Here is a 72089-nt window from a genome sequence, read left to right on the forward strand (position 1 = left end):
CTGTACCCTTCACAAAATTGTATAAGGTTCTTCTCCCTCTTACTTCCGAGATCTCGTATCTCCGTTAGTTGTACATGCGACACAATCTAATTTGAGAAATAAAAAGTAATTTTCAACAAGTACACACAAGACTAGAGATGTCCAAAAGTTCTTATAGTCTTCCACATTAATCGTTTGGAACATTTTGCCGGGTCAAGCAATACATGAAACAGATTATTTAATATTTAAACGTAAAATTTACCACCATAAAACCATTTCCCACTATATTGTTATACTGGTACAAGGAAATAGTTAATTATTCATACAGGATAAGAAACAATTGCAGTTATTTAAATAATGATTTAGACTCCAATTTTCTTCCCTAGTCCAATGTGCACATGTAAAAAGGACGACGAGGCTGCATATCATTATATTTTTATTTGCAATAAACGTACATTACCAAGACAGAAACTAATGCATTGCTTGTACCAATTATTCATCCCTGTTAGTTTAAATGTATTGGTGTTTAGACCAGCAGACTCATCAAATGAACGAAACACTCACGTCTTCGAAATCTTTTAGAATTATATTAAAGGTACTATAAGATTTCAGCTATCGACTAAGGCTAATTATCTGCTGTCATGATTTCTTCTTCTACCCGCCACAGAACCCATTACTAGTCCACCTCTCCAATTCTACGCCTTTCTCTTTTTTGAGTTAGTTGTTATACACTTAATTTAAACTCCCTTTCAGTTCCAATGAAAGTCTCGATATTCATTTGTATTAGTACACTGTATTTATACATGTACTGTTAGACCCTGACACTTTCATGTAGCTTCTTCAATATATACGAAGGCTGTAGCTAAGCTATGAACATTTCTAGCTCAGCCCCATGTGCTGTAATTATGGCAATACAATATATTTAAAACAAAATCAAAGAGATGGTTTGCAACGATCTATCAAGACGAAGAAAGTCATAATGTATTTATTTCACAAAGCAATCAACAACGTAATTACCTTGCTATTTTCTTTAATTTTACCTTTCTGTCACTATTTTACTTCTCTGAGTAAGAAACGTACACCGGCTGTCATCGGATCTGAGAATAATAAGAAGATGAGGAAAGGTAATTTAAGTATTTAACATTAATAAATGAGGTATTACAAACCGCACAAATGTTTTAATTTACTTGCAATATATTTTCCCCATTATGTGGATGTCATACGTCCTAAATGGTCGCGAAATTCCTTAAAATTAAGATCCATTTAAAAAACAAATCTAAATTCGACAGCGCAGTGGATGACAATATTTTGTGTTTGCAATAAGACTCCGTTCAACATTTCAAACCGTCAGGATACAATTATTGTTATTATCGTGACAACAAATATGAACCAAACGGAACATGTAAACACTATAATGAAACAGTGAATGCATTACAAGGTGCCTTTACGACATTCATGAAAAATGGTCCTAATGTTTTTTTTATGCATAAGGTTTTTTTATACTCCAAAGGGTAGATCACCTTTGGTCCTAGCAAACTAACTATCCAACGTCGCACGCAGAGGACGAAGAATTATAAAGAACGAGACCCCAATTGTCAATAATTCAATAAATTTGTAGTAGGAGGAAGTTTCAATTTAGCATTATTCTGTAAAAAAGTAACAGAAACGCAAGTTAGAAAATTGAAATAATTTTCGAAACAAAATTATAATAACTTCCAGTTCTTTTTAAACAGACGTTTAAACCAACGTTCCAATTACTTCCAATGTTAACCTCATCGATTTTGTCGAGTACCGTCTTTCAAAAGTGCAAAGGGATCTTGACGCCCGTGAACAATACAAATCCGATAGGGATAATAATCCCGATTTAAAAGCATCGCAGAAATTAGTATTCCACATCACTGTAGACACATGATTACATCTCTTGGACCCGTGATAAACTGAGTAAAAATCTTGACACACAAAAAAGAGTAGAATTATGTCTATTTGTTTTGAATGAAGTCCCCTCCACCATGTATGGATTTTAAATGACAAGTGTATCTAAATAACGCCATGAATATAAAAACGAATATTAATCATATATCTTTCCTTCATGATAAAATAATGTTTATAAATTTGATGGCAGGGGCCAGACAATCACATAGATTCCTATATATTACATGCATAAATATATCGAGGCTAAACTCACAGCAACTTGCTGATCAAGCTAGGATTCTAAGGGCTGTCAGTGCTGTCAAAAACCGTTACATATGACAAGACTTGACAATACTTAAAGAGCTTATGAACATGAATTAATATTAAAGTCAAGAAATATTTCATGACCATATCATGCATTATATTTTATGCGCCTTCACCACATCACTTTTAGGCCACTCTAAATGCACCTCAATAAACAAAAGAACGAATGATTATTTCACATATTTACTTCTTCAAGACCCATCTTGCCCTCTAGCATATGAGGTCAAAACTTTCTTCTTACGGCATCAACTGCCTATAGCTTTTTTGAGGATCTCTCACTGTGAGTTTGGATGAATTTCTTTCATCTGTTCTTCCCGAAATTTTCTGCCAGGTCCCCTTTGGACCTCCACGCTTCCTTCTTCCTTCTGGTTTGCATATCACGGCAGTAGTCATGAGTAACTCCTCCAGTCATTTCAGTGCATGTCCTATATATTTGCACTATTTTATCTTTATTTGCCCCATCAAAACTCTATTCCTAATAATTATGCAAAGCTCTTCGTTGACCATACTGTTTAGCCAAAAGACGTTGAATATGTGTTTCTCAATCATCTGGCTTTCTTCTTTCTTCTGGCTTTACATTGTGGAAGTATATAAGTATTTTAGTCCATTTACTATAGCATCAAGTTAGCCATATTTCTTTTAATTAATGAAATCTATCCATGTTTTGCCAGGCATTTTCTTGGTTCCGATTCCTGAACCTCCATTTCGCGATATTATTGATCCCATGTAGTCGAATATTTCTATCCATTCAGGCTCCGTGGGTTATATATCCTCAGGGATAATTACTAGTTTTCATCTTTACAATTTATCCTTGTCTTCTTCATTTTCTTGCCGCCCATTTTCAATCCTTCGTTTCTCGTATGCACCCTCCGCCTTTGCTGTATATCATTCTTGAAAACATCATCTGCAAATTCTGTCTTCCAACTTTCTTGTCTACTTCCACTTTATCCCAATGTTTTCTATTCTTATTTGATTAATTCATCAGTTCAACACCAGTAATCTAAACGAAGCATGACATCGCACGTCTCTGCTGCTATACAGGGTTTATCCTGAACTAGTCAGACTCTTTTCCATTTACTGACTCCCAATTATTTCATGGTAATAAAAATACAAAATCAACAAAACAGAAAAAGCAACAAACCAATAGTTCATATCACGTAGTTTTCACAAAGACTTATAGCCCAAATAAATCTCTAAATGTTTAGATAAACCACTTAGAAGGATATAGCCGAGGAAGCATGTTATCTAAGTCTGACATTAGAATAAGCCTTTGTCGAAGATATCGAAGATATGACTGAAGAAGATCTGCCTTTTTGCATATAAATCTCTCACAACTACAGTTTATTTGCCAATAAAATGTAGGAGCACTTTAGCTGCCAGAGTTGAAACTAATTTCCCCCGAAAGACTTATATTTCATAAAGTTGCAAGACAATAACGAAAACATTAGTCTATTATTCTTGTAAAAATACAACAAAGATATTTAAGTATGATCCGGAAAGTCAGTTACTCAAATAAATATCAATTACATGTGCTACAGAAAATAAACTAAAGTTCATTAAACTGAAATAGTTGTTAATTTGTTAATGGAACTGTCTACTTATTAATTACACATTCATGCGAGGAATATATATATATATATATATATATATATATATATATATATATATATATATATATATATATATAGAGAGAGAGAGAGAGAGAGAGAGAGAGAGAGAGAGAGAGAGTCTATCTCAAATGGGTAATGATTTAATATTGAATTTATTAAACTAGTTCAATAATGTCCAGCGTATGCGAGCTTTGATTCTGTTTATCACATAGTATTCATTGAAGTGGAAATTAATTAGATGGAAAGAAGAACGAACAATTTTGTTCATTTTGACAGCCGCTGCACCTTTCATTTGTTGTGCGTAAAAGAACGGTCCGAAAAAAGATTGAACTAGTATTGACTTTTAAAAGTAGATTATACTTTTCTTACAAACTATTAGTCAAAGAACAAGCGCCCTACCGAATAAACAGAAAATTGTACACAGCCAAAATCATTTTTTTACACAGAATGTCAAATGTATCTGATGTCTCATTGTTCGATGCACTACCCGTACATTTGACGATCAATGTTGACACCGCCTTAAAGTATCACATTCTCAGCTAAACATTACATTGATAATGATGTGAAAGAAGGTTTACTGGATATTGAAATTCCCATGTTATGTGTGTGTGACAAAGTATTTGCAGTGTTTCAGTTGGGACAGTAGACCACAGAATATGCACACAAATATCATGAGTTGCGTCACAAAGTTTCCTCGTAAATACGCAATGGTTGGACAAACTTCTGTCAGTTTGGAGACCGGATTAAGTCCACATTCTTCTGTGGACAGTGGTGTGTTTATTTACTTCTGTAAGTTAATATATTAATCACGCATGTGTATAGTGTGGATTCCGTGCTACAGATGTACCGACTCCCTCAGCTCCCACTACACACAAGCAATACCTATAGTTTTGCTTGCTGTGGTTATTGTTTTTGTAGTGTGGTTTTAGCTATGTTACATGTTATGACACGTTATGTATGACATAACAAACGTCTCTGAGGGTAAATTAGTCATACTGAAGCAGACGAGACCATTTTGTATCCATTTTCTTCTCGCTAGTCGATTTGAAACATGGCGGCAAAAAATATTCATTGAAAACAAAAAAATCCAGAAGGCGCAGTTAATAATGTTTTCCCACGATCACAACCAACTAATAAAGAGAATCCTGCACAATAATTTCATAGGCTTATTTGGACCAACCAAAATCACATAAATGGATATTTTAACGAGTGGTAGTATGCAAAATATGAAACTGCATCTTATAGTACTTTCATGAGGGCATACATTTTATAGTTGATTTGTTCCATTTGCAACAACTTAAAAATATCCATTATTACTAAATGTTAATAATATTAATATTAATAAAAATATTAATAAATTGTTTATGCGTGCCCTCATGAAAGTCATATATGATGTGCAGTTTTATATTTTGTATGCTACCACTATCCATATATATATATATATATATATATATATATATATATATATATATATATATATATATATATATATATTTCCCTAGAGAAGAATTTATCTTTGTCATGTGTATGACAAGAGATGGGTATGTATTATTACACTAGAGTATATGAAAAATACACCAATGGAAACAATTGCATATTGGCGACCTAAAAGTTACTTTCAGAGAAATAGTAAAATGTAAAACGTCTGAAAGAATTCCTTTTTATGCAGAGAAACGTTTCAAACAAAACTACTAATGATATGTATGTAAAATAAAAGACCGAAAATTCCCTTTTGTAGTGGACATGTTCCTCACAACCCTGAAGACTAGAATGATGAATTAATTGTAAAATACAGAATACAGCAATGCACATCACTCTAGCAGACGCAAGGAAGACCAGTCAAAATATCAATTAGTGGAATCGTTAAAAGTTTAATAGAGCAAAATATATTTGCAAAATCAACCTATCTAACCTTACCAAATCAGGAAAGTAATTAGATGTGATAATTTCATTAGATTATATTACTTTATGGGAGATTCAGATGACATATTTTACGAACAAGTTTTATCTCTACAACAAATAAAATCAACTTGAAAAGTTTTTGGAAACGAAACAAATCAACGATAAAATGTATGCCCTCATGAAAGTCTTTTATGAATTGTTACGTCTCTATGATCATACATTAAGTAACAGAAAGAAGAAAAATAAGCAAGTTTGTAGAACGCTAAAAACTATTTAATTATTAAAGCTATCAAATGAAAATTTAAGAGGAAATTTAGTATTATCAATTGAATCCAAAATAATCTAGATAAAAGTTCCATTAAAGTCTAAAAGTATGAACAGTTCCATGTACATTTAAGATTCAAGAATCTTCTGGCCCGGCAACTAACATGCATACTTGATATTGCTTAAAAAGCCACAATAAATATGAAGCAGAAATTTGAATGAATGAATGAATAGGAGTGAACCTGATTGCTCTTTTCTGTCCTTAAATACACTTTCAAGAGTCAATTGCGATGACATATACCCCACCTGACATATCTTAATACTCAGTCTAATGTTACAAAATGCATAACCGTATCCAATAAAAATAAACTTAATTCTGCTAAGATACCACCTGAGCGACCAGTCATATGGAAAAGAGTCAGAAACTGGTCATCACGTCTACGGCTGATAAACTTACTGCCAACACATATGTGAGCATCAACGTATAGATCCTATGTAATTTTACGTTCTTAATATCTAGAAATAGTACCAATTCAAGTACGAAATGTCAAGTTAAGATCATCACTAAAATGTGCAGTAACGAACACAATTTACAGAAATTATAGACATACATAACATAATCAATTAAAACTCAAGAACCAGCTGGACAGATTATAACATAAAATGAAATGATACGGCTGTCCTCTGTAGACAGAGATCCTTTAGTATAGCTATTAGAGGTACATATGCACTGGATTCTGGAAAATGAATGTAAGGAAAAATCAAGCGCGCATCAGAAACCAACGAAACTTCAACAATCAAGGCATACCAATTTGTTTTGATACGAATGCTAAAAGGCAAAAGTGTACACAAAAAGTACATGAAGTTATCACAATTAAGCAAGAGAATGTTTCACGTATCACAGACCATAATAAGACAATTACAACATAGGAAAGATTCAAATGATATCAGAAGAAATGCAACAAGGTAACTATTAATATATGAATCTCATTTTCACTACAGCTTAAAAACCCGAGAAGGATTATTTAAAAGATTGCAAACAGGAAAATAATATCTTAAATAAAATAAGGTAAAGGAAAATCACACACACAGATCATGAAATCATTTCGACCCAATTTACATTTGATTCAAAAACGTGTACCAGCAATTTCCATAACTAATCAATCAGCTATGCATTTTCCCTGGATAATACTGTTGCCATGTACAATGTTTATGTAATAGTGCAAATAGTTACCATAAAAGTTTACCAAACTCAGTTGATTGAGAAGGATTTCTCTGCTAAAAGGATGAACTTAAAACACTTTCTTTCGACACAGTGTTTAAAGTTACAGATTCTGAACACCCAGTTCTTTTCAAAACCACCTTGTAGTACTTATAATTAAACTATGGTAAAATAATAATTTGTACAACTTTGATGCTGTTAACAAAGTCGAATCATATATAAGGTATAGAATATGTCGATGGACTTCAAATTAAAATGAACGAATTAAAACATACAGTACTGCAATTCAGTTTAACGCTACATGAACCATGATATTGTAAATATATGTAAAGATATACAACTGATTACACTGAAATTCAAATGATTTGGAGAACGACATCTTCAAATTGACAGAGATATCTCTGTTCAACAATAAAGAACACAGTTTGAAATTTTGGCAAATTCAACTAAACTGGGTAAGACCTCATCAATGCCTTGAGGAGCCTGCTGTTGAATTATCTGATTGCATGCGTACATATAACAAGGAATCAGAAACTGCTAAATACCGGAGAACATTGTCAGCTGAAATAAATAAAGTTTTTAACAAACGTCTTTTTAGATATCCGATGATATTTGTAAAGCTCTACATAGTGGACATTACGTCAATGATTCCACTCAATGTCACCCCAAGCACCTCTATGCACTGTTTCAGTCTGATTGTCAACTTATTAAATGTCACGCTGTATACATTTTGAGGAATGTTGTGCACGAGAGCTGAATCAGGACTAGACTGATGATGTGGAAAACGTTGGATCATGTGCTCTTTCAGGGAGTCTGTCACCGAGGCCAATTTATGAGGTAGTGGGTTCACATGGAGTAGATTGATTATCACTGTCCTGGTCACAGAAGGATTGTTCAATAGTATTCCACATCTAGTTTCAACAATAGGAGGAATAAACTTTCCAGTGACATAAGCATACTAAGGAACAGATACCTGGATGACCAGGCCGCTTACATAAACTTTTGCTTATTACACCCCTTTGACAATCTATGTTGAGATATTTGTGACTTATGGTCTTTCGCTCTCATCCAAACCTTATTATTCTGTATTTTGAGTCGGATTCAAGAAAATAAATCCATCTTTAATCACATGTGTGAATGACACTTACTGATTTCACCCGAGTCTGTTGTTGATGAGCAGTCAATAAGCGTGGGAAACACAAACTGTACGGTGCTTCAGGCTTTTGTTTGATTTATTCAGTACAGCTAACGAATTAATCACCGTGATAAAAGAAATATCCATTTTATTTAGCAATCACTTCCCGTTTACTAATCACATATCTTTCAAAGAGTTTCAAAAATGGTGTCATTTCAATGGATTCTCGACCATTTTGAAAAAATGAATAAACTCAGAATTATAGGAGATGACAGAGAATTACAAAAATAAAGTCTATTCAAGTCGGTTTTGATATCACTCGGAAGAGTACCCTTAGAGCGCTCGGAGTAGTTAGCTTTACGCTCAGTATTACAACTTGTCTCATTTTCCTTCAAAGTACGTCACTATCATTTTCCTATGCTAAGTCACGTGCATATATCTGCAGGAGTCAGGCGTGCTGCGATTGCTTCTATACACCATTTTAATAATCATTATTTTGTTCGTCCTTAGGTGTTAAATTTATTAGCATGTTCAAAGTGTTAAACGTTTTAACAAAATATTCACATACCACTCGCACGTATTTCTGTAAGATATCAAGGGAATTTCAGCTGAGGGAACATCTATCTTGAATCAAAGAAAAGACGCCGTGTAATCTGTATTTTACATGTACTTTTTCAAGTCAGAACCTAAATCACAATCTTTTATGGCAGTATCAGAAACTGGTATATACTTAATTGGCAATTAGTTTTTAATTAGATCAAATTGTTTAATTCTGTAAGTGAAAAGCATGGGACACGTTATTGATATTGCAGGAGTGGAGCTTAATGTATGGTACTCGTTGCATATCAGATAATGTTTTCGTTTTCTTCTTTTCATTATATATCTAATTATTCAAGCAATGGAGATCTTTGGGCGTATGAATTGGAAATTGATTGATAAGCCGTTCCCAGCCTTTTGTTATGTTTTACATCGGAAAGTAACATGACTGCTTCATTTCATTTAGCTATATAGGTTAGTCAATTCCATTCGCATGTAACAAACAATACAAAATATACTCAAAATACGTTATCTGTTGCATCATTTAATTTTTTGAGTCGCAGAATGTAATCTTTGTAAATCTTTCTCTCTTAAAATTTGACAAATGGATATATGATTAAGTGCAAAGGTAGAAATCACATTTGAATTAATAGATAAATAGAGTGATAGAATTCCTAGAGGCAGTTGTTATTGTCGACTGGTTCTAGGACACGTTTTCAGAATTTTACACACATTATCTGTGTCCATGTTTTGTCAAAGTTCTTCCCAATTTCACCCTATTTTAGGACCTTTGGAGAAACCAAGAATGCAAAATATTTCTAGACACCAAATTGATAGTTTCGAGAACAAACCTACGCTATGTATCCAGCTAAGTAAGACTAAAATGGTTATGTGATGTGATGGAAAAATACAACTCATCGAGTACCATATACAAATATATTACATTATCTATTGTCAGTGTAGGGGGAGACTGACTAGTACGAAAATAGTTTTTTTGTGCAAACAATCGGAACTTTACTTGAAGTAAACTCTATAGGATACGATTAGGTAAGTAAGTGCAACAGAAACCTAATATATGTTGGGAAGGTGCATGAGAGTAGCTCTCTGTCTGTCTGTAATTCTGTATTACAGTTTTTCTAATACTAGGTAGCTGCATAGTTATGATTTGGCAAATCTTGATCAAGTAAAGTTTCTAAGTAAGACATTATATGGCCTAATATATCAAGAGTAAAATTAGATTAAAGTGTTAAAGACCCAGACTCATTTGTACAGCAAATAAGGTTAGCAGAGAAATATGTTTCGATGTGTGTCTTCCATGAACGGTTATTGTAGATTTATTAATACACCAAAGGTTTTAAAAATACAAGCATATAATTGACTCTTTAAATTAAACCAGGTGGCCCTGTCATGCTAAAAAAATTAAAGTGTCTTCCTAAAGTCATTGGTAAAGGGATATAAAACTAGCAATAATTTCAAATACGATAAAAAATAACGATTTAGATAGACCATCTTACGTGTTTTTGGTTAGTTATTTTTTATTCGGTTTTAGTGTTGTATTTACAATTAACTACTTTGTACATTTAAGTCCAGTGACATTTAAGTGTTCACTGTCCTGGAAAATAAGCAATTATATTACAGCGTATAGTTGCAAATCCGTATATAGAAAATGGGACTGAAGTGACTCGATATTCCTCAAATCAGTGAGACGTGAATAAGAATGTTGATCGCTGGATTAAAACCTTTATTTGAACTCAGTTCCTTCGGTAAAAAGAAGTGCATATCTCGAAAGGGATCAAGGTAGTTAAATGCATGGAGAAACACATATTTACACACAGGTTATATAATTTGTCATGCCTCCTATATTGAGAATCCAAATTGTTTCCTCGAGTTACGGTATCGATATCCATTCCTATTTGCAAAACTCTCCTTATCTATTAGACTAAACTCACTTCCCCTGTAAAAATATAACCTAGTCGTAGACATTGTCATTCATGCTTTGCTGACACAATCGCTTTACAGTGTAGTAACTTGAAGATTGGTCACAGAGAGGATAATTTACGACTACCTGATTTAAATCTTTATATGGCCAAACAGAGCAAGTTAAAGGTTTCACTTCTAGTGAAATGGAAGTGGCAGTATGTATCTTTTAACAGTTGGGAATTAGCAGAAAATATATCGCGACTGAACTATTAACTTTCATCCATTAACGATGTGCCGAACGAGCACCTCTCCATCAGATATGCATTTACAATAACACATATATTGCATAATTAAATAGCCTGCGAACTCTTATGTTTTTGAACGATACTGGCCTTCGAGAATGTGAGAGTGTTGGAACGTAACTACAATGGAGCACAAAGAAGAATATTTAGATATTGTCCATTACAAGGAGTAAGTGCATCAAGCATTTTCATAGGTAACTAATATAATAATTTTTGTAAAGAAGTTACAAGTTACAAGTCAGCAGAACGTAGAAACTGTCCTTGTAGAGTAATAAGAATAAACTAAAAGAGGTATTCAAATTATAAAACTGATCTCAACTAAACTGCACAAAATTTGAAAACCAGGTTCAGATTAAAAGACTGCAAGTTGGCATATGTGATTGTCAACAAAATATGGACAATGAAACCAAATAAATGTTGATCATGATGTAATTTATACTTGTTTCGAATTTTATATTTTTACCATTACTGCAATCGTGGCATTGTTTAAATCATCCACTTAACATTAACGTAAAGAATACTTTTACCAGAGACAATTTCAATGTATCCATTAGAACATAAGTTACCGACACAAACCATAAAAATAGAATCATTCGAATAAAATAAGAAACCTTTTAACAATATATTAAGTCCAGTACATCTTCGACACTATGTATATGGATATTTTGAAGATATAATATTTCCTGTATAACATGCTGCCTTCGACACTATTGTTTTCTAAGAAGTCAATTTGGCATCTAACAGTAATTTAACTTAAAATTCACAAATAAATGGTACATTCATGCAACACTGCAGAATAAATGTGGTGATTAGTTGTAAATTGTTACGTGTACAACAGATAAAAACTGATACAAGGATTAGATAAACAAAATACCAAAAAACGACGTAAAGAGCTAAAATTAACGAAATTAAAATGGTCTTGCTGAGGAGGATATTGAGGAGAGAGACAGACAGAGAGGCCGAGAGATATATCATCAAAAAATTAGACTACAAATGCAGAAAATATAAAAAGGGGCTACGTGTCTTACAAAATAAAATCCACTTCATAAAATTATAGTGTTATTAATCTAAATAGGATCTAATTCTGTCTAGTTGACTTCGCAAGCAATGTGATGTTGTCTTTTCAAGATGATTCTGCCCTGGGGATGGATTAGAGAGTTACAACCAGTTAAGTTTAATCTGCGCTTATATTGAATGCACAAATTAGTTAACTCACCTTAACTAAGATAATCTGTCAAATAAATTAAAGAAATTAAAATATATCGCGTTAAAACTAAAATAATCGCATGCAAGCCATTATACATTTTTTATTATCATACGCTAAACTTTGATAGTGATAAATCTGCTACGATACAGAGAGAAACGTATACTATGAAGTTTTGGCATACCAACGTTTCCTGGAAGATCTGTGTTATTTAATTTGATAAGAATAAGTGTTTAAATATGTTTACCTGTTTCAGGTTTATTTGTATCCATACAGGTTTATTATCATACAGGTTTATAATCAATGAACTTGAAGCACACAGAGTGTGGTACACTCTGCCTATCTAGCACTTTCGCCGATACAATTGTAATAAAGTGCCTTGCCCAAGGAAACGCCTCGGTAACTGAACCTGGGTAATCTGATATTTAGTTTAACCAGTTCTAACGATGTATTACAATAGTAACATTTTTAACCACATTGTTTAAATTCATTTCAGTTTGGGGGCAATAAATAATCAATATTATCCACGTATCTGTCAAATTACATACGATCGTTGATTTATACCAGCTTTTGTCATCGAGAGAACACCAATAAATTAGTACACACGATTATCCTTCAGATAAAGTAATTTTAAGACCATATAATTCTTGAAAACAATATGTTAATTTGAAACTATGATTTTATTGTAAGTCAGTATATACTCCCTAAATTTACAAAGATAAATTATATTTCTTTGAAAAACCGTACATAATGTCTTAATTATCGTAAATATTGCTCGTTATTTTTATATGTTTTACCACTATTTCGTTTTTATATTTCCTCATGTTTGCACTCATTTTCACATTATTATCTGAACAAAAGTGAATATTATTATTTATCGTTATAACAAGTTCGCATGACTAAGATCGAACCACTCACACCAGGAAAATAATAACAAGAGCAGCATTAGCAAGAATAACAATTGTGATTAGAGATATAAATCTGAATGCGTCAAAACTTTCTTGACAATTGATGTTAAAATTATGTCATCTATTTAATTTTAAAAATAAATATTAGTATGCATGTACTAATCGTGCAAGTGGGGAATGTCTCATATAATTGATTATATTACAGTAATCATTAACCCCAATCTGTCACAAAGTGTCGCAAAGTAGGAAAATATTACAGCTCAGATTCGCTGAGTGCATTGCACAAACCGAGAAACAAGGCAGGTTGGCTATCACGTTTTGATATTGAAAAGGTTGTGGCCTTAAGAATGAATGTGCTGAGAGGATTCTAAAAAATGGAAATGAAAGAGAAAGACAACATTTTAGTATAATTGATTACATAAGAGAGAGAAGGGGAAAGATCATTCATATTTATTTATATCGCGTCCAAGCTTTAATTAAAGACTGCACGCGTTTTCGCTGAAAGGAAAATAACTTAATGCAGCATAGAAAATATAAAATATTGATGTTCTGGAACAGACATATTAGTGTGAATCTAAAATATTCTTCACTGCCAAATGGTGCAAGGGAGCAAATACAGTGCATAATATACCAAAAAAGCCTCTGCATTCGGGACAAATTTTCAGAGAATGAACAGTACTTCATATATTGTAAAAATCTTGTTTGTAAAATATTTATCTTCAGCAAAGCTTGACTAAATCTAAGTCGGGTTTCTCGAACATCAGCACATACTTTGGTCTAGAGTCACAATTCATTTTCATAATTTATATTATTGCAGATCGTAGGCTGATGCAATAACGTTTAAAATCACCGTACAATATAAGTCAGGATTAGACGGATTTTCAGAATTTTGCGTTATCGTAATGTGATCATTTACAATTGTAAATTACGCGTTTTATATTATTAGGGCTAGAATTGAAAGAAAAAATCTAGTGGATTCAGAATGTGCAAAACCATCTGCTAATCAGGCAATTTCTACGCCTCCTCTCAATATTACAAAAGGGCGTTAGTAGATAACGAAAGGAGAAAGTGACCATTTTTGCACAAATTGATAGTCCATTTTTTGGCGCAACAAAGGGATGAATGTTTTTGCGCAAATATAATGTCTATATTGGTAGCTGCAAAACTAAGTTTCAGTTTTGGAGCGCAAATTTATGGCCCTCTATGAGCATAGTATTTGTGGTGAATTTCGGTGGACAATTTATATAGTCAAAATTTAAAATTTAAAATAAATTATATATTGCTAATTATTTAGAACTATTATTAACAACCATTTAATGCAAAACTATGTTGTCAAAGTAAAAGTGATTATTATAAAAAATAAGATTTTGGTTACCCAAATTAGAAAGATGTTATTTGAATGGCTCTAAATAGTATTTGTTTATGATTGTTGAATCTAATACCGTAATTGTAAAACACGACCTATGTATTATAAATTTGAAAAGCAATCTGTAAAATATGCTGTTATTAAATAGATTCCTACTAAAAAATAACATGAAGCAAAATCGGAAAAACAAACTCGCATTAAAGGACTGATACGTATTAACTGTGAAAAATCTTTAAAAATAATGGATTAAATAGACAGAAGCATATTAAATATAAAACAATACCTAAAAATGACTTAAAATGTGAATATATTTTTATAGTCAATATCGTTTTTGTTTTGATGAATATTTAATGGGCATATGGTAATGCATTTATTATATCACTGAAATAAATGTTTGGTATTAGAAGGTGAGAGAGCTGTTTTGGTTAATTTTGTATACATGAATTGTTTTGATTAAGGCTTCTTACAGTATGTATTTCATCTGTTTGCTCATTATTAATAATCAATAAGTCTACAAGGAGATGGTGTTTTAGGTCCAATTACGTTATCAATGTGTTTACTATCAAACATAACTGGGTACATTTTAGTTTAGGTTCAACACAAACACATTCCTTTATTGCTTTTCCGTTACATTCATCTTTAAATGAGTTTTGAAGTAACGCATTACGTTTCTGATTTGAAGTGCAAAGATTTCTTCATGCAGTGGAAACTCCACTACTAATATCCAACTGTTATCAATATTTTATGTATTTTCAAACAGATTTAATTGTATGACCACTTGCAGATTTTATGTTGATTACTGATATATGTAGTTTCCTGACCCAACCGCATAAATTGTTTGGGTAAGATAGATAATGAATGAGGAGGACCATAACCTTTTTTAATCGCCATAACTTTTTTGTTTTTTATTTCATCATCGGATGTCGAGTTACTCTCGATAATGTCGCCATTTTGCAGCAAGATGTCAAGTAATCGAACAGCACAAATCAAGAAACAAATAATTGATATCTCTAAGACACGAAAAGAAAATTGAATAGGAACGTTCAGTATTGCGAACTAATTTCCAAATAATCCTAAACGTTGCATAAAAAGTACAGTCATTTTGATTGTTCGGAATGAATTCCATCGGTGTTCCAAATGAATTTCAATCTTGAATGTGTTTGTGTATGAATTCTCTTGGATATGCCGATATATGAATGGCCTTGCCGAATCACACTAATAGCATCCAAGGTATCACTGAATTCTCAATAATCACAAAATAGTGTTTTAGTCCAAAATGTCAATGAGCACATTGTAGTGCCAATGAATAATTTAAATAAATGATTCATCTCAAATTATCACTGACATCGATTACAGACTGACATTAAAATATGAATGAATAATATTGTCATGTTAAACTAATACAAATTCCAACTTGACAATAACTGTTTCTGAAAAAAAATACTGCATCATCTTAATTTAAAATTACACATATTGTGCACCAGTTCGGTTCTAAAACCTTCTAAGGAAATGAGCAACCCTAAATCTTGAACTTACCCGGGTAAGCATTTATATATAACTTAAAAGGAAGACATAAAGTAGGTAAGCACCAAAACGTTATCCTCAAACAAAAACAAAGTTCATGTATACAAAATAAATTAAATATACAAAACACAATGTATATGCATCGAGCTAACTCCACGTCTTAACTCGGCGATTGTCAACCGGAATATGTCCTACTCTATCAAATATTCAAGGCCTATACTAGATATCGTTAAGCTCACATTATTAGCTAATCAAACAGATCTGTGCTACTGTTTCTTACAGGCTTTTATACATATATTTATACAATTTCTGACATGTTTATATTCTTTCCTGTAACAGTCATAAAAGTATTAAAAAAGATGCATCAAGTTATAATTGCGAAATTGCATAGCGTACATACTGGTAATTATCTCATATATATATATATATATATATATATATATATATATATATATATATATATATATATATATATATAGAGGTAACGTTGTTTTATTTGCTATACCGAAATTGTTTGGACGGATTTCCTTTTCCAGGGAATTTCGGTTTAATTGCACCAAAATGATTTAAGTACCTCAAAGAACCTGTTATACTTAAAATTCTTAGCCTGGCTTATGGATCAGAAGTGTATTGGCTTTCTTGTTTTGCAGTTATTTATTTATATTCCACAGCAATGAATTCCTTGCTAAATGAAGCATATTTTTGTCATCCTTATTTAGTAGTAGTTCCATCCCATCTGGATTGTTTTTTTTCAAGAGCCTTACCGAGCATTTTAACAAGTTATAATTGGAGAACAGATTTAATTTTACATACATAATATTTAAACTGAACTCGTTATGAGTGGTCCCGCTGTGGTTCTCTTGGCGATCTCTAACATAGTCTTCAAACTTTTTTCTATCATATATATTTGGCATAAATGGATTTCTGTAACATCATTTTCACCTTTCAATTTAAATACCATGGGTCTAGCATATTTCGGCCATAATTCCTTAAAGACTGCTTGTACAATTTTATTCAGCTAGTTCTAGCTTTAACAATTGTAGCCTGCAGAGTAGCAATTTATAGCAATGGGGCATCATGCAGCAGACATGTAGAATTATGTTCCACCCAGTCCTGACACCTTGAGACTAGTCCTAACTCTAACCTGCTAGTACTATTTTTATAATTCTTTGGAATGACTCGGGCGTGTTTCGAAGCCGCAATCTTCCGCATCTATTGTTAAAGAAAATATAATTCAACAAGAATGAATTGAAAACACACCTAGAAATTTGACAACGTAAATTATTTTGTGTGGCAATGGTTTTTCAGAGCTAGGACCAAAATCGTTATAATGCCAGGCATATAATAAATAACCTCTCTCTTTGATATTGGATTACGATTGGAAGATAGCTGCTGATCTTCACAGCAGCGAACATTTCATAATTTCCCTACATAAAATATTAATTATACCATCGATGAGTCAATTTAATTTTGGAAATCAAAACAGGCCAACTGGGTCAAGTCTGAAACAGTTTTCCAAAGCTAGACCTAACTGAGATACATCTATAAACACAAATAATCATGTTCAAGGCTTTATGTCTATTTTAGTAGAGACAACAAGACGATTCCATTCCTAAATAATCTGCTAATCCTTCAAGAACCAAAGTTTCACGTTAAACTATGAAGGTTACATCAGACAAGGCCCTGAAGAATTAATACAATTTAACAATCATCCGACATCGGATAACTGAAGTAAGGATTAGAGAACATCATAGGAGAAATTGGTTTCTTCATTAAACTCTCATGTACATCTATAAAATGATGCATTAGACACGATCCACAAAATAATCGGTACAGGAAATAACTACTCTTTCCTACATCGAACCTTCAATAATAAAAACTTCAATTACAGACTTGACACAGCAAATGATTGTGGAAATTATTCAGCAGATTTCCGAAAGCTGAGAAGATACATTTAAAATTTACGTCAAATAGTTCACAAAGTTATATTTTCAACGTTTTGGAAAATTATTTTGACAAGGCCCATGATTCGTGCACCGGGCCTGACTTGATAGATTACAAGTTATTATTTAGCACCTACAAGATCCTTTACTTATCGTTCTTTGGGTAATTTTCGTTAATTTATGGACCACTAGTAATGTACCAAAACCTTGGACGTAGGCTACTTTAATGCCAGCGCTAATCTAAATAAAGATAGCACAGTTCCAATCAATAACCGTTCCATCGCTTTGATGAGCTGTGCCTGTAACACGATGGAACGAATGATCAATGCAAGACTCATTCGATAGTTGGAGACTATCAATTTAATATTTTCTTTTTAACATGGGTTATTAACCTTTGCAGAATCTTTATTAGATCAAAACTGGACTATGGGTGTATTGTGTATGGTTCAGTCAGGAAATTATCTTTAGATATGCTTGACCCGATTCATTATCACTATAACTCCCTTTAAGAGCGTTTAGAAAATTCCTAGCTGATCGTTTTTTGGATGAAGTGACTGAGCCACAACTACCCCATCGCAGAGAGAAATATTATCTTCACAACATAAAATCCTGCTTTTTTGTTTTCCAACCCAACTACAAACTTTATACAAAAATAAACAAATTGTTTTTTCTCTCTTTGCTACTATATAATATCTTCGTACCTTGACAATATATAAATTGACTGTGCGAAAATACAAACATAGTTTCTTTCTGGGACATATCATTGGCTTCTAAAATAACCCAATAAAAAGTTTGTTCTGGTAGACAGAAAAATCCATTTAAAAAAAATCCGCCCATTTTCCATATCTCTCATACGGAACGTCGCTAAAAATTTAAATAGAATAAGAAGATATTATGCTGACGGCTCAAATTATGGTGAAAAGTCTACTGGAACCTTCATTAGTGGAATTCAAAGTAGAAAAGTTTATTTGCCGAAAGAAGCATCGATATTGTGAGCAGAAAATAGGGTAATAGCTCTGCCCTGAAATATATCGTAACCAAATAAATTCAACTATATAAAGTTTTCCTACTCTATCATTTCGATATAAATTCCACAATAAAAAGTTTGAAAACCCATTAATATATGTTTATTTTTGTCTTCGTTAAGTTTACGTTGTCTAAATCGTGTAGTATTGGTTTGGTTAATTAAATGTGTAAATGAACTAAAGCAGATATTTCGTCCATTTTAAAGTACAGATGATAAAGATAACGATGTGGACGAGTTCTCTGAAACGAAACTTATAAACAAGCAAATGAATGAACGTTATATTCGCAATTTCAACAAACGCCAGAGACGCACTAATTGAAACTACCGTTTTGATAACAGAAAGAGTTATTTAGGAGAATATTCATATGTTTTCGCAAGTAGAATTTTTAAGACTATGACGAGTGCTCTCTAGGGTCTAAAGTAATATAGCATATAAAAGCATAATGAGGCCAAGTTATATCGCATATCTATCAGAGACGTAGCGTTTTACACGTTTGTCAAAATACTTTTTTGGAGTAAAAAAATGCGAATGATGGTTTTCGTAGGAAACTAAAAGCATCAGAGCCAATAATCTAAGAAGACGAAAAACTATTATTTCCGCTGGGTAAATGGAGTGTGACACAATAGCTGTTTTTCAGTTTTCCCCGTGTAACGTTTTAGATACAATATAGGCTAGAGCCAGAAGACTACCTGTATGATATAAGTAATAGCTGGTAGTCCCTTCAACGGCGAGATGCAAGTGACAGAGCATAAGTATGTTTTCGCTAGTTTTTAATAAGAATGGTAATACATATACTTACATATATGCAAATATATATCAACACAGAACAACATTCATGCGCATTCATTCACAATATGACTAAGTTTCAATTATAAGTAAACAAAATCGACAATTACTTTTGAACTGATGTAGAACGAGCGACCAAGTTAAAACGTCGCTTTTTGCGGAGCTATATGCGTATGAATACTATTATGTATTGATGAATTTACCTTTGTGAATTTATTTTGAAATAAAGAATAAATTAGATTACATTGTTTCTTGTAATGTCTTTTATTATTAAGCCGTAGTTAGTTAAACAATGTGGGCATATAATAAAACGTTTACTGCATTTGTATGGGAAAGTTGTGCATTATTTTCCGAAAAACTAGTTCATATTTCCCCATACAATACAGTAACCTCTAATTGTTTACCAATATTCTCATTACACATGCAGATGTGCACAGCTCACAATATAATATACTGCTGGTTACCCAATCATGTCAGTATTAAATCAGTAATTGAGCATATCGCTCTACCAAAATAGCCCTATCTTTGCAACCATCTGATTCTAAAATACCACACAATGATTTTATAAAAACCTTTACACAATTCTTTTTTACATGTCAGGCATTATCGAATGATTTTGCTAATAACAACCTAAATGCGGTCAAAGCGACAAATTACCTCATTTCTACATAACCATCCACAAGTACGGTTTCGATAATTTAAATCGGTCAAATATATATACCCCACTCTTACATGTTAATGTTTCTTGTGTCACATAAGTATCTATAACAAGATAACATCATTTCAAATATGCGAAAGCATCAATAAATCTATAACTCCTCAAGATCTGAAACACATAAATACAGTGACAAAAAGAACTTGCATTTTATGTAAATCACATTTCAATTCAAATTTTATTTGTCAATTATTCCCTGCTGTTTACGATAAACATGTGTCCATTATTAGTAGGTATTCACTCTAGACAGTTGCTAGCAGGTGTACATATAGGCATGCCGAAGTACACCCATGAAGAATAAAAGTTCCTTTTAGTTCTATACTGAGATCATTTTAAACATCGCCCTTAATTCTAGTTCTGACAAACGGAAAGCTGATAAGTGTATTCGCCCAGTTATCTATCTATGCGAATGTTATACGAGAATAAGAACTAACCAGTCGCTACTTGTCAGTCACAGTAATCACCTAGCCAAACAGCTAGTGTATTTAAGCACAAATCCAGGCATTGTTTAACAACGCCCGTTTCATCCTGATTGTAGCAAAATTGGATGGTTTATCATAAATATCATAGCCGCTATGAAACTGAATGTCAAAGAAAGATACATCTGAAATTGTGTATTTGCATATAACATGCATCATTGCCAATGATAATAGTATAAATCTGTCTTTTGTTTTGTGAGATTGTTTTACTGATATGTATATTATCTGAAGGTATGGGTGGTAACTTATTGGTCAGATTTGCTACATAAGTGGGTAATAAACTAACGAAGACATGTATTAATTGTATATAAACAACGCTCAATAGAACTACTGGAAAATATTTTTAGAACAGATATTTGAATAAATATTTGAACAAACATAATCATAGTTTTGTAGTTTGTATAAGATCATGACGACATGCGACACATATTTAAATTGCAAAAGAATAAAAATGACCAAACAGACGAAACGAAAAAGAAAATGAATAAGTATGCAGATAAGAAATGAAAAGCGATAAAAACTTAACAGCAGATTTTTGATATCGTGTTGTTGTAGCGATAAAAGAAATTGAGCTGAGTTCGTAACCTGACACCAGACTGCATTCAAACCATTCAAATCAGCATTCGAATTCTTGTAGCAAAAACTCAAGTCCGTGTAATGTTGATCTTGTCTGCGAAATGATTATAATCCTATACAACATTTTCGTCTAGAACAATGATCAAATGATCTTTTTTTTCTCGAGACAATGGAACTAGTACAGTTCCACGACACTAACTAACCATCTGTAAATCTTCAGAGCATCCTCCTATGTGTAACATCTGAATATTTTAGATTTATAGAGTAGTGAACAATATAGTTGAATAAAGTATGTCTTAATAAAACTCGTGGAGCGATATATTACAACTTACAACGTCATCTTGGAATCTGTAATCGTAACTATTCATATAATGGCATTCTTCGTCACCATATCTGTCTCTTATCTTCAACGAACACTCCTATCTGTATAAACTAAATAATATAACCTTGGTGATCAGCAAAATACTAAAATAACTAGCATGCCGTTTTTAGTTCATTAGCTGCAAACTGTAGCCACTTGATTAAGTCCTGATGTAGATGTAGAAAATGTATTTTGCTTAGATCCCGGTGAACCAATGTGGAAGCATGGTGAAGAGCAAGGACAATATAGTTGGGTATGATAGCCAAGCCTTCACTGCCTTCCCTTTCCGATCAAACAGTCTATAGTTATTTTACAGTCTTTGGACTGCGCTGTTGTTCGTTGTTTCATGTAGATCAATGAAAATGTATGTGGATGAAAGCTTGTAAGGTGGAAACTCTGATGTTGCAAAGACACGGTTATCTACTGCCCAACAATTATTAGCAATAAGCCAGATAAAATATTGTTTTTGCCCCTTCCTCGATTACAACCAAAGTGTATGTCTGATGCGACGCAGCTCGTATGTTATTTATAACCGTTGTGTATTTCTCGATTTCACACGGGATAAACATTAACCCATTTTTCGCGTATTTCCCTAGATATATGCTCTGCGACTGTGTTAAGCAGTTTCGCACTAAGACGCGGATATCATCGTACATTTATCTGTTGTTAGTCGGAGGACGATACAATTTCCAGCTACAGAGATTAGACAACAGTTTCAAGGTGCGATCCCAAACGCAGCTGCGTTGGCTACAGAAATGATTGTTGACAATATTCCAATATATGCCGCATCAGTGCCTGGAGTGACAACACTTAGTGTGGTCTTAACACCATTCATCGCTTTTACCTTTTCTAGAGAGCGCGCCGTTATTCAGCTTCTACATGTAAGGAATATTCAGCATCGAGGAGCATGTTGAGACGAAATTATTGCAAGTCTCGTGTTTCTGAATATATCAGCACGGTAACTGCTTTATAAGCATCGTTATATGCAAGTTAAATGGGTTTGTAGTGGTTAGATGGGGATTAGCTGTATCGCGGAAACGCAAACGTAATCTGTCGCTGTGGACTACTGGCAAGACAATCGTGTCTTCAGGGACAACCTCAGTTTTCTTAACATATTTAGAGCTGGAACTGAAAATGTCTTCAAGACGCTTCCAACACTGTCGCCATTAGTAACTCACGGTAAAATCAACAAAGTTATGAAACGTTGGCACTAAATCTCATGGATAGTAAACATATACATTTAGTGCTGCACTCCCACGTTTCCGAATCGTGAAGTTGGGCATCAGATCAAAAGAGGACGATTGGCCTGTACGCATGATCGGCTGACATTCCTGGTATCAGGTTAACGACAAGCATCCTTAGGGTCAACTTAGTCAAATACGTTTTTCATTAATCTCTTGTTCATCACTTACGCACCACTGATTGTATCGCGATCGTTAAGATCCCCAAGGCATCATCAGCCTCAGTGTACTCTTTGATATACCACCATTACTCACTGGTTTCCGGAGGATCGCAGTGACGTCAAAGGCCCACGTGTATAAGGTTTCTCGTGAAATCAGAGAACATGTTTGACTTTCATTGCATGCTGGGAGATATCACCGTGCTTGTACAAAGTTAAAATGTTTTGTCTGCAATCATCATTAACGCTGTCCACCTGGTGTACAAAGTATAAAGGATGAAAATGAAGGCAGTAGTAATTACAAGCACAGCCAAATCTAAAATTAAGTTTAGTGATCAGGCAATATCGTCTTATTTATATAGATGCAAGTGTGATAAATATGGGTTGGTCAGATCAGCGCTCTCATTAAATATGCGGTAAATGCGGTAGACAAATATACAGTCGGCGAAGGGCTGAGCTCATACGTATCTAACAAAACGGTTTCGGACGCAAGCAGAGCCACCCACACTTTGTCTTTTGCCGTCACATCATGAGCAATGATTCCTTTTACTTCAAAGTTTGTGATGTGCTTAATGATGTGCTTGATGCCAAAGGTAACTGCGCGCACATCACAACAACAGCCGATTTAGGGGCACGACGATATAGAGAGGAAAATGTATCCTGCGCATCAAGCTGGGTCTTCTGCAACGCACAAACAGCGGTTAAGTTGTGGTTGTTCCTTGTTAAGATGCAATGTATAATATAGGGATATATGTCTTTACTTTATTAGCGATTATGACTTGATTTCAGCTAGGTGTGAATAATACTTCTATATCATGTTGCATTAGATTATAAATGTATTTCATATAATCATGTTTATAGATACAGATAAGAAGCAAGGAATTAAAGCTTTCACATCTATCATCAAGCCGTTTGTTTTTTTTAATTATAATTTTATGTATCTTGATCTCGAAGATTGTATTTACTAATCTCATCAACGAGAGTAGACGCACAGAGTCCAATTCTGATTACTTACGATAGAAATTTCAAACATTAATTTAAAATACAAGATATTCAAAAGTATCAGTGTATAAAATAAATAATTAAAGTGTATTTTGCAACAATGAGGCAAATATGAAACATATGCCAAACGCTATTTTTGTTTCATTGAGCACTCAAGTTGAGGAGTTTCGTGGAAATGGGCCTAATTATACAATAACTGCAAACGAAACTATGTAGAGAAAGGCAAGCAGCTACTGAATACTATTAAATAGATAAAAAATTTCCATATGTTTCAGACTTGAAGAAAGTATGTTTCGTTCATATTTTCTAGGCGTTCAAAGTCCGGCTTACTCATCGCTAGAACAACAGTAAAAACAATGCATTGTGTTCTGCAATGGACATTTGTAGTTTCGTTTCATCAGTGAACAATACAATTTTGGTTGAAAAGGCAGTTTACTCAAGATATGAATTTGCTTTTTCGGTGGACTTGTGGGAAGATGTGTGCAAGAAAATATCTGATCTTTTTATCCTGGGTACTCTTCGCCGTACCAATTATTTCGAAAACCTTCGAAGGTGACATGTGAACATTTCTCTCTTTCTTTCTTTCCTTCTTTCTTTCTTTCTTTCTTTCTTTCTTTCTTTCTTTCTTTCTTTCTTTCTTTCTTTCTTTCATTCTTTCTTTCTTCATGAATTACTGGATATGAATATACGTGCATGTTTAAACGTTAAATGAAAATAAATATTCAGATAGATACATAGTAATATTTATTTTGAGAAAATAATTGTCTTATTTGATAAAGTCCAAATATTATCATCTCCTTTCTACAAAATCATATGAATTTTATAAATGTTTTCTTTTTCTTGCTACGACTTTATGTCCTTAGACTAAGTCACATTGAATAAATAATTTATTTCCATACAATACAAAGCGAAAATGTAAAAGTAATTTATAGCAATTTGAATTAAATCCCCCGAAATTCCTGAAAGTTCATTCCCATGTCCAAATGTTTAGTGTTCCGATGAATCTCAGGTTTTGAATTCGCTGATAAACCAACAATATTGAATTCGCTCCTATACCAATACTCTTGATATATTACAATGCCGATTGCACATGCATATAATTTGGGAATATCATTAGGCGCAAGAAAGCTGACATCCTTGCGGTATTAGACACATTTGAATAAACCGGTCTTCTTGCTTGAGGATGAACAAAAATGTCATCTCGCATCTGCTATTGCTACGAAAGCGGCTGAGTACATTCGTGTTTAGACACAACAATCACAAGTACCAGAATTCAAATTTCAGAAACATAGCGGAGAGTTGGAAAGTCACGTAACCTTTATCCCACACACATGCACACCAGGCAAACAAGCTCTTCAGCTATTGATAAATATAATTCCTGCAATCGTAACTTTGTTACAAATCCTTGAAGAAGCTGGGGTCAAGGCATACATTGTTCTTTGCGCGCATTGGGTTACGCCCCATAGTCATGACAAGGATGAATTAAAATTACTACACCATGGATTCAAAGTTATGTTCGCCTGTTTCCGAAGCACGAAGACAGTAGCATCATCAATGATGGCATAAATAGAGACATTTAAAAGATTTTCGAAAGGCTGTAGAAATACACCAATCTAAAATCGGGATGGATCTCGAAAGATGTTTACAAGCCAATGTCATTTTATCGCTCTATGACCCGTTTCGTGGATTCAGTTACATAGCAAAAACAAACTGGGTTCCACCAAGGTCACTTATCAACGTGAAAACTCTGACATCAGATTTTTGAATCGGCAATTTTGTCGGCGCTATATCTAGTTGATGGCAACTAAAACATGCCCCGAAAATATCAGAAACACCTTGGTGAACTCAACTTTGGCGATATAGACTTTCCCTTGCAGACTACCAAAGCAACATTGAAAATATTTGTAACACTTAAGTCAGGTATCGCTTTAAATGTGTTCGCTTATGACAAACACTTTCATCCACTGCCATTATCATCCATGGTCAATACGGACGAAACCAGGTTGATTTGTTACCGTTGAGTGAAAGGAAGAACCAGAATTAATAACGCACTAAGAATCTTGGGCGAATACTTACCTGACACAACAAAAACAAAGGAAAGAAATATCCATGCAGACTTTGCGTACAAGTATTTAACATTCAAGAACTGCTCACAGGCACAGTTGAGGTATTTCTCAGATCTATCGAAATTACGGCAAAATGAATTCAATAGCAGCCCTACTCACCAGCAAGCATCATTATTACTGGTGATAACATTCTTACGTTTTTCGCAGCAACTCACTTCTGGATTGTTTAAATAGCTTTCGCTGAAGAGCAAAGCCTGTCCACTGATGAAACAAAGTCTTTTCGGCGATGGAAGTGAAATTCCTGGCTCCAACGTCCGTGACCACGGCCATATCACTAGCGCGTACAGACGTGATTTCACACAAAGCATATAAATTGCAGTTGAGAATTTATCCCAACAAGACCAGAGTCCCTGTGGTGATTTATAACCTGCGTGGGCACAATGGTCACTTAATAATTCAAGCAGTAGCCACAACATCAGACTCACCGATAAGTGTAATCCCCAAGAACATCGAGAACACCTAACGAGAAAAAATGCGTATCCCTATGAGTACATCAACGATTTGATCGAATTTGTTGAAATAGATGTGCCACTGATCAAAGAGTTTTATTCATCGTTGTCACTTGAAGGTATTTCCGCCGACGACTATGAAATTGCAAAGAAAGTTTGGTCCACATTCGAATGGAAAAACACAATGACTGTCATGATCTGTATCTACGTATTAATGTTTTTCTGATCGCTGACGTGTTTGAGAAATTTCGTGACACTGCCATGCATTTGTACAAAACTCGATGTCACGCGTTACCTTTCGTCACCAGCTTGGACTGTGTAGCATTCTTGTCCAAGACCAAATCGAGCTAGAATTGCTCTCCGACATTCACAAGAACCGCTTATCAAGCGATCACTTCGTTGTGGAATATCCATGGCTAATCATATATAGGTTTGTGCCAACAACCCAAACATGGTAGAATATGACCCTGCCGACATGACAGTTATACTGTGTATTTATATATCAATAACCTTTATTGGTGGGTCATGATTCAACCATATCCGATTGGTGGGTTTTAGTGGATCGATGTTGCACACATTGACCAATAAAAAAGACGTGCAAAATCACAACATCGACAAGGACCGAGGATATTTCTTTGAAGATGACATGGAATATCCTGAGCTTTTTGACGAAGCACACAAATATTACCAGTAGCCCCGAAAGCGCTTTTGGTGCGCGGTACGTGGTTTTCCGTGTTGCAGTGCTCGATCGTGTATGAATCAGGCAGCAAATATACCGAATGTACTGAACTGGTACCGCGTCTTCGGACCAAACACTAATATATAACGCACATGAGAAATTTGCAGTTGCATTTATATTGGATGCTTGTAACCAAAATTCTAATATAATGCATGGGTTTCTCCAGCAAGATTGGATGTCTCCTTCTGTTCAGATGAATACGGACCTACACTCAAATGCTATCAATGAATTTGAAAAGGACTGTTTCAAGCTCATGGTGAATGCAGTGTTTGGATACTCCTGGGAGAATATGCGCAAACGATCATAAGGAGCAAGACAGATTTCGAAGGCACGTTGCAGACCCGACCTTTGAGTCCAACATAATCAAGATGCTGTACACTGACACTGAATCGCTACTGATGGATATCTCAAATATGATATCTACCCTGACATGGCACAGCCAAGTTTGGTGAATGAGTTTGATACCAGCGATCGCCAGAAAGGGCATACTTGTTTAATAAAAAAATGGTCGACAAGTTCAAGGACGAATGCTCAATTAAACCAATCAGAGTGTATGTGGGACTGCGAACTGAAATGTACTCGATTGTGGTCGGACCGCAGAGCTCTGTAGAAAACACAAAAAAGACAAAGGTTTTCAAAAGTGATTGTGCAGAAAGATGTTAAGCACGAACTGTACCTGAAATGTCTTCGGGATGGTCGTGAATTAGCAAACATCGCAAATATGATCCGATTAACACACATCCTGGTGGCGGTTACGTATCTGGTGGAACAATTTGCAATTCCACACGCACAAATGCTCGGCTCAGAGGAAAAAGTCCACTATGTATTGCTCCACTTGATGAAGGTCACAAACAGTAACGGCCTGGTTGTCTTCTAGTATCAATTTATTCCGAGATCGTGAATACCTCGACTATATTGGATTATATGCGTGACGTGGTTGTCAGCCTTCGAACTCTCCAAGTTCATACAGATACTGAACAAACATGTCTCCGAGTAGTTGTAACGCTGCTGGCTTTTAAATACATTTGTTTAGTAACAGTGATGGTCATTTGCGCAAATGTATTGGCTGGTTTAAATTCTGTCGTGGGTTATTTAATGCTCCTATGACGAACGGAAGTAATGTACTCATTCCTGACACCGCTCTGGCCTCATAAGTAATTCCTGTGCGTACTGATGACATAATAACCGTTCTGCAAGAGTTGATTAAATCGTTGCAAAATAGATTTTATCACGATATATATTGACATGATCGACAATTACTCGCCCATTTTGTTTGACCATCACCACATATTTGATCTGATATCAGCTACAGATCTAATAAATTCCTTGCCAGGATCCACTGGTTACAACCTGAGCGGACCTAAGCCATATATACGTTCGAGTGCATCCGCGACACTTGCAGAGCGTTTTATGTGAAGGCTCCGCTTCTTTGTATCTGCTGGCCGCATCAAAAATGGTGAGCGGGTATTTATAGGTGCGCAATCGGCCTGGTCGATTACAGAAGAAATAACAAATCTGTTTGATGTACTTCATATGGTGTTTGGACATCGAACCATCCTTTCTTGGTACTGGCAAATAAATTTGCCACTGCGCTCTTTGGGCCATCCATCCACTGGCAAACCGTTTCAAGGCAGCTACAGCTCTCTAGTACTCGCGTGGACTTTGTTATATTTTGGACAATGTCCGGCTTTTGGGTTACATTGCTTGTTTATATTAGTATAATTTTACATTTAATGAGTGCAGCTGAGTGCAATATTCGTTTCGTACCGCCTTTGACGACCCATCGTGTGATTCTTTATCCCAATTCGTTATCCAAATGGTGGATTAATTGTATTCAGTTCATAAATAAGCTTTACGTTGGCGTGTCGACGCACCAGGATATCACTGCATGTTTTATAAGCAAGGTAATGTTGGTAACACGCGGCATCAACGCGATTGATAGGTGTTTCACCAGGCCTTGGTTGGTTGATAGACTCGAATCGTAGATCAAGTCGTATACCAGACCCACATTAATTGTATCCAGACAGATGCTTCTCACCTCGATATCTACTCTGTCGTGTCCCTGGTAGCTTTGTTAAGGCAGCCACGATTTGACCGTCGCCAGTGAAATTTTATTAAAAACCGTTTGCAGATTTCCTAATATACGTAAACGTCTTTGCTCCGCGTCGAGCACAAGTTCTAGCAAATGCTGCTCGTCTCTTACGTGTTTGAAATCGACTTTGATTGCTGGTACTTTTTTTCCTAGACATCTCACACAATATGAATATATGATCGTATTATACGACAGACAACATTTTAATGGGATCACGAAAAAGAAAATTCGAAGATGTTCTTGGTTTAGTACAAAGACGTTTCCGTCATTCATTTCTACGCATATGCAACACCTGAACTTTCCAAGCATGGTTATGGAACAGGTGATTTTTAAACAGAGTTGAGTAACAACTACACTAAGACGACTTTGTCAATCACAGCAAGCTGAGATTCCATCGATTTAGTTTCCACCGTGACGACATAACAATCATTGACCATGAGGTTATAAATGAAACAGTATTGTAGTGTACGATAATATGCTGCTTGAATGTCAATACAATCCCTCACACGTTTTCACGAAGTGAACACAAAAACACGCACGTCATCAACAATACACCCATGTACCAAGAGTGGTACGTGCCAACTCTAATATGCTGATGATATTTTATGGCATTGGAAATATTCATGTACCGCCGACCACAAGTGGGATGCATTTCGTGACATGTTTGCGTGGATCACGACTGATAGTGGGTAACTATAGAATGTGCTTAGCTATGTCAATTAACAATCAAAAATGCAATCATATAAAAATATCAGGTAGTGATACCATAGAAGAGAATTAGAGGCGATGCCGTAAAGCTGCCCAGAAATACCTAAAATTGCTTCAAAATGTAATAGAAGTCAAATATATTTTGATATCGCCACAGACTGGACGAGAAGATTTGGCAGTCGGGTTTGAACTAACATTTGCGCCGTTGTTTAAACCCACAAGAGAAATAGCTGATGCTGCCAAAACAACCGGAAAACGAGAGGCAGCGCTTGTTGAAACCGAAGTAAGATTATCTGCAGCGTCCATCACACGTTTGCCACAGGCGATTGAGGAAGCCAAAGGAGAAAGTTGAAGAAGCTGTTGGTGTACTTGACGAGAATGTGGGAGAGGTACTTGCCAGAATACCAGACGTGTCACCCGAGTACAAGTCTCAGTTGCAAAAATCCGCCTCAATTCTGTAAGGAAACAATGTGTGAGGATATCTTAACATTTCTTGTAGTCGTTGCTTTTTACAGACCTACCGACTGGAGCAAACTACAAGTGGGCCAAACCTTCTCATAAAAGCTTTCAATAACGCTTCATCTTCAGCAGACTCTTCACACTTATACAAATTCAGTACTCGATCAAAAATCACACTCAGTGTCGGTGTATTGTTTTCTTTGTGAAACCTCCCTTCATACCATTTAAGGACAGACATCATTCATGTATGTATCAGATGTCTGTCGCGGTAGGCAAACAAGTCATGCAACCACAACCACTGCTTTAATTACCAAAACAACATGCGCAGAAACAATGTCCTAGGTCGCAACTACCTACACCAATCGCTGCAACAGAAGACAAAGAACAACGTAATAATCAGCAATGACTAAAACAATCAACGTTCTGGCTAGCAAAATAATAACAACTTGAACCCGAATTTAGCACGATGGAGAACACATAGTGAGTTGATAAACAAATAAATACATTCTACCAAGAAGAACGACAACAACAACGTGCTTCACCTGTGCCTCCACCAGAAAAGGGAAATGGCCTAATCAAACCAACAACACATGAAGAAGAAACACAGCTTCAGTTTCAGGAATTTATGAACTGGCAAGCCCGACAACCTAAATATAACTTTAGCTCGGAGAAAGAAGGCTTAGAGTGGCATAGCTAATTCGAAAGGCGGCAAGAACATTAAAAAGAATGTAAAAGACTACAAGAAGCATATGAAGATGTATATGAATAACCACGACAATCTCAGATGGAGGGAAATGGTCCTCGCCCACAAGAAGAAGGAGAAGAAGACTTTCAACAGGAGGGCAAACATAAAGCAGAAGCAGAAACACTTAGGAAGTGGTCAGAAGAACACTATCCTATACAATAAATTTTGCCAATAAAAGAATACGTCGAATGGATAAAAAGCAATAAAATGTATATACAATCATGGGCAAAAATCTTGGTTATGGGTTGTGTGACTCTAACGGTCTTGCAGGATCGATTGGAAATACTGGTGGGATTAGTTCCTGAGGGCATGGACAGAGACATATACAGCGTGCTGATGCATGTTCATGTTGAAGATATTCATGATATATATGACGGAGTTCGTTAACCAATTACGAATTCTGGCATAATTGTGATGATGCGTATGCTACGTGAAATATATGCTGCGATGCAACAGGTAGTTGTAAATACAGCCCAGATCCTGACCTTGATGATCACCATCTCATCCACAAACCAGGATTAATTGTGACATGTATGTACCTTTTACGGTTGAGGACTCAATAATACTTGAGATCACAATAGCATCTATGCGAGTGTATTACAGTTGGGCTAATATCCGATACCTACCGTTTGGTGGTTTGCCCCAAGTAACTCATTTGTGTTTTCAGCAGACACTGGCTCAAACTAGCTTATTATTGAACTTCCCTCTAGCGCTTACGACATGGAATCGATCAATGAAGAAATTAGACGAAGAATATCGGTGTTGACCGGCAAACGCTCTAAAATTTATGTACGTGCCTATGAACCTACACTCCATTTTGCAACTGACATGAATCTCAAACGTGTACGGATGATATTGCACGGTCGTCCATAAGATCAATGTTTGGTTGGCCTGACTACATTTCAGATGATACACGATTGGTACGTGTTGAATATCATATCGGGCCTGACATTTTGAGAATTACCTCAGAACCCGCAAGAAAAACGCCAAAAGACGCAATTTGGCGTGGTGCAGCTGTTGCCGATGGTAGAGTTGTATTAGAAACATTAATATTGTGGGTGCCTGTGTTATCCTGTTCATGTTCTATTTGATCAAGTTTGTTGCCATATCTGGAATCGGGAATCACGTCAAAGTTTTGGTTTCTAACATATACCACAGACGCACACCCACCGACATCTATTGTGGGACAATTTACTGGGCAAAATAGTACTCTGCTTGGTCTTATTGCAATAAAACAAGTGTTTGTGGCGCTTCAACTTGCAAGTCGTCCAAACTCATATCAAAATGACATAGAGGTGACTGAGGTTTCTTTGCGGTTAAACGGTCCCCAAAAACCTTCTGAAGAAATATGTGGTCGCATCAAAACTTCGAAACTGCTTTGCAGATTTCCGAACATGACACTGTACCAAACGTATTACTTTCGACTGGGAGACCTGGAGTTGTTCAGACAGTCCGTTGTCGACATGTATCGTCTTGCATGTGATGCTGGTAGTGGCTATCGGTGCTATGCTGACAAGTCAATGTTGTTAGATAGTGCTGGTGGATAAATGAGAGTCATCAATGCAACTGTAGATAATTCATAATTGGACGTGTTAATTATTTAAATAATCATATCACGAAGTGAAAATCAGCCTTCCTAAAATTAACTTGTACAAATTAAACGCAATGAAAAATAATTGTGGAGTCGCACTAAACCTTTCTGCAGCAAAATTGACAGAAAATGTCTCCGCGTGGTTGACCAGAAGTCAATTATATTACAAGAGTCCATGTTCTGCAACGTTAAGGACTGCAGCAGGAATGGCTTTGAAAAAGGCGGTTGACGGCCGTATTAAAAAGGAAGAGGTCATCGATTGCCAGGCTCCAGTAATCGAATATTCTCGATACCCGGTTGTATAAGATAGTACCCTTGCTTCTCAAGCATCCATTGACCAATCTTGATTTACTCGCGATGGCAAAATAGATCAAACATTTTCGCTGTGTTTTTACTCTAGATGAACTTGCGTCGATGGCGCAACGCACACGTGAAATTGGATCATCAGTCTGGAATCATCAACAGGTCCTCTCACTCAATGGGTCACATACGTAGTAACACATCAACATAGTTTGTATTCTGACTCGTAGAGACTTGTACTGCCAGTTGAGGTTTTGAATTATTTATCTAAGTATCGCAAACATCGGTTGGGTTCATTCGACTATGCCAGTACACTCAAGCAGCACGGTCCCCTATGTGGTCACCTTGACATTGAAGTTTTCACCGACCCCGTACTGGAGCGTTCACCGACCCCGCACAAACTTATTGATTTCATATTAAATTACGTGCGGTATTATACAATAAGGTATATTAACTTTTACGGACGTTACTCAGCTCGACGACGCGGTGCTGAAGAGAATACGAAACGATTTGCCCCGAAAGCTGATTCGACTGAGTTTACTAGTAATTGTTGTTATAGTTGATCCAGATGGGATTGTGGTTTTTGAAAATCAAACTGGCAAGTTGAAAACATTGAACGTAAACATTCAATACATTAATATCAAGTTGTAAGCCGATGTCGCAGAAAATTTTGCTGAAGTCACTGAAAAAGATGGAATCAGAGACAGTGGTGTATCAATTGCGTGTCTCAAAGACACAGGCAATATTGCAACAAGGCAATATATAATTAATCAAATCGCTAGCGTGGCCGCACCTCCAGTGATTTTTTGGGAGCGCAATCACAGGAATAGTACTCAAAGAAGGAGAAAACCCAAATGAGATACAATTTTACCATGGACGACTTGTTTTAAGTTCTCATATTAAAGATGTCTGTCATAGATCTAACCGTCACATCTTAAAGGTGCGTGTATCGGGTTCATACTTTGTTAACATAACTGGAAGTAAAGGTACGTGGGTTCGAATGGGAATGTTGATAACTGAAAAGCGGTATCTACGAATTAGTTTTGTACCCTTAATTTCATTTATTGAGAGGCCGGCCAGTGATTATTTACACTTTTACACAGTTGCATTATCAACATCACCGGAAATTAAATTCAGTTTGAATTACTCAACGTTTATCCTGTCGGTTACTCGACCGTTTTTGGCTTTCTGTTCAAGATTAGATTTTATCATTATTATATAAGTAATGGAATCTAACCGATGAGGTTGCGGAATCTACAGGAATCTACAGACGTGGAGTTGGATCAGCAAGCAGCGGATGTTAACATTGATAACAATTATGCTCCAATTCTTGACGAATATCTGCTTCAAACCGGTATGTACTGTCATATAATTTTGTAAAGGGTCAATTAGAAATTGCCATATGGATTCAGCCTAATGTGCACTAGCAACTATTAGCCAGCTTGGAATCATCGCTCAGTCAAACTTCCAAAAGTTGACTACAGCAGCAGAGGTAAAACCTCTCGGGGATTGTTTCTGAATAAGAGAAGTGGCATTCCCCGATGTATCCTCCCCCATGTATGTTCACCATACAATATGTTACATCAACATTGACTTAGCTGATATACAATCTCGATTGTCGTTCAACAAGGATGTACTTGTTCGTGCAACAGTTATTGCGCAAAGACGATCGTTAGATGTAAATAGCTCTGGAGCAATATGTGTTTTATATGAGAGGCGTACCAAACCACCAGAATGTAGGTATTCCGGAGGAAGATTATTTTATAACTTCGTGAAAATTGTGCCAGTATAAAAGAATAATTAGTTAGAAGTTTGTGTACGTATTGCGCCTGTGCGTGGTTATGTGACTGGACAAAGCCTGCCTGTCTTGCAATTAAAATACGCGATTATAATATTAGTAGAAGAACTACGACGAAGCCTCAGTAATAACCGAAGCGGAACACCAGCTGCGAGATAAAAGTACTAAGAGAACCGAGCTGATAGTGAAATATAAGCACACATGTTTGGTCGAAGATGGTATTTGCTGTCTTGCTGCGGCAGCAACTGTCGACCTTGTTGTGACTGCAGATGCGACAACATCAACCATTGTAGGTATTACTGTCGATGCTGTAGCAAGAGTAACCGGAGTCTCTGGTGGTGCTAATCAATTAATTTCAATGCGACTGCATTCACAAATACGCACCTACTCCAAAGTACTTGCCACCTGAAAGAGATGTCTCAATAAGATCAAAACATTGTATTCGGCAGCAATCGAGGGTAAAATAATCGAGTTTGCGATTGTACTGTTAAGAATCGGAAATAACAAACAGTTACGAGCATGAGAAAGAAACAGCGTGGATCTACAGACAAAAAAAGGTAAATAATCCTCATGCAACGAGCGGGCTATTGATCGATTAGCCCGCATTGTGTGTATTGCTCGCTACCATAAGCTTGCATGAAATTGTACACTCTGCAGGAGTTTGTCTCTTCAATCACAACAGAGTAGATATAGCTTTTACTCAAGTTGTATCAAAGGCTGGAGTTTTGCCCTTTTTTCAAGACATTTTGGGTCACTGAAATCCGTACGAGACTCTAAACCCATGAATGAATCACTCTTGTCACTTGTGTCCAAGCGCCCGCGGATAAAATTAAAAGTGATCCATAGGCAATGCTCGTTTAGTTAAATTGTCGTGGTAGAAGAGGCAAGGACGGATGGAATGTCCCCAATGGGGACAAAAGACGCAAAACCCATAGTTTGATATTACTACTGGGAATGGAAGATGGACAACTGTCAGCAAACCATTTATCACTTGCTCTACATTTCCCAGAGGCATTCTGTCATGTGAATTCAGATTGCACAATTACACTAGCATGAAGAAGAAACTTGCAAGCCCTGATGCCCTCAAGAGTAGAAACAATTCCAGCAGCAACTGAATAAATACATTTAGCTGAAATTGGCGAAAACTAATACAAAGAAGTGTTGGAAACATTCTCGTGTGTTTGTGTGTGTGTACACACACACACACAGATATATATATATATATATATAATTTGTTCTGCTGCGCTTAGTGTATATTAGGCAATACAAGCGTGGTATTAGACCCAAAGAACAAAGATTTATCACACATCCAAACTTGCACACGCACTGAAGGAATGAGCGTTTGAGATGTCGTATGGCGGCCATTTTCTTTTGGGGCAACGTTGGTCCAAAAATATCGAAAAACAGAGTGCGCAATCAAACGATTTGGTTTCAGAACACCAAATTACTTTGGAAAAATGCTTTCCCAAAGTTTTCTCAAAAAAGCATATCAAACTTTATAGAGCGACATATCAGGTATCAAAGACTATCATAAGCAGATACTTTGAAACCCACCAGGCGGTGGAAGTGCATGATTCTAGTGTATGCATACTATTTCACAACGTGAATTAAAATTGACATCGTATGATGGGTAATTGATAATAATTGGATAATCAATAGGAAATGTATGTACAAGTGAATAGGGAGTACTTTGAAGCGATGTACTGATATAGAGACTATTAAACAACCTTATTAAACACCCCCCCCCATGAGCCTGTTATAGTTTTTATTTTCATCATTCCTGGGATGTAGACATCTATTATACAAAATAAGTGAGGAGCTTGATAGGCGCAGCCTCTTGTGGTGACATTACTTTTAATGACATGGTCATGACACCTTTGTTCGTAGTGATAAGTGATATACAACATAAAATTGTACAAAGTCACTTAAGAAGTAAACTACAGCATATTTTTATCTTTGTACATAATGTTGACGCAATTCAAGGTTACCAAAATATAAATATTACTTTGTTCTTGGGATTTGCTGTGAAACAAATTTTTGTTGACTGGTCGGTTCACAGTTCACTAGTAGAGTAACCAGATATATTCAATGAGATTTGTCGCATGTAAAACGAAAGGAGGACAAAACTGAAATAGTTTAAATCCTACCTGTTTAACACAATTTTCCTCAACGTGAATCAAACATGTTTTAAATTGTAATGTCTTCAGCAAATGTCTGACTAGCTCTTTGCATAAGCAACCTTTAGATCAATAAAAAGATGGCTCTGGTGACCTTTCAAATATATCCTTTCTGCTTTAGATAATTACACCTCAAGTGATTAGTTAACGATTCAATTTTGAATAAATTTTCTCCTACCTGGTTACTTGTGTGCTAACATTAGTCTGGTTCTTCTTGTATAAAATGCATTTCCAGAACAATGTATTCATGTTCGAGTGTTCATTCGACCTCCATATATTTCATTTTAAAAGCTAATGAAAAATTAATGTAGTTTAAACTCAGAAAATAATAGCATTTGTCGAAAATTAATTCTTGTATTAATTTATAGTCCATATCAAGTATAAAATATACTACTTGTACAAAATCTATTTATAAAAGTATAAAGCATTTTTTATAATTAAGTCATATCTTAAAATATTATTTATTAATTCATAAAAATTAGAAGATTAGAAACATTAAAAATATTTTATGAAAATATATTTAAGGAATTCTATTGTTATAAAATAATCTCAATAAATGAAGGAGGCACCTACCAACTGATGGGCCATTTGTTTATTTCATTTTGTATCGTTTCTGTCGATTTATTTTCGAATAGATGTGGCGACAGTTAGAAAAGTATTTACCATGCACAAAGGAGAAGAGGGAAGCAACACACACACACACACACACACACACACACACACACACACATATATATATATATATATATATATATATATATATATATATATATATATATATATATATATATATATATATATATATATATATATATATATATATATATATATATTTCAGGCCTAAGGACGGACTTAATCAAAGTCTTAAAACTATCATATATGCACACTTCATTGAGCTACCCTAAGGTACAACGCTTGGGAAAGTACAGGGAGGGAAGGGCGGGATAGGATATTAAAGATTGGTTAGAATGTGAAATAAAGAGAAACAGCAGATTTCAAATACATCCCAAAAGGATTATTTATTTATTTATTTATTTATTTATTTATTACCCGTGAGTCAACAATACAAATTCTCTTCAGTATTTAAAGGATACTTGAAATTTTTTGTTGGTCTTGACAGGTTCATAGCAATAGATGTGCACCTAAGATAACACGAATGTGAAATGATATGGGGAGAATCAAATTTCGGGTAATTTTCCAGACAAAAAGGTCACAAGCATATTGCGTGTAGTCATTTTATAAGAAAATGAGAAACAGTTTAGAAATATTGCACCCTTTACTAGCTTTTAGATATAACAAGCCACCACTAGTTATTTGGAAAGATACATGTCCTTCTATCTCATTCAGATGAAAATTTGGATTGCGTCCTTGAATAACAGTATAGTTTATCATTTACACTTTATGCAACATTGTAGAATAATCAAGAATGTTTTTAAATTACGGCGATATACAGCGATTTTACAAATGTGTTTTACATTTATAACTACCAAAGCATCATAACAACATAGATAAAGGCCCTGATTGTTGCTGGAATACTAAAACGTTCGTAAGAAACAAAACAAAACCGCAAACCAACATTCTATGTTATTTAATGACACCAGTGTTAGAAAACTTCTCTGGGAAGTAAAAGACAATTATTTAGATACATTTAGACCTATAAACCAAAGTCATCATCAAGGGACAATAAATAACACACACACACACACACACACACAAACACACACACACGAGAAGAGTGACAATTGTAGAACTAGATGGATTAACATATCGGAACTATTAAGCAAAATTATTCAGACTAAAGAAGAGGTCTAATCTAAAGGAAAAGAACATAATCATATAATAAATAATATGAAATTATGCTGTTATCTTTGGATAAGGCATACAAATAAAGACGCAAGCAAGAAGTATATTAGCATGTTTGCCTTATTAATGATATGAATTTTGTACTTGTTCGTGCCTTTTCTAAAGTCATCTGTTTTTCCAACATAATGGGTGGCACAAACCTGCCACATCAAGACCTCTGCTTGCTTTTTAAGTGACACCAGCAGTTAATTAACTCTTATAGTGGTATTCAAGGGCATTTGCTGACAAGGTGACAAACGTCTGTTTTTACTTACGCCCTTCTTCAATAGTATGTTTTGAATTCATCTGATTTGCACAAAGTGGTGTTTGTAATTGTATGGCGGACTTAAGTATGTGATTCTAAAAATATGCTGAAAACACTTCCGTTGGAGAAGTACACAATGCAGTAATATGTAGGTGCCTCCAGACAAGTTGTGATATGTTTGAGGCATCTGGGTAATATGCTATTGGGAAAGGGCTATGCTTGTTAGAGGTCTTAGACTTGTTTCTGAGTAGATTGCTTCGGTACATGGCCTAGGTTTTCTGTAGCCTGTTCTTGAGATTTGTTTATATGTCTCCTTTTTTTAAGTGCCCTATACTATCCTCCAACCACTTCATTGAATGTCCTCTCGTTTGCGCAGATACATTTTATGCGAACACATGGGCGGAATGGAAGGTTTTGGATTATATGTTTAGGACGACAAATGGAAGATAAGACATATTAGTAGCAATCGGATGATTTGCAATAAAAGTAAGATCCTGTGTTTCATTTTGTATAATTTATTGGGTATCGAGGAATATGTTGAATTAATCTGATGACTCCAACGTGAATTTGATTCTAGGATGAAATTTGTTATCAAATCCGAAGAATTCCTTAAGTTGCTCCTGTACCCCTACCAATTTGCTCTCCACATCATCAGTAATTGTGCACCATCTTAAGGGTTCGGTTGAGACGGTCATATCACGACTCCTTCCAAGTTCAGTTTCCTTCGTTATGTGATATATCTGTATAGAGGAAACAAGTATCCATGATGTGGAGGGTTTCATTATTTTGAAATAAAAGATTTATAATTTTTTTCTTATAGGAGAAATTATTCAATGGATATAAAGCAAGATGTTAAGCTAGAAAAGACAAAAATATGAACCGCTAGAGATAGCACTCTTTGAATAAAGGTCTTATAAAAAGGTAATTAACTTAGTCATGCCAAGCAACCTCAACTATAATTCCACATGTTTGGAAAAATTAGTAGGCCAAACGTAGTCTGGGATGTAGCGTTTTCTCTGTTATTGATATGGGTTATTTTGGTCAATAGAAGAATATGGAATCTGGGAAGAAAATAAGGTCAACGGATCATCTCAGATACTTCTTTCCCCACGCAATACCAATTAGACATATAATCCAGCAAAGCTACAATTAATTTACCATTTATCATTGAAAGCAACTGTCCAGCTTAGGAGAGGAAGAAACACATAAAGTAGAAGAACAAAATAAAATAGAGTAAAACTTGAAATGTTTATACACTTTCCCCTGAGAAAGTCATTATATTCAAAGAAGCATCATTTCACATGTGTTGAAATTCGTCATTATTTTATCAACATTTTACATACTTTACAATATTTATGTTTTAATTTAATCTTATTTTATTTCGTGTGTACATTCCTTAGGAAGAATTTATTTTCTTAAATATTTATGAATTCAGTTTGTCATTTTTATGGACGTATGCTTTTAGTTGGCACCAAATAGCCATTATTATATCGAGGTGTAGTAACGCACTATTTACTCTTTTTAATACACCTTTTCCTAATTAAGTGTTTCTATCTTCTGAAATTATTTTCCACCGTAAGGTTTCCATCTTAAATGTAATTTCCTCTTTCAGTACGATACGTGCATCTGTCGATTTAAGATTGTTGTTGTTTTGGGTTTCACGCCATTGCTCAAAGTAAACCAGGCTATTCATAGCCGTCAGTATAACTGGTTGAGGAAAAACTCAGGGAAACTCCTGTAAGAGCCTCCAACACACGGGAAGCAACTGGCATCTTTCTCATATATCCATACTGACTGAGCCAAAAATGTAACACACGCAGACAGAGATGAGATAGAAGTGATCGGTAAAGGCAAGCGCTTTAGACAATTCGACCACCAGGGGCCCCGATATAAGAATGAATATTTGCTAATGAGATGCGTCCTAAGACATACGATTCTATGCACCCGGTGTGCTATGAAACGGATAATCTGTACGAATCAGTCCAGATATAGGAGTTTCACAGTTACTTACATTTATAGATATATGGAAAGTTTGATGTTGCTGTTACGGTAAGAACTGCTACTTGTTAAATTTGTGATGTAACATTTCTTGTTAGAAAATATTGAACCTGTGGTTTTTCCATTTAGGAAATTCTGTCGTGGGGCCTTAGATTACTGGAAGGTTTAAAAGTTCATTAAAACTTTACTACTCAATGTTTTGTATTAATAAGAATAATTTATTTTCTGTTGCATATGCGCACAATATTTAATACAGATACAAAGACTATCAAGTGTCAAGTTGGATCAAATGCTGATTGGACCTGGACATTTCATAACCCAACGGGTGACTTGATTTCTGTAACACATAACAATACGGAAATATTGGCAATCTCGGCAGATGGAAATACTTCCTATAATGAACCAGAGTGGAAGGATGGAATGGAAGTTTCCTTTTCTCGGCAAGGCCACGAAATTCAGCTGACCATTAGCCTCAAAAACATTTCAAAAGATAATGAAGGACTATACAGTGCCAAGAGACAGCTGCAAGACGAAGATATATACACAGTACACATAATGGTGACAGGTTGGTTAAATATTTTATTACTAAGATTTTATCTACTGTATAAAAAGCAATAAACACTACGTACTTTGTTAATTCTCAAATGGTATGATACAGTTCGCAATTATATATATATATGTGTGTGTGTGTGTGTGTGTGTGTGTGTGTGTGTGTGTGTGTAGTCTCTCCAAAACAGATGTGCGCAAGTTAAACGTGGCGGTATTGCAATAATGAAAAGTGAGTCAAAGAAGACAAGAAAGAAAAATAACCAAAATTCAGAGATTCATGTTTGAATATGTTTTAACTGGAAAAGTTATTAAACATAAGCCGATATTAAATGTGTTAAAGAATTTCAGGGTAGAGACGTTAAGCAGTAGATAAACTGATCCCATCTACGCTGATTTTGATCTCTCAAATCATTGAGACATTTAGGCTGTTAAATCACTGATAAGGGGAGATTTCTTAAACGACATTCAGAAGCAATCTATAATGACAACCTTACTACTCTTGACCATTTGATATAATTTGCCACAGCACTTCCAATCGGTAGTTTTAATTCTGGATACATTTAAGATTTAAGAGATAGAGACTAAGAAATAAATCATGTTCGTCTGAAAAGGACTTTTAACGGAAACATGTTTCCAAAGAAAGTAATATAACTCGATAACCAGTTGATAGTATATACATAAGAAATTTATCCCTACGACCATGACATCTGCATTTACAGTTTCTTTATTTCGAAAAGATCAGACTTTTCTCGACGTAACACTATTTCGTGTTAATAGTCTAGATACAAACACACCTGTAAGAATTTGATATGTTAAATTCTTTTTCATGATACCAGATGTAACTAACGATCTTATGCACATTGCACACCTACGCTAAATCTAGCCTTAAATTTGCCTTTGCGCTTTCGGGGAACCTGAGTGAACACACAGCTATTGCGCACACACAAAATATTAACCTTCAAAATTCGCCCACAAATAAGTAAATGTACATGATACTGATTATACCTACGACTATATAAATGGGTTTGTCTGCTGAGCTGAATATTAGATCATGGATGCCAAACAAGTGACTTCCCGTACATTTCGAGTACTTTCCTTGCAACTTATTCTTGGTCCGGATGCACGACATCAGTAGTTTTTAGGGTTCGGATTTCTAGCTAAGGATGGCGTGCACAAATAGACTTTGAAGTACCTTAATAATAATAATAATAATAATAATAATAATAATTGTCATTATTATTAATGATTATATATATATATATATATATATATATATATATATATATATATATATATATATATATATATATATATATATATATATATATATATATATATACGTCTATTTCTTTAAACTAAATATCAAGACGACGTACTACCCAACAAACAATCAAGTTTCTAAAAAAATATAAACGTAAATAATTCAAATATAAGTTACACACAAAGGACCTAAATAAAACTGAATTATAAATTAATATATAACATATATATCCGTAACGATATATAAAAAGAATAAAAGTAAAAAATTTAAAGAGTATGTTGAATATATTCACAGTCATGAACTAGCAGTAGAACATAACGCGACTGAAATAAACGATGTAATGAAAACATCTCTTATCCGATGACAATGTGCCGAAATTTTTTATTTCCACTGAGGACACATGGAGCTATAATATAAAAATAACAGTATCAGTTAGCTGGTAACCATTTGTGTTTTTCAAAGATAACGTCCTTCTAGAATGTGACAGTCGTGGAAAGTGCACTGTGATTACTGCATAATATTTTAAAATCTGTCAATCACGAACGAAAGTACATAGTAAAGCATAGCAGGTCAATAATACATTGGCGTCGGACCGCTCCGGTGGCCTAAGTGGTTACAACATCCACCTCGGATGCATTAGGTTTCGGGTTCAAACCATGGCTGAATCATGCCAAAGTCTTATAAACATTGTACTAACAGCTGTCTCACGTGGTTCTCAGCATTAGGAGGTTAGTGTTAGGACTGGTCGACCTGGTGTCAGGATAATGTGATTGGGTGGGACATGATTCCACATGTCTGTGGCGTGATGCCCTATTGCTGTCACACTGCATACTGAAAATTTGTTAAAGCTACACATACACACACAATGGTATCCTTAAAAGCGACATGACAACTACGATGTCTTTGCCGGTTAATAAGAAGAAGAGAAAAGAGATATTCAAAAATATGAAGTTAATTGCCTTTAAAGCTCAGGAAAGCTAGAATACAGATAAAAGTTTTAAAAAAAGACCCTTCAAGCAGATATATGAAATTTCAGCTAAATAAGGATAAAGAAATAAAACATGTTGATGCAATTATAAGGATTTGTAAAGCTATCTCGAATATTACTTATGAAGGTGTTGTAATAGTAGCAATTCTTATATATCTATGTATTTTTCAGGACACGAATTTTACCAAGTATAGCATTAATGCATTCATGAAACGTTATATTACAAATAATGCCATAAATATAGCAAAGTTTGCATAGTATGGGAAGATATTGTACCCCACACGGATGAAGGAAAATTGAGTAAAACTTTCACCAGAAGTAGATATGCAGATCTTGATACTATAATGTTTCCTATATATTCATGATGCATGTTGCGCCAATAGTTTTTCAAAACTCTCAATTGACATATATTAGCAATTAAACTTCAACTATAGAATCACATGATACAATAATACGAATACGCAGAATGCATGTTCGCTTTGCTCAGTCAGTTGCAAGATGCTACAAATGAAAGAGATTACGTTCAAAACTTTAAATAGGGGATTGATTTCTTACATAATAAAATCAAATGTCAGATTGTTTCTTATCAATCTAACCATCAAGCACAATACTGAACTTAGTGACACGTCTTAAGTAAGCTACGATATGAAACATTTGCAAGATACAAATTTACTATGCCAAAACTAATTTTGCACATACAAGCTGTTTAACATTTTATTTTCAACATAAAGGTGATGAATATTTGAACAGATAGGGAGCAAAATATAATATGAATTTCGGGCAGTACTGGGAGCATCATCCATTTGTGGAATTGTGTTCAATGAGCTGATAAATATGAGTATTTAAAAATCTTTACAGCTTTCATGTATATTTCCCGCTGAGACAAAATTTGAGTGTACCGTTCTTGATAAGATCTTCGTAAATTTGTTTCCTTGTAATGTTTCTTGTGATTGAATAAACAATTTCAAGTTTTAAATTCTTTTTTTTTTCTGCTACAGATTTTCAAAATGCATCTGTATCTAGTTTGCATAAGGCGTTTATCATAAGAACACTGTTCAAATTTGAAATGTCCAGAGACGTTCTTATTAGCTTCCTTCAAATTAAATATTCAACCATTGTTGTAATTTGTGTCGTAAAATCTGACGTTGTCCTTCATGTAAATAAAAGAGCATTCCTTTTCAACATAAAGAATAAGAGTCACGATCCCTCTGGTTATTACACCAAACTTGTTTTGGATATCTTGCTGCATCAGAATTAGTTTACTTACCACTTGCTTAACTTAATCACTGTAAAGAAACTTCATATTACTTTCTCTAACTTGATCATTTTTTCTCAAACTAACTAGTGCTAATTCAATGTCAATGATTGCTCCACGTGAAAAGTTTATTGACATTGGAAACAATGTTTTTCATCAGTGCATATGTTAACTTTTCTTTTTCTTTTCCGGAGTCCCATCCGTTTATCATGTACTCGTGTTTCCATCCGTATGCTAGCTTCTTTCTCAAATTCATTTACTGATTTTTGTCTCCACGTTGTCGTAAATCTAATGCACTGTTTTCATCATGTTTATTGATCCACCACACCACCTATGTATCTCTCTTATTCTCAGAAATAACTGTATGTAGCGTTGTAAGTTTTATATCTGATTGCATTTTTCTCTTTTGTGATTTAATATAGCTGGCATGTAATGATCAATTAAATGGAATTATAGTTTTTTGACCTAACACGTGGTCCTTGAAATATCGTGCAGGTGGCACGGTAGCTGAAAATCTACTTGCGTAACGTGGCTGTCATCATTGTCATATTGTCATATTTCCAGCAGAAAATCTTATCTTGTGAGATGTACTGTCTCCACCATCCATTTGATTGGTTACACCATCCATCTGATTGGGTACACCATCCATCTGATTTGGTAATCAGTTGTCCATATAATTGTATGTTTTCTTTTCATCATTCATTCGCCCATGAACTATCTCATACAGATTTGGTATAACTTAGGTTATAATGAATGTTCCTTGACTATGACCTTTTGTGGTCACTATTATTTTTTGTCTTACCATCTGTATCAATGTATCTTTCGCGACCTGATTCCACATATATGTGGCAGCATTAATATTCCACCTCTTCTTCCACGCAGTCATCAGGAACATATCACAATCTGTCAAAACGTTCTCACTTTCACATTTAGTGGTATCAAACATGCATAAAAAGCCTGTTAATATTGCGCAAAACCATTTGAAACCTCGCCAAATATATCATACCATTTTAAAGTATCTTTCCTGACATAGCATTTATGTAGATCCACACGTGTTATAAATTTAAAATGTTCCATGACACCCTTGTCAGAATGGCAATCATCATCTGATATATTTGAGTCGTTAAGTAATGAATACGATTCTGTCTAAGTAGTACAGCTATTTTATTTAGCCTTTCATTAGTATTAGTAAACATATCTTCTCATGTATTTAGTCATTTTGGTCTAGTGTTTCAGTGGTTTTGGAAATTTGTCATCGGTAAACGGCTCTGATATCAGCACAAATTTGGATGTTATTAAAGTCAATAATTATTGGTCGAATCTCTGTAACTGGCTGCCTGCCATGTCCGGATAAACAGTGGTATTTATTTCAAACATTTGCTTTTCAAATTGTATCTGTGATTGGCTTATTCTCTATATTCGCCTTGCACATTTGACATGTTTGTTTTTGGTTTTTACCAGACCTTTTATGTCCATGTGCCAAATGTACATGTCCGGTACACGCTTCTTATAGAACGTTCTCTCTCTCTCTCTCTCTCTCTCTCTCTCTCTCAGTTGTGGCTTGTGTTAGTTGAGTTAAATGTTTCTTTTTTCTTCCGTGTTAACACTCTAGTATTTCATTTTTCATTTTTCGTTTGTTTGTTTTTTTTTTTGTTCTCTTTTTCGTATAGTATTTTTGCAATGTTTACCCAACGCAACGTATCAGTCCATTCCTATATCAACTCTTGATTTGCATCTAGTGTATTGATGTTATATAAAACAGAACCAAACATGCTTGTTTGTTTTGATTGTCAGTGATAATTCTTTAAATTTTATGTTAATTTCACTTTTTACAGGTACAAGTGTACCGAACACATTGGGGAATATTGTCTCTGGTAAGATAACACTTTCAACTCACAGTGAATAACATAATTAACATTTAATTGGTGTTGTCAGATTGTGAATGTTTCAACTGGGATTTCTTATGGCAATATATATATTGGGGTTGCAACTATTTCCTTTGTGTTCTTATAATTTATTTCATAGTTTTAACTTTTCCAACCACTTTTTCAATATTAAGATTAAGCTAAGCTGTGAAAATTCCATGTATTGCAGATTACTTTCAATAGGATCTTTGGTACGATATTACTATATTGATAATCTTTGTACCAGGGTGTTATGTCTCCCCAAAGCTGCGCTATTGTTGGCGAGACATCAAGGTATGTGGAACCCTTGTTTGAGTATCAGGTTATGTCGCTTACGGCCAATAATGGGTGGAAAAAGTGAATGTTGTGTTCAGTGTGTTTCATAAGGTCTCACAAATGATGTATCTCTAAGGCATCCTCGCTTAATATTACAGAGACAACAGAATCGCCTTCTCTGACTAACATCCTGTTAGGCACAGCTGCAATTCTCCCGTGTTTGATTAGTGGATTCCTTGTGTATAAATTACGAAAACGGTAAGCAATGAAAACGTATTCTTCCCTGCAGTTCTTTTAAAGACATATTTGCGAAATGTTAACCGTGGAATCATTTAATTTAACCATACTCAATTAACAGTGCCGCTTTAAGTGTTAACAAAGCTTAATGTGAGCGAACCATTTTTTTTTATTTCGACGGCTTTATGAATTTCTTTCTGTTTCCAAAGCAAATAGGTATAATTTTGCACTGTTTAGTCGATGATCAGAATGTTTAGAAATAACCCTGTTTTTAAAATGCTACCCCGCCAAAACAAATATTAAAAGGGCTTAAATTTGAACAAATATGGTGCAAAGTAAATCTTACAAAGCGTGCAATCCATGTAATTATCTGTACAATCAAAGGACAAAATATCGATTTATTTAAAAAGGAATTACGAATTTCATTTTATTTTATTATACTCTTGACATAGTATTTCACATTTTTTGTAGCGTATTTAAAATTGTAAGCTTTGTTATTGACGTTGCAGGTGTTTTAAGCCAAATAGGAACAGCAGCACCACTGTGGAGATTGTTCCGCCAAATGATAGCCTTGGAACTGACAGAGACTTTGAATTAGTACGTAGAGAAATAGTTTCAGCTGCTAACTACTGGACAATAGAAGAAGATACGACAGGAGGATTACATACAGTTATCGACGAAAACGGTGATTTAACAAGTCAAAGCTTAGGATTGACATCTATAATTCCAAAGAACCTGCAAGAACTTCCTCTACAGTCAGATGAAGATGCGTACCTTCATCCCATATGAATAAATTTATATTTATGTTAGTTTAAAGCCACATTTGTTATTTCATGATGAACATATCCGTTTTACATTCCAAGAATTAACACTGCAACTTTATCTCCAAGAAATATTTTTTCCTTGACAATTTCTGTGTTGAATAGGGAATATCATATTTTAGTGTTATTGTGATAATTTGTCGCTCAATTGTATCAATTTCACGAATCATCTCCAATGAGTGAGATAGGCAAAAGGTTAAATTAGTCTCAATGAAATTGAATAAAACAGCAAGAGATCACATAATAAAATAATCCTATTTAATTTGTTTTGCACAGAGAGAAACGTAGTAGATTTGTGACAGGATGATCAAGGCAGGGAGTAGAAGTTAGCGAATAAATTGAAAACAATTTCGTGATTGAAACGTTTATTTGTAATGTAATTGAAGAATCCCTCATCTCGCAACAAGGATATCAAATTCTAGGACTTGTACAATTGTAAATAAGGTACGCTTGTCACAAAGGATTGCTACGAATATCCCATTTGCATTGTGTGTTTGACGTTTGTCATAATTGTTTTTATTAAGTAGAGCGTTTGTCTTTTGGATGCTGTGAAAGAACATTTAGTTTCATTTGGAATTTAATTCACAATTCTGTAAGTGTCTTTTTCTTTTTCTTTTACGAAATAAATTGTTTCTTGAATTTTAAATAATTGATGGTTTCACATTCTATCTGTTTCATATCGTAAGGCCTATATTTGCTACAGATACTGAGGACCGTTCCAAGACCTTACTTTGTATACAACATTTCAGAGATATTAACAATTGTATCCACTATTTAAATTGACGTTCTTTCATAATTTTCATTGTCTCTGGACAAGGGTTTTATTGCACACATCTTTATGGAAATCAGCAAGCATTCACAATGTCATCTAAACTTGAGAACTTTTAATTACTACCCAGAAAGGCTTAAAGTCTATGACAGAAATCGAGTTGCTTGAACTTAGTATACATTATGATCTTTCACAAGCGATAGTATCTTTAACAAGGCATGATATAAAGAATATTTTATTTCAGTATTTGGTGGAAAGAATGTTCAGATAATAGTGCACTGGGTTTGAATATTAACGCTGTATCTGATTTTGATCTGATATTTAAATAATTATAGTTAAGTAATCAGATGGAAAATAATTTTTAAAAATTCGGTTTTAGAAGGAAATATTGGAAATGCAATATCAGTGACAGAGAGAAAAATAAAAACAAATGCAGAGAGAGAGAGAGAGAAAGAATGAGAGAGAGAGAGAGAGAGAGAGAGAGAGAGAGAGAATAGAAAACAATGGAAATCCAAATACAGAGAGAAAAAGAGGAGAGGGATATAAAAATAAAAATGCAGTCAGCCAGAGAAAAGAGAACGAAATGCAGCAAAAGAGACAGAGGGTGATAATAACGAAGAGGGACATAACAACAACGGAAATGCAACTGAAATTAAATCAATTATGACTGGCAAGCTGAGCACACTCGCTCTCTTTTCACATAATTTCAGGCAGTGATGTTACCAGAAATATTAAATTAATATATTTTCATAGGACAAAGTTGATAAATACTTTCTTCACTCGGAATGACTTTTCTCACTTTAAAATGGCATTGGACGTTATTATTACAAAGTGTTCGAATTAGAAAAGCTCGTTTAGTCCACGCTTCTTCGTCGGCTATAACAAATTGCATATTATCATATGCTAAATGATAGTGTTGAAAGGTTATAAGTTGGTATTCGAAACTTATCGATGAGGGTTTCGGAATTGTAGAACAGAAACTGGACAAAACCATGTGAATCTGCAAAAGAAGGAGAACAGTTTTTTTGACAGACAGTATTCAACTGATAAAGCTGATAAAGATTGCGATAATCGAAGACAACTGACATTAACGGAAGAGTTCAATAAATGTATTCATAGTAATAGCTTACCTTTCTTGATTAGCACAAAGTCGAAACCTTCAAAAATGCTGTAATAACAACTAATGATTATTAATTGACACACAAAGTTTCATTTGTTGTTAGGTCTCTCTCTCTCTCTCTCTCTCTCTCTCAGAAAGTTTTTGGTAAAAATCACATGTGTCTCGAATGAGTACTTCCAAATTAAAACAAACAACCGAACGGTGCAACTGATCGAAATTAAAAATCTCAGAAGACTAAATAAAATCCTCACGTCTTCCTACATGCACTTACTGTAAAAAGAAACGGCATATTCCAACGTAAGAAACGTAATAAAGACAAATGTATTCCACATGCTCTTCTTCAAAGTGGACACGCTCATAGTCTTGTATTGAAAGCAATATATTGCTTGTCATACAAAACCCAGTCTGATTCTATTCCATTCATGTCAGAATATTTGACATCACTTACTTGTTAATTTATTAATAAACACGAGACCTTCTCGAAGTCTTTTGCTGCAAAGTACATTGCCTTTGTCTGATAACTGTTCTTCTAGTAAAGTTCGTATTCATTGCGCCGAGTGTGGCTATATGCCTGTTCCTCAAAATAGTGTCAGTGTGGAATTAGAGTTAATTTTCGGAGCGTAACTGTTTAAGCAGTTAGTTCTTTACCTATCACGTATATTCATTTATTACTAGGCAATGTCTTAGCTAGAGATCAAGTTGTGTTTTATCCACTAGCAGCTGACAAGCGTTGTTTGGATCAGACATTGATCGTGCTGAGTTTGAACTCCCTGATTTGAGTCCACTAATTTTATACACAATTTTAAACTGCCAAAGTTAAAAATGCACAAGAATATACTATACAGGCTTATGAAGAAAATATATTTAAAGAGTTAGATGAAGCAGTTGAATTAGACGTTAGTTTTGTTTCTTTCTGGAAGTTAAACAACTGAAAACATAACAATTGCCAATATCAAAATGTTGGTTTCAATAAATAAGACTGCGAATTTGCGTCTGCTCCTGATGACATACCTCGTCTTTTTACTAGACACTTTTTCAAAACCGTATGTACAATCTACAGGCATATTTGTAAACCACGAACACAAAGTCGGATGTTGAAGTGATAAATCTATCTTTAAAACTATATTTAATTATCAATAAATAGCATATGTCATGAAACAACACACACTTAGGTCAGCTCCAGTATTGATGGTATTCAAAATGAACATTTACTTTTCGGTGGGAAAAGCTCACATAATTGACAACAATCTTTTTAGAGAGTAATAGGCTAGTGTTATATACCTTGCGAATTGAAAGTAGGGTTGAATGAGCGATTATTTCAAGGTGGAGCAAAATCTACAAGTGACCCTGACAATTATATAGATAGGTCCGCTCCTGCAGTATGTATTATACAGAAGTTCGTAAGGTCCTTATTGAATATAATAATTGGATTGAGTAATAAGACTATATATAACTTCCCTAAAGCGGAACAAAAGGTATCTCAGAATGATCAGTATCATATCATCTTTTAATTTCCAAGCAACTGTATTTTCTACTTTTGAACGAGGATCATGGGTGTTTGCTGCTTTCGTTGAAGTGTAGAAGGCCTTTTAAACTGAATATTGATGGGTGGTTCCTAAAACTCATAGAAAAAGATATTTAAAGAAAGCTTTTACATATAATAAAGAATCCCACTCCTATATTGAAAACATTGTAATGACTAATGATTCAAATCTGAACCTCTTTCAATATAATGATCAAACCGATGTTATGTGTTTTATCAACCATTTTTTGTTTTGTATCTATAATATTTAAAAGAAATTATATGAGTAACAATTTGAACTATTTGCTGGGTTGACTTCGTCTGGACAATAAGCAAAAGTGGCTTGACGTAGCAGATACTCCTGACATCGAACGTCACGTTAAACGTTAGTAAATAGTTTGTTTTAGTATGTATTCAGAATCTACAACAACATGCAAGACGTTTTACTGTAAAATATGGAATCATACCATAACTATTTCAAATGTAACCTAATATGTTTGAATTTGTGTTGGTTTCAATATGTCAAATTTTTCTAAGGTAGACAGATTTGGTACCAACAATATAGAAATCATTAGTTTGTAAAAACTTGTGTGATACCATCAGCACTTAATGATTATGAACTATTATACTCAAAGATGTAGTAGATGTAATAACTCTTCATGTATTTAAGCATTATTTTATATAAAAAATATGCAAGACCCCTCAAACCGTACGGTCAGGAATGAGTAAACGTTTACTTGAGATTGTAATAATAATTGTATCCAAAACTCATAAGAGGAAACCGAACTTCCTTGGTAAATTATGCTTTCTTCCAGAAATAAAGTATATCTTAGGTAATGTTTTATTCAGTTTACACCTCTATCTATCTGGAAAATATGCTACAAAACACACAGGTTTTTTTGTCCGATATGTGTAGCATTTTGCACAAATATAAAATTTGTGAATCGATTCAAAGTTTTCTTAGATGCAATATATTCAGTATAAAATAAAATCAAAACAATACAACATGCTACTCATCCGTTGTGAAAAGAGTGCTTTTCACACCTGTTCTATAATAACACTTTCTTCAAAAGATTAAAACAATATAAACACTTCTGAAAATTCCAAACAAGAGAGTTACCATTAATTACATTCTTTGCAAACATTCTGACAACGGTTCCAAATGTAAGTGTGTCTGTCTGTGACTTAGATTTTTAACATAGCTTTAACAATTTTTCATTACGATGTCTGCAGTATGACAGTTTATAGTGATGTCTAGCACTGGGGCATCATACCACAGACATGAAGTATGACATCCTACCTAGTCACATTATCCTGACACCAGATCGACCAGTCACAACACTAGCATCTTAATGCTGAGAGCCAAACAAGGTAGCTGTTAGTACCATTTTTAGTAAGTCTTTGGTATGACTCGGCCAGGGATCGAACCCACGACCTCACGCATCCGAGGCGGATGCTGTAACCACTAGGCCACCGGAGCGGTTCCAAATAATGCCATTAAAGTTTGTTAATGCTATAGTTATTCTAACACAAATGTAATAATCCATGAATTTATTTGCTGCTGCAGCACTATTTGACAAAAAAGATAAACATTTCGGACACATAAATGCAACTGACATTCGCTTTGGTATGTTTCTTCACAATATACGAGGAAGAATTTGTACAACATTTTCTTGGCAGGTAATTTCCCATCTGTGTCGATTTAGACAAACCCGAAATACAAAAATATTTTTATAATGTCTGATATAGGGATTTCGTCATCTATAATGAATGCATTATCTAAGTGATCCGATTTACTTTCAAGTTATCTATTGTAACACACGTGATGGTAGGAATCGACATAGTCGTATGCCGCTACTTGCTATTTTCAATTATTATCGACCGTATACAAGTAATAATGATGTGCAAATATAATTAAGTATTGGAGGACTGTGCAGAAGTGCAGCTTACTTTAAAATAACTATGGTGTTCTGATATGAAAATCGCAAAAAGGCAACCGCGCTTCTAAGAGATTCCTTTGACCTACACATTGATTAATTGTTTACAGTCAATCCGTTATTATTTTCCTTATCGTTTCCCTTATCTTTTTTCTCTGAAAAGAGAAAATAAGTAATGATGATGAAGCGGACGGAGAACATAAACACATCTTTTGACTATTTCGCTGCTAGCCTATTTGTATTATCATCTCGTGCAAACAACAGATTCAAGGATTCAAGAGACAACAAAAAGCCAACGTCGAACTGACATATAAATGATATGAGTCATTTCTCTGATAATCGTGTTATCACATTTTCTTCATTTATGACTATGTTGCTCTGCTGTCACATATGTAGATAGTGTTTATTGTATCAAATCATGTATTGCTTTCTAACTTGCCCTAGTTTCATAATCAACCAAGGTATAAAGAAAAATCAGATCCTATTGATAAAAACTGTTTGGAAAACGAGGCGTTTCTGGCTTGTTAGGGGTGGGGGCTTAACGAAAAGAAACATTTTATACGCAGAATTTGATTGAGCTCTAAATTTTAGGATCGTTGGTAATTTTTAGTCAAATTGTTAAAATTAAGCGGTTCAGGAGGACATGACATAAAATGTGTAAACTACTTCTGAACGATCTGAACAAGAAAACGCTATTTACGGTTCAAACAGTCAAGGCGACATAACGAAAAGCTCATAAAAACATCTCTAATTTCCATCGATAACCTTTTCAAGCACATGCCTTTGAGAGAAATAGCAGAAATAATGAACTTATAACATTAACACCCATGTAAAACAAACGGTGATCGGTAGAGTAGCATTTGCCATTATATTTACATTTTCATGACCTTCCAATAACCCAGTGAAACAGCGACGTTAAACAAAATGCAAAGTTGCATCAGATAAAAGTTGTACCTAGCCTAAAACTGATGTAGTTATTTATTCTTACTAAATATTGACTGTTTGATCATGTTCCTATAGGCCGGCAAAGTGTGATCTGCCAATTAATTTTAAGTGTAATGCAAATCAATATATAAACTGACAACGTAAGTCTTTACTGCGTTCCAAAATAGCAACAATACATTTGGAGCTATACGTAAATAATGGGCCTAATGAGTAAAGAAGAAATACTGACAGATGCATAGTATAGAGAGAGAGAGAGAGAGAGAGAGAGGGGGGGGGGGCCAGGGTCGATAGTTCGGTTTGTGAAATGCAGAGTTGTAGCTGAATTTAAAGTCAATACTTGAAAATTTCGGCCTGACCTAAATGTAATTATATTTCTTGCATTAACATGTGGTTTCACTAGTATAATCCCTGGAGCCGTTGAAATCAAATCACAGTACTGCATAATGAGTTAATAGGAAGAAACGACGTTTTAGTATAACAATCTTTACTCTATATTTTAACATCATGCAAGTCTGTACTTTCTTTTTGACAATCTTCACAGTATTCATGAATATAATTTACGTATCAGCATAGTTGGGATGCAAATCCGGCGAGAAGAAAATAAACTATTTGCATTATTTATAGGTGTCGTTATCAGAAGCAGCGGTAAAATCAATTTAAATCCGACATGAAGACAGAGACGAAACAAATAAAGAAATAATGTGAAGGAGATAAACGCAATGTGGTTTTAATCGAACTGTTTAATATTTATTTTTCAAATGTTATGCGACAATGTCGAATTTACTGTATTATTATTATTATTATTATTATTATTATTATTATTGGTTTTGGTGTTATTTTTGAGTGATGTTATAAATAGTGTTTGATTGCTCTTAATTGCTAAAACTCAATTTTTAGTTTAAAAATCCATCACAACTTGTAATTTTAATTAGCAGACAAGATTACCAGTGGAAAGATGACATGTAATGCGTGTCCATCGCCTCAGACGATCTGTTAGGATACGTATGATGTTTTGTTCTTTATACTTTGCTTTTTATATCATGTTCGCAAATGTACGTACAGAAAGTAAACAAATATTCGCTACGTTGAACGTATTATAGTAAATGTAATATCACAATCAAGGACTTGAAGCGGGAAGGATTGTAACATGACATTCCCATAGCGCTTCTACTAACGAAATTTACAGAGAAATCGGCTGGCTCCGATTATTAGAAAGAAGAATATTTAATAAAGTCTGTACCCTTCACAAAATTGTATAAGGTTCTTCTCCCTCTTACTTCCGAGATCTCGTATCTCCGTTAGTTGTACATGCGACACAATCTAATTTGAGAAATAAAAAGTAATTTTCAACAAGTACACACAAGACTAGAGATGTCCAAACGTTCTTATAGTCTTCCACATTAATCGTTTGGAACATTTTGCCGGGTCAAGCAATACATGAAACAGATTATTTAATATTTAAACGTAAAATTTACCACCATAAAACCATTTCCCACTATATTGTTATACTGGTACAAGGAAATAGTTAATTATTCATACAGGATAAGAAACAATTGCAGTTATTTAAATAATGATTTAGACTCCAATTTTCTTCCTAGTCCAATGTGCACATGTAATAAGGACGACGAGGCTGCATATCATTATATTTTTATTTGCAATAAACGTACATTACCAAGACAGAAACTAATGCATTGCTTGTACCAATTATTCATCCCTGTTAGTTTAAATGTATTGGTGTTTGGACCAGCAGACTCATCAAATGAACGAAACACTCACGTCTTCGAAATCTTTTAGAATTATATTAAAGGTACTATAAGATTTCAGCTATCGACTAAGGCTAATTATCTGCTGTCATGATTTCTTCTTCTACCCGCCACAGAACCCATTACTAGTCCACCTCTCCAATTCTACGCCTTTCTCTTTTTTGAGTTAGTTGTTATACACTTAATTTAAACTCCCTTTCAGTTCCAATGAAAGTCTCGATATTCATTTGTATTAGTACACTGTATTTATACATGTACTGTTAGACCCTGACACTTTTCATGTAGCTTCTTCAATATATACGAAGGCTGTAGCTAAGCTATGAACATTTCTAGCTCAGCCCCATGTGCTGTAATTATGGCAATACAATATATTTAAAACAAAATCAAAGAGATGGTTTGCAACGATCTATCAAGACGAAGAAAGTCATAATGTATTTATTTCACAAAGCAATCAACAACGTAATTACCTTGCTATTTTCTTTAATTTTACCTTTCTGTCACTATTTTACTTCTCTGAGTAAGAAACGTACACCGGCTGTCATCGGATCTGAGAATAATAAGAAGATGAGGAAAGGTAATTTAAGTATTTAACATTAATAAATGAGGTATTACAAACCGCACAAATGTTTTAATTTACTTGCAATATATTTTCCCCATTATGTGGATGTCATACGTCCTAAATGGTCGCGAAATTCCTTAAAATTAAGATCCATTTAAAAAACAAATCTAAATTCGACAGCGCAGTGGATGACAATATTTTGTGTTTGCAATAAGACTCCGTTCAACATTTCAAACCGTCAGGATACAATTATTGTTATTATCGTGACAACAAATATGAACCAAACGGAACATGTAAACACTATAATGAAACAGTGAATGCATTACAAGGTGCCTTTACGACATTCATGAAAAATGGTCCTAATGTCTTTTTTATGCATAAGGTTTTTTTATACTCCAAAGGGTAGATCACCTTTGGTCCTAGCAAACTAACTATCCAACGTCGCACGCAGAGGACGAAGAATTATAAAGAACGAGACCCCAATTGTCAATAATTCAATAAATTTGTAGTAGGAGGAAGTTTCAATTTAGCATTATTCTGTAAAAAAGTAACAGAAACGCAAGTTAGAAAATTGAAATAATTTTCGAAACAAAATTATAATAACTTCCAGTTCTTTTTAAACAGACGTTTAAACCAACGTTCCAATTACTTCCAATGTTAACCTCATCGATTTTGTCGAGTACCGTCTTTCAAAAGTGCAAAGGGATCTTGACGCCCGTGAACAATACAAATCCGATAGGGATAATAATCCCGATTTAAAAGCATCGCAGAAATTAGTATTCCACATCACTGTAGACACATGATTACATCTCTTGGACCCGTGATAAACTGAGTAAAAATCTTGACACACAAAAAAGAGTAGAATTATGTCTATTTGTTTTGAATGAAGTCCCCTCCACCATGTATGGATTTTAAATGACAAGTGTATCTAAATAACGCCATGAATATTAAACGAATATTAATCATATATCTTTCCTTCATAATAAAATAATGTTTATAAATTTGATGGCAGGGGCCAGACAATCACATAGATTCCTATACATTACATGCATAAATATATCGAGGCTAAACTCACAGCAACTTGCTGATCAAGCTAGGATTCTAAGGGCTGTCAGTGCTGTCAAAAACCGTTACATATGACAAGACTTGACAATACTTAAAGAGCTTATGAACATGAATTAATATTAAAGTCAAGAAATATTTCATGACCATATCATGCATTATATTTTATGCGCCTTCACCACATCACTTTTAGGCCACTCTAAATGCACCTCAATAAACAAAAGAACGAATGATTATTTCACATATTTACTTCTTCAAGACCCATCTTGCCCTCTAGCATATGAGGTCAAAACTTTCTTCTTACGGCATCAACTGCCTATAGCTTTTTTGAGGATCTCTCACTGTGAGTTTGGATGAATTTCTTTCATCTGTTCTTCCCGAAATTTTCTGCCAGGTCCCCTTTGGACCTCCACGTTTCCTTCTTCCTTCTGGTTTGCATATCACGGCAGTAGTCATGAGTAACTCCTCCAGTCATTTCAGTGCATGTCCTATATATTTGCACTATTTTATCTTTATTTGCCCCATCAAAACTCTATTCCTAATAATTATGCAAAGCTCTTCGTTGACCATACTGTTTAGCCAAAAGACGTTGAATATGTGTTTCTCAATCATCTGTTGTGAAACACACTCATCTGGCTTTCTTCTTTCTTCTGGCTTTACATTGTGGAAGTATATAAGTATTTTAGTCCATTTACTATAGCATCAAGTTAGCCATATTTCTTTTAATTAATGAAATCTATCCATGTTTTGCCAGGCATTTTCTTGGTTCCGATTCCTGAACCTCCATTTCGCGATATTATTGATCCCATGTAGTCGAATATTTCTATCCATTCAGGCTCCGTGGGTTATATATCCTCAGGGATAATTACTAGTTTTCATCTTTACAATTTATCCTTGTCTTCTTCATTTTCTTGCCGCCCATTTTCAATCCTTCGTTTCTCGTATGCACCCTCCGCCTTTGCTGTATATCATTCTTGAAAACATCATCTGCAAATTCTGTCTTCCAACTTTCTTGTCTACTTCCACTTTATCCCAATGTTTTCTATTCTTATTTGATTAATTCATCAGTTCAACACCAGTAATCTAAACGAAGCATGACATCGCACGTCTCTGCTGCTATACAGGGTTTATCCTGAACTAGTCAGACTCTTTTCCATTTACTGACTCCCAATTATTTCATGGTAATAAAAATACAAAATCAACAAAACAGAAAAAGCAACAAACCAATAGTTCATATCACGTAGTTTTCACAAAGACTTATAGCCCAAATAAATCTCTAAATGTTTAGATAAACCACTTAGAAGGATATAGCCGAGGAAGCATGTTATCTAAGTCTGACATTAGAATAAGCCTTTGTCGAAGATATCGAAGATATGACTGAAGAAGATCTGCCTTTTTGCATATAAATCTCTCACAACTACAGTTTATTTGCCAATAAAATGTAGGAGAACTTTAGCTGCCAGAGTTGAAACTAATTTCCCCCGAAAGACTTATATTTCATAAAGTTGCAAGACAATAACGAAAACATTAGTCTATTATTCTTGTAAAAATACAACAAAGATATTTAAGTATGATCCGGAAAGTCAGTTACTCAAATAAATATCAATTACATGTGCTACAGAAAATAAACTAAAGTTCATTAAACTGAAATAGTTGTTAATTTGTTAATGGAACTGTCTACTTATTAATTACACATTCATGCGAGGAATATATATATATATATATATATATATATATATATATATATATATATATATATATATATATATATATATATATATATATATATATATATATATATATATATATATATATATATATATATATATATATATATATATATATATATATATATATATATATATATATATATATATATATATATATATATAGAGAGAGAGAGAGAGAGAGAGAGAGAGAGAGAGTCTATCTCAAATGGGTAATGATTTAATATTGAATTTATTAAACTAGTTCAATAATGTCCAGCGTATGCGAGCTTTGATTCTGTTTATCACATAGTATTCATTGCAGTGGAAATTAATTAGATGGAAAGAAGAACGAACAATTTTGTTCATTTTGACAGCCGCTGCACCTTTCATTTGTTGTGCGTAAAAGAACGGTCCGAAAAAAGATTGAACTAGTATTGACTTTTAAAAGTAGATTATACTTTTCTTAGAAACTATTAGTCAAAGAACAAGCGACCTACCGAATAAACAGAAAATTGTACACAGCCAAAATCATTTTTTTTACACAGAATGTCAAATGTATCTGATGTCTCATTGTTCGATGCACTACCCGTACATTTGACGATCAATGTTGACACCGCCTTAAAGTATCACATTCTCAGCTAAACATTACATTGATAATGATGTGAAAGAAGGTTTACTGGATATTGAAAGTCCCATGTTATGTGTGTGTGACAAAGTATTTGCAGTGTTTCAGTTGGGACAGTAGACTACAGAATATGCACACAAATATCATGAGTTGCGTCACAAAGTTTCCTCGTAAATACGCAATGGTTGGACAAACTTCTGTCAGTTTGGAGACCGGATTAAGTCCACATTCTTCTGTGGACAGTGGTGTGTTTATTTACTTCTGTAAGTTAATATATTAATCACGCATGTGTATAGTGTGGATTCCGTGCTACAGATGTACCGACTCCCTCAACTCCCACTACACACAAGCAATACCTATAGTTTTGCTTGCTGTGGTTATTGTTTTTGTAGTGTGGTTTTAGCTATGTTACATGTTATGACACGTTATGTATGACATAACAAACGTCTCTGAGGGTAAATTAGTCATACTGAAGCAGACGAGACCATTTTGTATCCATTTTCTTCTCGCTAGTCGATTCGAAACATGGCGGCAAAAAATATTCATTGAAAACAAAAAAATCCAGAAGGCGCAGTTAATAATGTTTTCCCACGATCACAGCCAACTAATAAAGAGAATCCTGCACAATAATTTCATAGGCTTATTTGGACCAACCAAAATCACATAAATGGATATTTTAACGAGTGGTAGTATGCAAAATATGAAACTGCATCTTATAGTACTTTCATGAGGGCATACATTTTATAGTTGATTTGTTCCATTTGCAACAACTTAAAAATATCCATTATTACTAAATGTTAATAATATTAATATTAATAAAAATATTAATAAATTGTTTATGCGTGCCCTCATGAAAGTCATATATGATGTGCAGTTTTATATTTTGTATGCTACCACTATCCATATATATATATATATATATATATATATATATATATATATATATATATATATATATATATATATATATATATATATATATATATATATATATATATATATATATATATATATTTCCCTAGAGAAGAATTTATCTTTGTCATGTGTATGACAAGAGATGGGTATGTATTATTACACTAGAGTATATGAAAAATACACCAATGGAAACAATTGCATATTGGCGACCTAAAAGTTACTTTCAGAGAAATAGTAAAATGTAAAACGTCTGAAAGAATTCCTTTTTATGCAGAGAAACGTTTCAAACAAAACTACTAATGATATGTATGTAAAATAAAAGACCGAAAATTCCCTTTTGTAGTGGACATGTTCCTCACAACCCTGAAGACTAGAATGATGAATTAATTGTAAAATACAGAATACAGCAATGCACATCACTCTAGCAGACGCAAGGAAGACCAGTCAAAATATCAATTAGTGGAATCGTTAAAAGTTTAATAGAGCAAAATATATTTGCAAAATCAACCTATCTAACCTTACCAAATCAGGAAAGTAATTAGATGTGATAATTTCATTAGATTATATTACTTTATGGGAGATTCAGATGACATATTTTACGAACAAGTTTTATCTCTACAACAAATAAAATCAACTTGAAAAGTTTTTGGAAACGAAACAAATCAACGATAAAATGTATGCCCTCATGAAAGTCTTTTATGAATTGTTACGTCTCTATGATCATACATTAAGTAACAGAAAGAAGAAAAATAAGCAAGTTTGTAGAACGCTAAAAACTATTTAATTATTAAAGCTATCAAATGAAAATTTAAGAGGAAATTTAGTATTATCAATTGAATCCAAAATAATCTAGATAAAAGTTCCATTAAAGTCTAAAAGTATGAACAGTTCCATGTACATTTAAGATTCAAGAATCTTCTGGCCCGGCAACTAACATGCATACTTGATTTTGCTTAAAAAGCCACCATAAATATGAAGCAGAAATTTGAATGAATGAATGAATAGGAGTGAACCTGATTGCTCTTTTCTGTCCTTAAATACACTTTCAAGAGTCAATTGCGATGACATATACCCCACCTGACATATCTTAATACTCAGTCTAATGTTACAAAATACATAACCGTATCCAATAAAAATAAACTTAATTCTGCTAAGATACCACCTGAGCGACCAGTCATATGGAAAAGAGTCAGAAACTGGTCATCACGTCTACGGCTGATAAACTTACTGCCAACACATATGTGAGCATCAACGTATAGATCCTATGTAATTTTACGTTCTTAATATCTAGAAATAGTACCAATTCAAGTACGAAATGTCAAGTTAAGATCATCACTAAAATGTGCAGTAACGAACACAATTTACAGAAATTATAGACATACATAACATAATCAATTAAAACTCAAGAACCAGCTGGACAGATTATAACATAAAATGAAATGATACGGCTGTCCTCTGTAGACAGAGATCCTTTAGTATAGCTATTAGAGGTACATATGCACTGGATTCTAGAAAATGAATGTAAGGAAAAATCAAGCGCGCATCAGAAACCAACGAAACTTCAACAATCAAGGCATACCAATTTGTTTTGATACGAATGCTAAAAGGCAAAAGTGTACACAAAAAGTACATGAAGTTATCACAATTAAGCAAGAGAATGTTTCACGTATCACAGACCATAATAAGACAATTACAACATAGGAAAGATTCAAATGATATCAGAAGAAATGCAACAAGGTAACTATTAATATATGAATCTCATTTTCACTACAGCTTAAAAACCCGAGAAGGATTATTTAAAAGATTGCAAACAGGAAAATAATATCTTAAATAAAATAAAGTAAAGGAAAATCACACACACAGATCATGAAATCATTTCGACCCAATTTACATTTGATTCAAAAACGTGTACCAGCAATTTCCATAACTAATCAATCAGCTATGCATTTTCCCTGGATAATACTGTTGCCATGTACAATGTTTATGTAATAGTGCAAATAGTTACCATAAAAGTTTACCAAACTCAGTTGATTGAGAAGGATTTCTCTGCTAAAAGGATGAACTTAAAACACTTTCTTTCTTTAAAGTTACAGATTCTGAACACCCAGTTCTTTTCAAAACCACCTTGTAGTACTTATAATTAAACTATGGTAAAATAATAATTTGTACAACTTTGATGCTGTTAACAAAGTCGAATCATATATAAGGTATAGAATATGTCGATGGACTTCAAATTAAAATGAACGAATTAAAACATACAGTACTGCAATTCAGTTTAACGCTACATGAACCATGATATTGTAAATATATGTAAAGATATACAACTGATTACACTGAAATTCAAATGATTTGGAGAACGACATCTTCAAATTGACAGAGATATCTCTGTTCAACAATAAAGAACACAGTTTGAAATTTTGGCAAATTCAACTAAACTGGGTAAGACCTCATCAATGCCTTGAGGAGCCTGCTGTTGAATTAGCTGATTGCATGCGTACATATAACAAGGAATCAGAAACTGCTAAATACCGGAGAACATTGTCAGCTGAAATAAATAAAGTTTTTAACAAACGTCTTTTTAGATATCCGATGATATTTGTAAAGCTCTACATAGTGGACATTACGTCAATGATTCCACTCAATGTCACCCCAAGCACCTCTATGCACTGTTTCAGTCTGATTGTCAACTTATTAAATGTCACGCTGTATACATTTTGAGGAATGTTGTGCACGAGAGCTGAATCAGGACTAGACTGATGATGTGGAAAACGTTGGATCATGTGCTCTTTCAGGGAGTCTGTCACCGAGGCCAATTTATGAGGTAGTGGGTTCACATGGAGTAGATTGATTATCACTGTCCTGGTCACAGAAGGATTGTTCAATAGTATTCCACATCTAGTTTCAACAATAGGAGGAATAAACTTTCCAGTGACATAAGCATACTAAGGAACAGATACCTGGATGACCAGGCCGCTTACATAAACTTTTGCTTATTACACCCCTTTGACAATCTATGTTGAGATATTTGTGACTTATGGTCTTTCGCTCTCATCCAAACCTTATTATTCTGTATTTTGAGTCGGATTCAAGAAAATAAATCCATCTTTAATCACATGTGTGAATGACACTTACTGATTTCACCCGAGTCTGTTGTTGATGAGCAGTCAATAAGCGTGGGAAACACAAACTGTACGGTGCTTCAGGCTATTGTTTGATTTATTCAGTACAGCTAACGAATTAATCACCGTGATAAAAGAAATATCCATTTTATTTAGCAATCACTTCCCGTTTACTAATCACATATCTTTCAAAGAGTTTCAAAAATGGTGTCATTTCAATGGATTCTCGACCATTTTGAAAAAATGAATAAACTCAGAATTATAGGAGATGACAGAGAATTACAAAAATAAAGTCTATTCAAGTCGGTTTTGATATCACTCGGAAGAGTACCCTTAGAGCGCTCGGAGTAGTTAGCTTTACGCTCAGTATTACAACTTGTCTCATTTTCCTTCAAAGTACGTCACTATCATTTTCCTATGCTAAGTCACGTGCATATATCTGCAGGAGTCAGGCGTGCTGCGATACACCATTTTAATAATCATTATTTTGTTCGTCCTTAGGTGTTAAATTTATTAGCATGTTCAAAGTGTTAAACGTTTTAACAAAATATTCACATACCACTCGCACGTATTTCTGTAAGATATCAAGGGAATTTCAGCTGAGGGAACATCTATCTTGAATCAAAGAAAAGACGCCGTGTAATCTGTATTTTACATGTACTTTTTCAAGTCAGAACCTAAATCACAATCTTTTATGGCAGTATCAGAAACTGGTATATACTTAATTGGCAATTAGTTTTTAATTAGATCAAATTGTTTAATTCTGTAAGTGAAAAGCATGGGACACGTTATTGATATTGCAGGAGTGGAGCTTAATGTATGGTACTCGTTGCATATCAGATAATGTTTTCGTTTTCTTCTTTTCATTATATATCTAATTATTCAAGCAATGGAGATCTTTGGGCGTATGAATTGGAAATTGATTGATAAGCCGTTCCCAGCCTTTTGTTATGTTTTACATCGGAAAGTAACATGACTGCTTCATTTCATTTAGCTATATAGGTTAGTCAATTCCATTCGTATGTAACAAACAATACAAAATATACTCAAAATACGTTATCTGTTGCATCATTTAATTTTTTGAGTCGCAGAATGTAATCTTTGTAAATCTTTCTCTCTTAAAATTTGACAAATGGATATATGATTAAGTGCAAAGGTAGAAATCACATTTGAATTAATAGATAAATAGAGTGATAGAATTCCTAGAGGCAGTTGTTATTGTCGACTGGTTCTAGGACACAGAATTTTACACACATTATCTGTGTCCATGTTTTGTCAAAGTTCTTCCCAATTTCACCCTATTTTAGGACCTTTGGAGAAACCAAGAATGCAAAATATTTCTAGACACCAAATTGATAGTTTCGAGAACAAACCTACGCTATGTATCCAGCTAAGTAAGACTAAAATGGTTATGTGATGTGATGGAAAAATACAACTCATCGAGTACCATATACAAATATATTACATTATCTATTGTCAGTGTAGGGGGAGACTGACTAGTACGAAAATAGTTTTTTTGTGCAAACAATCGGAACTTTACTTGAAGTAAACTCTATAGGATACGATTAGGTAAGTAAGTGCAACAGAAACCTAATATATGTTGGGAAGGTGCATGAGAGTAGCTCTCTGTCTGTCTGTAATTCTGTATTACAGTTTTTCTAATACTAGGTAGCTGCATAGTTATGATTTGGCAAATCTTGATCAAGTAAAGTTTCTAAGTAAGACATTATATGGCCTAATATATCAAGAGTAAAATTAGATTAAAGTGTTAAAGACCCAGACTCATTTGTACAGCAAATAAGGTTAGCAGAGAAATATGTTTCGATGTGTGTCTTCCATGAACGGTTATTGTAGATTTATTAATACACCAAAGGTTTTAAAAATACAAGCATATAATTGACTCTTTAAATTAAACCAGGTGGCCCTGTCATGCTAAAAAAATTAAAGTGTCTTCCTAAAGTCATTGGTAAAGGGATATAAAACTAGCAATAATTTCAAATATGATAAAAAATAACGATTTAGATAGATCATCTTACGTGTTTTTGGTTAGTTATTTTTTATTCGGTTTTAGTGTTGTATTTACAATTAACTACTTTGTACATTTAAGTCCAGTGAACGACACGTAGTACAAGGACCAAAAAAAACATCAAGTCATTCTCATTCCAGAAGTAATTTACGCCTAAACGTGTACTTTCACTCACAAAACATTATATATATATATATATATATATATATATATATGCCGTCTTGTTTTAACTAACTAGTATGATATGCAGAGACAGATTTTAAATAGCTTCAGCTCCTTTTTGGTACTCTTGTATCTCTTTGCCGAAGACAGTGAATCATGATAAACCCGTGTTCACTGTCCTGGAAAATAAGCAATTATATTACAGCGTATAGTTGCAAATCCGTATATAGAAAATGGGACTGAAGTGACTCGATATTCCTCAAATCAGTGAGACGTGAATAAGAATGTTGATCGCTGGATTACAACCTTTATTTGAACTCAATTCCTTCGACAAAAAGAAGTGCATATCTCGAAAGGGATCAAAGTAGTTAAGTACATGGAGAAACACATATTTACACACAGGTTATATAATTTGTCATGCCTCCTATATTGAGAATCCAAATTGTTTCCTCGAGTTACGGTATCGATATCCATTCCTATTTGCAAAACTCTCCATATCTCTTAGACTAAACTCACTTCCCCTGTAAAAATATATGTGATTGTCAACAAAATATGGACAATGCAACCAAATAAATGTTGATCATGATGTAATTTATACTTGTTTCGAATTTTATATTTTTACCATTGCTACAATCGTGGCATTGTTTAAATCATCCACTTAACATTAACGTAAAGAATACTTTTACCAGAGACAATTTCAATGTATCCATTAGAACATAAGTTACCGACACAAACCATAAAAATAGAATCATTCGAATAAAATAAGAAACCTTTTAACAATATATTAAGTCCAGTACATCTTCGACACTATATATATGGATATTTTGAAGATATAATATTTCCTGTATAACATGCTGCCTTCGACACTATTGTTTCCTAAGAAGTCAATTTGGCATCTAACAGTAATTTAACTTAAAATTCACAAATAAATGGTACATTCATGCAACACTGCAGAATAAATGTGGTGATTAGTTGTAAATTGTTACGTGTACAACAGATAAAAACTGATACAAGGATTAGATAAACAAAATACCAAAAAAAAAAACGACGTAAAGAGCTAAAATTAACGAAATTAAAATGGTCTTGCTGAGGAGGATATTGAGGAGAGAGACAGACAGACAGGCCGAGAGATATATCATCAAAAAATTAGACTACAAATGCAGAAAATATAAAAAGGGGCTACATGTCTTACAAAATAAAATCCACTTCATAAAATTATAGTGTTATTAATCTAAATAGGATCTAATTCTGTCTAGTTGACTTCGCAAGCAATGTGATGTTGTCTTTTCAAGATGATTCTGCCCTGGGGATGGATTAGAGAGTTACAACCAGTTAAGTTTAATCTGCGCTTGTATTGAATCCACAAATTAGTTAACTCACCTTAACTAAGATAATCTGTCAAATAAATTAAAGAAATTAAAATATATCGCGTTAAAACTAAAATAATCGCATGCAAGCCATTATACATTTTTTATGATCATACGCTAAACTTTGATAGTGATAAATCTGCTACGATACAGAGAGAAACGTATACTATGAAGTTTTGGCATACCAACGTTTCCTGGAAGATCTGTGTTATTTAATTTGATAAGAATAAGTGTTTAAATATGTTTACCTGTTTCAGGTTTATTTGTATCCATACAGGTTTGTTATCATACAGGTTTATAATCAATGAACTTGAAGCACACAGAGTGTGGTACACTCTGCCTATCTAGCACTTTCGCCGATGCAATTGTAATAAAGTGCCTTGCCCAAGGAAACGCCTCGGTAACTGAACCTGGGTAATCTGATATTTAGTTTAACCAGTTCTAACGATGTATTACAATAGTAACATTTTTAACCACATTGTTTAAATTCATTTCAGTTTGGGGGCAATAAATAATCAGTATTATCCACGTATCTATCAAATTACATACGATCGTTGATTTATACCAGCTTTTGTCATCGAGAGAACACCAATAAATTAGTACACACGATTATCCTTCAGATAAAGTAATTTTAAGACCATATAATTCTTGAAAACAATATGTTAATTTGAAACTATGATTTTATTGTAAGTCAGTATATACTCCCTAAATTTACAAAGATAAATTATATTTCTTTGAAAAACCGTACATAATGTCTTAATTATCGTAAATATTGCTCGTTATTTTTATATGTTTTACCACTATTTCGTTTTTATATTTCCTCATGTTTGCACTCATTTTCACATTATTATCTGAACAAAAGTGAATATTATTATTTATCGTTATAACAAGTTCGCATGACTAAGATCGAACCACTCACACCAGGAAAATAATAACAAGAGCAGCATTAGCAAGAATAACAATTGTGATTAGAGATATAAATCTGAATGCGTCAAAACTTTCTTGACAATTGATGTTAAAATTATGTCATCTATTTAATTTTAAAGATAAATATTAGTATGCATGTACTAATCGTACAAGTGGGGAATGTCTCATATAATTGATTCTATTACAGTAATCATTAACCCCAATCTGTCACAAAATGTCGCAAAGTAGGAAAATATTACAGCTCAGATTCGCTGAGTGCATTGCACAAACCGAGAAACAAGGCAGGTTGGCTATCACGTTTTGATATTGAAAAGGTTGTGGCCTTAAGAATGAATGTGCTGAGAGAATTCTAAAAAATGGAAATGAAAGAGAAAGACAACATTTTAGTATAATTGATTACATAAGAGAGAGAAGGGGAAAGATCATTCATATTTATTTATATCGCGTCCAAGCTTTAATTAAAGACTGCACGCGTTTTCGCTGAAAGGAAAATAACTTAATGTCAATTATTAGATTAATGATAACTGGATTTAATGCAGCATAGAAAATATAAAATATTGATGTTCTGGAACAGACATATTAGTGTGAATCTAAAATATTCTTCACTGCCAAATGGTGCAAGGGAGCAAATACAGTGCATAATATACCAAAAAAGCCTCTGCATTCGGGACAAATTTTCAGAGAATGAACAGTACTTCATATATTGTAAAAATCTTGTTTGTAAAATATTTATCTTCAGCAGAGCTTGACTAAATCTAAGTCGGGTTTCTCGAACATCAGCACATACTTTGGTTTAGAGTCACAATTCATTTTCATAATTTATATTATTGCAGATCGTAGGCTGATGCAATAACATTTAAAATCACCGTACAATATAAGTCAGGATTAGACGGATTTTCAGAATTTTGCCTTATCGTAATGTGATCATTTACAATTGTAAATTACGCGTTTTATATTATTAGGGCTAGAATTGAAAGAAAAAATCTAGTGGATTCAGAATGTGCAAAACCATCTGCTAATCAGGCAATTTCTACGCCTCCTCTCAATATTACAAAAGGGCGTTAGTAGATAACGAAAGGAGAAAGTGACCATTTTTGCACAAATTGATAGTCCATTTTTTGGCGCAACAAAGGGATGAATGTTTTTGCGCAAATATAATGTCTATATTGGTAGCTGCAAAACTAAGTTTCAGTTTTGGAGCGCAAATTTATGGCCCTCTATGAGCATAATATTTGTGGTGAATTTCGGTGGACAATTTATATAGTCAAAATTAAAAATTTAAATAAATTATATATTGCTAATTATTTAGAACTATTATTAACAACCATTTAATGCAAAACTATGTTGTAAAAGTAAAAGTGATTATTATAAAAAATAAGATTTTGGTTACCCAAATTAAAAAGATGACATTTGAATGGCTCTAAATAGTATTTGTTTATGATTGTTGAATCTAATACCATAATTGTAAAACACGACCTATGTATTATAAATTTGAAAAGCAATCTGTAAAATATGCTGTTATTAAATAGATTCCTACTAAAAAATAACATGAAGCAAAATCGGAAAAACAAACTCGCATTAAAGGACTGATACGTATTAACTGTGAAAAATCTTTAAAAATAATGGATTAAATAGACAGAAGCATATTAAATATAAAACAATACCTAAAAATGACTTAAAATGTGAATATATTTTTATAGTCAATATCGTTTTTGCTTTGATGAATATTTAATGGGCATATGGTAATGTATTTATTATATCACTGAAATAAATGTTTGGTATTAGAAGGTGAGAGAGTTCTTTTGGTTAATTTTGTATACATGAATTGTTTTGATTAAGGCTTCTTACAGTATGTATTTCATCTGTTTGCTCATTATTAATAATCAATAAGTCTACAAGAAGATGGTGTTTTAGGTCCAATTACGTTATCAATGTGTTTACTATCAAACATAACTGGGTACATTTTAGCTTAGGTTCAACACAAACACATTCCTTTATTGCTTTTCCGTTACATTCATCTTTAAACGAGTTTTGAAGTAACGCATTACGTTTCTGATTTGAAGTGCAAAGATTTCTTCATGCAATGAAAACTCCACTACTAATATCCAACTGTTATCAATATTTTATGTATTTTCAAACAGATTTAATTGTATGACCACTTGCAGATTTTATGTTGATTACCGATATATGTAGTTTCCTGACCCAACCACATAAATTGTTTGGGTAAGATAGATAATGAATGAGGAGCTCCATAACCTTTTTTAATCGCCATAACTTTTTTGTTTTTTCTTTCATCATCGGATGTCAAGTTACTCTCGATAATGTCGCCATTTTGCAGCAAGATGTTAAGTAATTGAACAACACAAATCAAGAAACAAATAATTGATATCTCTAAGACACGAAAAGAAAATTGAATAGGAACGTTCAGTATTGCGAACTAATTTCCAAATAATCCTAAACGTTACATAAAAAGTACAGCCATTTTGATTGTTCGGAATGAATTCCATCGGTGTTCCAAATGAATTTCAATCTTGAATGTGTTGATGTATGAATTTTCTTGGATATGCCGATATATGAATGGCCTT

The 72089-nt window shown here is 34.0% G+C and overlaps 1 protein-coding gene across 2 annotated transcripts; it reads left to right on the forward strand.

Annotated features, from left to right (window-relative positions):
• Positions 1-24794: 24794 nt before the first annotated feature.
• On the forward strand, positions 24795-49528 carry LOC149778554 (uncharacterized). 2 transcript variants are annotated; one of them, XM_089938497.1, is made up of 4 exons: positions 24795-24949; positions 41943-42251; positions 47575-47613; positions 48666-49528. In XM_089938497.1, the coding sequence occupies exons 1-4, from the start codon at positions 24841-24843 to the stop codon at positions 48752-48754; spliced, it is 546 nt and encodes a 181-aa protein (XP_089794623.1). In that variant the 5' UTR covers positions 24795-24840; the 3' UTR covers positions 48755-49528. The 2 variants fall into 2 exon arrangements, with proteins under 2 accessions (XP_089794623.1, XP_089794624.1); XM_089938498.1 differs by lacking the exon at positions 47575-47613.
• The last annotated feature ends 22561 nt before the right edge of the window (positions 49529-72089 follow it).

The sequence above is a fragment of the Sinohyriopsis cumingii genome, chromosome 17 (genome assembly GCF_028554795.1).
Source record: "Sinohyriopsis cumingii isolate HCF-2022 chromosome 17, ASM2855479v2, whole genome shotgun sequence".
NCBI lineage: Eukaryota > Metazoa > Mollusca > Bivalvia > Unionida > Unionidae > Sinohyriopsis > Sinohyriopsis cumingii.

Bases quoted from the DNA above. Each gene is read 5' to 3' on its own strand.
- LOC149778554 (XM_089938497.1), top strand. From the start codon at position 24,841: ATGAATTTGCTTTTTCGGTGGACTTGTGGGAAGATGTGTGCAAGAAAA. The intron at 24,950-41,942 runs GTGACATGTGAA...TATTTAATACAG, and splicing joins TATTTCGAAAACCTTCGAAG to ATACAAAGACTATCAAGTGT. The intron at 47,614-48,665 runs GTAAGATAACAC...TTGACGTTGCAG, and splicing joins ATTGGGGAATATTGTCTCTG to GTGTTTTAAGCCAAATAGGA.